Source organism: Elephas maximus, chromosome 11, assembly GCF_024166365.1.
Source record: "Elephas maximus indicus isolate mEleMax1 chromosome 11, mEleMax1 primary haplotype, whole genome shotgun sequence".
NCBI classification, from domain to species: domain Eukaryota; kingdom Metazoa; phylum Chordata; class Mammalia; order Proboscidea; family Elephantidae; genus Elephas; species Elephas maximus.
In genome coordinates this window covers 88,196,484-88,268,572 of record NC_064829.1, presented here as the reverse complement: position 1 = coordinate 88,268,572, position 72,089 = coordinate 88,196,484, and the positions used below count along the sequence as shown (strand labels likewise).

The window sequence follows — 72,089 nt, the reverse complement described above, 5'->3', positions numbered from 1 at the left end:
AGCAATCCCAATCCTAGGTACATACCCAGAAGAAGTGACATCAGGAATGCAAACAGAAATCTGTTCAGCAATGTTCATTGCAGCACTTTTCAAAATACCCAAAAGGTGAAGCAACTCAAAGATCCATCAACAAATGAATGAATAAACAAAATGGGGTACATGTACACAATGGAATACTATTCGGCCATAAAGAGAAATGAAGACCTGATGCATGCCACAACATGGATGAATCTTGGAAACATGCAGAATGAAACAAGTTAGATGCAAAAGAAAAAATAGTGTATGATCTCACTTTTATGAAATAAGAAAATACATAGAAACCAACACTTAGTAGCGGTTACCAGGGACAAAATGGCAGGGTAAAGGGGGAGTCAGTTTTTAGGAAGCATTGTGTGTCTGTTTATGGCAATGGAAAATTTGGCAAAGGATGCTGTGATGGTTGCACAACATGGTTAATATAATCTGTGTCACTCAATTGTACATGAAAAATGGAGAATTGGTAAAAGCTGTGTTATATATATTTTTACCAAAATAAAAAAAATGTTTTAAATAAACAATATGCAGAAGCATGAGTGCTGCTGTTTATAGTTTTCTGACTAGTTTACGGAAACATTTTGCCCTTGCACAGCAGGCAAAGCAGAGCCTGGAGACACAGGGGTCACTGCTGATGAGCACAAAGGGGCTGAGAGATGGAAAACACACAGCTACCACTGTAGTGGGGTTCACCAGCAACCCACTGGGTTTATCAAAGTGAATCATATAGAAGGTAAAGAACAAAGACAGTAAGAGGAGGAAAATGTGCTCATGAGGATGAGGGTGCTCTGGGTGACTTTGGTCTCCATGGAGTTTCTGGGGGAGACATTTTTGCTGTGAATGTGTAAGACATTTTGCTTATGTCTATACAAGATTAACACCATGGAGCCACTGGCCCAAACCATGAACCTAAGCATAATATGCCAATGAAAGAGTATGTCACTACATGCAATAAAGTTGTAACACTATCAGTAGTCAAGCCCTAACAGTATCCCAAATGCTTCTCTGTGAGGTTTTTGCTTTCACAATTCCAGGTTTTGCCTGTAATATATATAGGAACATTAATATTGACCAGTATATGAAGGATCCAGCAGAGGATCATAGAAAATTCAATGTACTTGGGGGCTTTGACATTGAGCTTAATCCACCAGGGACTGCCGGGGCTGAATGTAATGGTCTGGAAGCCACTCAAGAGAGAGGTGGTGCCAAGAGATACTCCTCTAGACACTTTAAGATAGAAAACTAGTTTGCACCCAAAGTCATCCAGAAACTATTTCATCTCACAAGCTTGTACTGTCTGAGGAATTCTTCTACAGAGAAGAACCAAACAGTTGGTGAGTATCAGGTTCATAAGAATCCAATCTGTGTTCTTTATCCTTTGTCCAGAACAGTAAATGATGACATAATAAGAAAAGAGGAAGGTGTTCCCCAGGATTCCGACCCCAGTCTGAGAGACAAAGATGATTGCCATTGCCAAGGCCCTGGATGGCACTGATCACAATGACAACTAGGACGCATTAGTTCATTTGTCGTTGCTGTTAGGTGCCGTCAAGTTGGTTCCGACTCATAGTGACCCTATGCACAACAGAACGAAACACTGCCCGGTCCTGTGCCATCCTTACAATCATTGTTATGCTTGAGCTCATTGTTGCAGCCACTGTGTCAATCCACCTCCTTGAGGGTCTTCCTCTTTTCTACTGACCCTGTACTCTGCCAAGCACGATGTTCTTCTCCAGGGACTGATCCCTACTGACAACATGTCCAAAGTATGTAAGACGCAGTCTCGCCATCCTTGCTTCTACAGAGCATTCTGGTTGTACTTCTTCTAAGACAGATTTTTCGTTCTTTTGGCAGTCCATGGTATATTCAATATTCTTCGCCAACGCCACAATTCAAAGGCGTCAACTCTTCTTCGGTCTTCCTTATTCATTGTCCAGCTTTCACATGCATCTGATGCGACTGAAAATACCATGGCTTGGGTCAGGCATGCCTTAGTCTTCAGGGTGACATCTTTGCTCTTCAACAATTTGAAGAGGTCCTTTGCAGCAGATTTGCCCAATGCAATGCATCTTTTGATTTCTTGACTGCTGCTACCATGGCATGGAAACCCTGGTGGCGTAGTGGTTAAGTGCTATTTATGGCTGCTAACCAAGAGGTCGGCAGTTCGAATCCGCCAGGTGCTCCTTGGAAACTCTATCGGGCAGTTCTACTCTGTCCCATAGGGTTACTATGAGTTGGAATCGACTCGATGGCAGTGGGTTTGGTTTTTTGGTTTTGCTTCCATGGCTGTTGATTGTGGATCCAAGTAAAATGAAATCCTTCACAACTTCAATCTTTTCTCCGTTTATCATAATGTTGCTCATTGGTCCAGTTGTGAGGATTTTTGTTTTCTTTATGTTGAGGTGTAATTCATACTGAAGGCTGTGGTCTTTGATCTTCATTAGTAAGTGGTTCAAGTCCTCTTCACTTTCAGCAAGCAAGGTTGTATCATCTGCATAACGGAGGTTGTTAATGAGTCTTCCTCCAATCCTGATGCCCCGTTCTTCATATAGTCCAGCTTCTCGGATTATTTCCTCAGCATACAGATTAAATACGTATGATGAAAGAATACAACCCTGATGCACACCCTTCATGACTTTAAACCAATCAGTATCCCCTTGTTCTGTCCAAACAACTGCCTCTTGATCTATGTAAAGGTTCCTCATCAGCACAATGAAGTGTTCTGGAATTCCCATTCTTTGCACTGTTATCCATAGTTTGTTATGATCCACACAGTCAAATGCCTTTGCATAATCAATAAAACACAGCTAAACATCCTCCTGGTATTCTCTGCTTTCAGCCAGGATCCATCTGACATCAGCAATGATATCCCCGGTTCCACGTCCTCTTCTGAAATCGGCCTGAATTTCTGGCAGTCCCGTCGGTATACTGCTGCAGCGGTTTTTGAATGATCTTCAGCAGAATTTTGCTTGAGTGCGATATTAATGATATTGTTCCATAATTTCCACATTCGGTTGGATCACCTTTCTTGGAAATAGGCATAAATATGGATCTCTTCCAATCAGTTGGCCAGGAAGCTGTCTTCCATATTTCTTGGCATAGACGAGTGAGCACCTCCAGTGCTGCCATCTGTTTGTTGAAACATCTCAATTGATATTCCATCAATTCCTGGAGTCTTGTTTTTCGCCAATGCCTTCAGAGCAGCTGGGACTTCTTCCTTCAGTACCATTGGTTCCTGATCATATGCCACCTCTTGAAATGGTTGAATATTGACTAATTCTTTTTGGTGTAATGACTGTGTGTTCCTTCCATCTTCTTCTGAGGCTTCCTGGGTCGTTTAATATTTTCCCCATGAAATCCTTCACTATTGCAACTTGAGGCTTGAATTTTTCTGCAGTTCTTTCAGCTTGAGAAACGCCGAGCATGTTCTTCCCTTTTGGTTTTTCATCTCCAGCTCTTTGCACATGTCATTATAATACGCTATTTTGTCTTCTCGAGAGGCCCTTTGAAATTTTCTGTTCAGTTCTTTTACTTCATCAATTCTTCCTTTTGCTTTGGCTGCTTGATGCTCAAGAGCAAGTTTTAGAGTCTGCTCTGACATCCACCTTTGTCTTTTCTTTCTTTCCTGTCTTTTCAGTGACCTCTTGCTTTCTTCATGGATGATGTCCTTGATGTCATTCCAGAACTCATCTGGTCTTCGATCACTAGTGTTCAATGCATCAAATCTATTCTTGAGATGGTCTCTAAATTCAGATGGGATATACTCAAGGTCATATTTTGGCTCTCGTGGACTTGCTCTGATTTTCTTCAGTTTCAGCTTGAACTTGCATATGAGCAATTGATGGTCTGTTCCACAGTCAGCTCCTGGCCTTGCCTGATGATATTGAGCTTTTCCATGATCTCTTTCCACAGATGTAGTCAATTTGATTTCTCTGTGTTCCATCTGGCGAGGTACATGTGTATAGTGGCCGTTTATGTTGGTGAAAGAAGGTATTTGCAATGAAGAAGTCGTTGGTCTTGCAAAATTCTACCATTCGATCTCCAGCATTGTTTCTATCATCAAGGCCATATTTTCCAACTACTGATCCTTCTTCTTTGTTCCCAACTTTCACATTCCAATCACCAGTAATTACCAATGCATCTTGATTGCATGTTCGATCAATTTCGGACTGCAACAGCTGATAAAAATCTTCTATTTCTTCATCTTTGGCCCTAGTGCTTGGTGCGTAGATTTGAATAATAGTTGTATTAAGTGGTCTTCCTTGTAGGGGTATGGATATTATCCTATCACTGACAGCGTTGTACTTCAGGATAGATCTTTAAACGTTCTTTTTGATGATGAATGCAACACCATTCGTCTTCAAGTTGTCATTCCCAGCATAGTAGACTATATGATTGCCCAATTCAAAATGGCCAATACCAGTCCATTTCAGCTCACTAATGCCTAGGATATTGATGTTTATGCGTTCCATTGCATTTTTGACGATTTCCAATTTTCCTAGATTCATACTTCGTACATTCCAGGTTCTGATTATTAATGGATGTTTGCAGCTGTGTCTCCTTATTTTGAGTAGTGCCACATCAGCAAATGAAGGTCCTGAAAGCTTTACTCCACCCACGTCATTAAGGTCGACTCTACTTTGAGGAGGCAGCTCTTCCCCAATCAACTTTTGAGTGCCTTCCAACCTGGGGGGGCTCATGTTCCAGCACTATATCAGACAATGTTCCACTGCTATTCATAAGGTTTGCACTGGCTAATGCTTTTCAGAAGTAGACTGCCGGGTCCTTCTTCCTAGTCTGTCTTAGTCTGGAAGCTCAGCTGAAACCTGTCCTCCATGGGTGACCCTGCTGGTATCTGAATACCGGTGGCATAGCTTCCAGCGTCACGGCCACACACAAGGCCTCAGAGTACAACAAACTGACAGACACGTGGGGTTAGTTCATTTAGGGTTAGTAAATTCTAGAAAGAAACATACATCGTGTGTTATACCAAGGCCATTGAAGTCCATTATTTACCACTAACCATGCTTTCTCATTCAGGAATTCCTGCTACAAAATACATTCTTTATATTGACATTTTTTTTCTCTGCTTGAACTTTAACATCTTTTAGGTTCAAAATACAAATATTAATATAACTGAAAGGTTAGTGGCTCAAACTCAGAGGAGCCTTTAAAGAAAGGTCTGGCGATCTGCTTCCAAAAGGTCACAGCCATTGAAAACTCTATGGAGCGGTTCTACTCAGCACACATGGAGTCGCCATGAGTCAGAATCGACTACACATTAACTAGCTCGGTTTCTTTGCTTTTATATAACATACATTTCCTGTTTTACCTGTGTTACAATATCCTTCTGCACAGCACTTTGGTCAAACACAATACTTTGATGACTTAGTAAGTATTCAACAAGGCAGTCTCCATGTAAATGAAAATGCAGATATCCAAAATACACTGTGGGTGACCTATTTCAGCGTAGAATGCTAACAGAATAATTCACCATGACCAAATCACATTATTGAATGTAAGAGCAGCTCAAAATTAGGATGGAGAGGCCCAAGAGCCAATTCCATTTCAGTCAGGGGCAAGTGTGTAATGATCAGTATCAGAGCAAAACAAGACATTACAGCCTGCAGCAAACACTAGAGCATGGAAATGAAAACACACACAACCGTATTGCAAAATATTGAAGTGTTTTACTTTGAACAAAGCAATTACCTTTGTTTTTTAATGCAAAGGATTACATCACAATCTAGTAGAATTAATGTAGTCAAATTAATATGAGAATTAAATAGAATTCTATTTAGTAGAAATGAAGGTGATGCAAAGCATGGAGAGCAATTAGACACTGAAGTGGTTGAGAGGAGAAATATCACTTAGGTGGTTGCGGTGGATATAAAGAGATGAAGACTGTTAGATATTTTGAAGACGCATCGAAACAAAATCTCTACTGGAAAAGATGTGTGAGGAGGGTAAGTGAAGACACACATACAAGAGAACATATACAAAAATCAATACTTTCCATATATTTTAGCAGCAAGAAACATAAAAATATAAAATACTTATTTTACAACATCTTTAAATTTCCACAAAAACCTTGAATGCTGATGACAAGAAATGTATATTACTTGAGTCATAAGACCATAAATAAATAATCCTAAGGACTAACAGGATCTAAACCATAAGAAACACACAATGCCCCTATATCTGACCAATTGAAAGGAGATCCAGGGTTAATGACACATCTGTAACATCAATGCAGTTTACCAATTGAGACGTTTCAGCAAATGGATACAGTACTGGAGGTGCTCACTTGTCCATGCCAAGAAATGTGGAAGACAGCTACCTGCCCAACCAACTGGAATAGTTCCATATTTGGGGCCATTCCAAAGAAAGGTGATACAACAGAATGCAGAAATTATCAAACAGTATCATTAATATTACACAAGTAAAATTTTGCTGAAGCTCATTCAAAAACGGTTGCAGCAGTACACCAATGAGGAACAGTCAAAGATTCAAGCTGGACTCAGAAGAGGACATAGAACAAGGGATGTCATTGCTGATTTCAGATGGATCTTGGCTGAAAGCAGAGAATACCAGAAAGATGTTTACCTGTGTTTTATTGACTGTGCAAAGGCATTCGACTACGTGGATCATAACAAATTATAACGTTGTGAAGAATGGGAATTCCAGAACACCTAAACGTGCTCATGAAGAACCTGTACATAGACCAGGAGGCAGTCGTTTGAACAGAACAAGGGGATAATGCATGGTTTAAAATCAAGAAAGTTGTGTGTCAGGGTTGTATCCTTCTACCATATCTATTCAATCTGCATGCTAAGCAACTAATCCCAGAAGCTGGCCTATATGAAGAACAAAACGGCATCAGGATTGGAGGAAGACTCATTAAAAACCTACGATATGCAGATGACACAAATTTGCTTGCTGAAAGAGGTCTTGGAGCACTTACTGATTGTCTTAGTTATCTAGCGTTGCTACAGTAGAAACACCACAAGTGGATGGCTTCAATGAACAGAAGTTTATTCTCTCACAGTCTAGTAGAATAGAAATCCAAATTCAGGGCATCAGTTCCAGGGGAAGGCTTTCTCTGTCGGCTCTGGAGGAAGGTCCTTCTCATCAATCCTCCCCTGGTCAAGGAGCTTCTCTGCACAGGGATCCCAGATCCAAAGGATGAGCTCTGGACCCGGTGCTACTTTCTCGGTGATATGAGGTCTCCATTCTCTGCTCGTTTCCCTTTCCTTTTCTCTCTTGTAAGATAAAAGATGGTGCTGGCCACACCCCAGGGAAAATCCCTTTACACTGGATCAGGGATGTGACCTGAGCAAGGATGTTACCTCCCACCCTAACCTTCTTTACCATACTCTAAACTTACCCTGTTAACCACAGGCAGAGATTAGGATTTACAACACACAGGAAAATTTTATCAATCACAAAATGGAGGACAACCACACAATACTGGGAATCATGGCCTAACCAAGTTGACATATATTTTTGGAGGACACAATTCAATCCATAACACTGATGAAGATCAAAGACTACAGCCTTCAGTATGGTTTACACCTTAACATAAAACAAAAATCCTTACAACTGGGCCAATAAGCAGCATCATGATAAATGAGAAAAGACTGAAGTTGTCAAGGATTTCGTTTTCCTTGGATCTACAATCAACACCCATGAAGGCAGTAGTCAAGAAACCAAATGACACATCATATTGGATAAATTGGCTACAAAAGACCTCTTTAAAGTGTTAAAAAAGCAAAAATGTCACTTTAAGGACAGAGGTGCATCTGACAGAAGACATGGTATTTTCAATCACCTCATATGCATGTGAAATTTGGGCAATGAATAAGGAAGACCAAAGGAGAATTGATGCCTTTGAATTATGGTGTTGGCAAGAATACTAAATATAGCACAGACTGCCAGAACAATGAACAAATCTGTCCTGGAACAAGTAGAATGCTCATTAGAAGCAAGGATGGCGAGACTTCGATTCACACATCTTGGACATGTTATCAGGAGGGACCAGTCCTTGGAGAAGGACTTCATGCTTGGTAGAGGGTTGGTGGAAAAAAAGGAAGACCGTCAAAGAGATGGACTGACACAGTGGCTGCAACAATGGGCTCAAGCATAACAAGGATTGTGAGGATGGCACAGGACCAGGTAGTGTTTCGTTCCATTGTACACAGGGTGGCTATTAGTTGGAACCGACTTGATGGCACCAAAAACAACAACAATCTTGCCTCATTAACCACAGGCAGAGATTAGGATTTACAACACATAGGAAAATTACATCAGGTCACAAAATGAAGGACAACCACACAATACTGGGAATCATGGCCCAGCTGAGTCGACACACATTTTGCGGGGGGGGACACAATTCAATCCATAACATTCCACCCTTTGGCCCCCCAAAATTCATGTCCTTGCCACATGTAAAACACATTTACCACATCATATTATCCCAAAAGTCTTAAATCAACTCCAAGCGCAAATTCCATGCTGGGGAAAAATTCCTCTTCATCTATGAAATCTAGAACACAAGTTATCTGCTTCAGAGTACAACGGTGGAACAAGCACAAAGTAAACATTTGCATTACAAATGGTAGAAATTGGAGGGTAATAAGGGATTATAGGCACCAGCAAGTCAGCAGAACACATTACATTAGCTCTCAAGGCTTGAAAATAATCCTCTGTTCTCTAAGGCCATTTAGGCAGTGGCCCTGCACTCCAAACTCTGGGTTTTAGCCATACTCTCTGGATTCTGGGTGAAGACCCTTGGTCCCTGGGCTCCGGCTCTGTGCTCCAGGTCCATTGGCATGGCAACTCTGCTCCCTCAGATTTGGGGGACCCCATTCTCATAGTCCATGTTCTTGGCAACCCTGCCCCCTTGGCCCCGGCAGGCTCCAATCTTTTGCTCTTTGGCTATGGCAGCCCTGCCACCTCAGCTTTGGGTAATGGATACAGCCCCATCCTGCTGGCACTAATGAAAGGCAGCCCCACATTCCAGAACCAAGTTGGTTAAGATTTGACTCTGAAACCTAGGAGGCGTGGCCTCACCCTTTGAGACCCAGCAGGCCATGACTTTTGGATTGAATTGCTTCCCCCTAAAATATGTGTCAGCTTGGATAGGCCATGATTCCCAGTATTATGTGGTCCTCCATTTTGTGACTGATATAATTTTCCTATGTGTTGTAAATCCTAATCTCTGCTTGTGGTTAATGAGGCAAGATTAGATTATGGTAAAGAGGATTAGGGTGGGAGGTAACATCCTTGCTCAGGTCACATCCCTGATCCAACATAAAGGGAGTTTCCCTGGGGCGTGGCCAGCACCATCTTTTACCTTACAAGAGATAAAATGAAAGGGAAGCAAGCAGAGAGTGGGGACTTCGTTTACCACTAAGAAAGTAGCACCAGGTACAGAGGGTGTCCTTTGGACCTGGGGTCCCTGGGCAGAGAAGCTCCATGACTAGGGGAAAGTTGATGAGAAGGACCTCCCTCCAGAGCCAACAGAGAAAAGCCTTCCCCTGGAGCTGATGCCATGAATTTGGACTTCTATCCTACTAGGCTGTGAGAAAACATATCTTTATTAAAGCCATCCACTTGTGGTACTTCTGTTATAGCAGCACTAGATGACCAAGACATCATGGTTCCAACCTTTTAGACCCCAAAGGTTGTGGCCCTACCCTTTGAGACTGAGGCAGCTCTGCCTCCTGAGCTCTTTGACTCTTCAGCTTCTGTTTCCTGGTTTCTTGGCCTCTCGACCTCTTGACCCCTTGGGCCAGCCGGGTGCCTGCCCTGCTTGGGCAAGTATTCCAAAGCTCTTATTTCTACCAATAATGCCTGGAGGCACGCTACTCTGCCAGTAAACCTCAGCAAGGCACTCAACTCTCTCCATGTGTCAGCGAGCCTAGCTCTACCGATAAGTGCTGGGAGACAACCCACAGATCAAGAGGCAATTGTTCAAACAGAACAAGAGGATACTATATGGTTTAAAATCAAGAAAGGTATGCATTAGGGCTGTATCCTTTCACCATACTTATTCAATCTGTATGCCGAACAAATAATCAGAGAATTTGGACTATATGGAGAAGAATGTGGCAGGAGGATTGGTGGAAGACTCAATAACAACCTGCGATATGCAGATGACACAACTGTGCTTGCTGAAAGCAAAGAGGAGAGGACTTGAAGCACTTACTGATGAAGATCAAAGACTACACCCTTCAGAATGGATTACACCTTTGCATAAAGAAAACAAAAATCCTCACAACTGGATCAGTAAGCAACATTGTAATAAATGGAGAAAAGGCTGAGGTTGTCAAGGATTTCATTTTACTTGGATCCACAATCAACACCCACGGAAGCAGCAGTCAGAGAATCAAACGACATATTGCACTGGGCAAATCTGCTGCAAAAGACCTCTTTAAAGTGTTAAAAAGCAAAGATGTCACTTTGAGGACTGAAGTGCACCTGACCCAAGCTATGATATTTTTTATTGTCTCATATGCATGCAAAAGATGGACAATGAATAAGGAAGACCAAAGAATTGATGCCTTTGAATTGTGGTGCTGGAGAAGAATATTGAATATACCATGGACTTCCAGAAGAATGAACAAGTCTGTTGTAATGGATTGAATTGTGTGCCCCAAAACATGTATCAACTTGGTTAGGCCATGTGTGGTAGTTCTCCATTTTGTGATTTTCCTATGTGTTATAAATCATAATCTCTGCCTGTGGCTAAAGAGGACGCGGGCGGGATATAACACCCTTGCTGAGGCTACATCCCTGATCCAATGTAAAGGGATGGTCCCTGGCGTGTGGCCTGCACCACCTTTTACCTCTCAAGATAAAAGGGAAGCAAGCAGAGAGTTGGGAACCTCATACCACCAAGAAAGCAGCGCTGGGAGCAGAGTACATCCTTTGGACCTGAGGTTCCTATGCTGAGATGCTCCCAGACCAAGGGAATACTGATGACAAGGACCTTCCTCCAGAGCCAACAGAGAGAAAAAACCTTCCCCTGGAGCTGGTGCCCTGAATTTGGACTTCTAGCCTACTGGACTGTGAAAGAATAAACTACTCTTTGCTAACGCCATCCACTTGGGGTATTTCTGTTATAGCAGCACGAGATGACTAAGACATATGCCTTGGAAGAAAAACAGCCAAATTGCTCTTTGGAAGTGGGAATGGCAAGACTTCGTTGTACTTACTTTGGGCATGTTATCAGGAGGGACCAGTCTCTGGAGGACATGATGCTCGGTAAAGGGTCAGCAAAAAAGAGGACGACCTGGACAAGATGGTGTGACACAGTGGCTGCAACAATGGGCTTAAACTTAACAAGGATTGTGAGGATGTCGCAGGACCAGGCAGTGTTTCATTCTGTTTTTCACAGGGTGGCTATAAGTCGGAACCAACTTGATGGCACCTAACAACAACAAAAGACTTCTCTAAAAGAGGTAAAAAGCAAACCTTCAGATTGGGAAAATACAACATATTCGACAAGGGTCTAGTCTCTAAAATTTATAGAAAACTTCAACACCTCAACAAAAAAAAGACAAATAATCCAATTTGGAAATGGGCTAATGATATGAACAGACATTTCACCAAAGAAGACACTTAGGATGCTAACAAACATATGAAGCAATTATTAGAAATTAGAGAGAGGCAAATCAAAACTACAATGAGATACCATCTCACTCGACATGACTGGCACTAATAAAAAAACAGAGAATAACAAATATTGGCAAGGATATGGGGAGACTAGAACTCTTACACACTGCTGCTGGGAATGTAAAATAGTACAACCACTATGGAAAAAAGTATGGCACTTCCTCAAAAATCTAGAAATAGAAATACCATATGATCCAGCAACTCCACTCCTAGGTATATACCCTAAAGAAATAAGAGCTATGACATAAATAGACATATGCACACCCATGTTCACTGCAGCATTACTCACAATAGCAAAAAGGTAGAATCAACCTAAGTGCCTGTCACGGTTTGAATTGTGTCTCACAAAAACATCTGTCCACTTGGTTAGGCCATGATTCCTACTACTGTGTGGTTGTCCTCCATTTTGTGATATTCCTATGTGTTATAAATCATAATCTCTGCCCGTGATGACAGAGGATTAGGGTGTGATGTAATACCCTTGCCCAGGTCACATCCCTGATCCAATGTAAAGGGAGTTTCCCCAGGGTGTGGCCTGCACCATCTTTTATCTTACAAGAGATAAAAGCAAAGGGGGCAAGCAGAGAGTTGGGGACCTCATACCACCAAGAAAGCAGTGCCAGCAGCAGAGTATGTCCTTTGGACCCGGAGTTCCTGAGTGGAGATACTCCTAGTTCAGGGGAAGGTTGAGTACAAGGACCTTCCTCCAGAGCTGACAGAGAGAAAGCCTTCCCCTGGAGCTGACGCCCTGAAATTTGGACTTCTAGCCTACTAGAGTGTGAGAAAATAAATTTCTCTTTGTTGAAGTTAACCACTTGTGGTATTTCTGTCATAGCAGCACTAGATTACTGAGACAGTGCCCAACAATGGTGAATGGATTAACAAACTGTGGTACATACACACAATGGAATACTACACAACGATAAAGAATAATGACAAAACCACAAAACATCTCACAACATGGATGAATCTGGAAGGCATTATACTGAGTGAAATAAGTCAGTCACAAAAACACAAATATTATCTGAGGCCACTTTTATAAAGTAACAACAAAAGGTTTACACCCCAAGAAAAAGAAAAAAGCAACCCTTTAATGGTTACCAGGGATGGGAGGGAAAATTACCAAAGAGACTGTAGACATCAGTTTATGCTGGTGAAAGGAAAGGCAAAGCACAACATAACCAAGGCAAGAGAGGACACCGAGGGGAACACAAGAATAAAGGAAAAAAAAAAAATTTTTTTTTTTTATGGTAACTAGCACTGAAAATTCCTGCAATAGAATCGACAAACAATAATCTACGAATGGATACATGTAGAGATAGATATGCCAAAAGGTGAGAGAGGGGGCAAGGGAACACACTCACCAAAAGATACAGGTTCAGAAGTGGAAATTTCTAAATACATGACTGTAGATGCTCCTCAAATATTAATATAGACAATAGAACACACAAGTGGCAAAGTTGTGGAGACCCCTTAGACATAACAAAACACCTCACGGGATGAAGTTCCCAGGCTCAAAGGCAAAGGCCCATAGACTCAGGGGACATCTACGTCAATTGGCACAACATAGTTCTTAAAGACAATGTTCTATATCCTACTTTGGTGAGTAGCTTCTGGGGTCTTAAAAGGTTGAGACACAACTATCAGTCTCTCCAAGTCCAGAGCAAAGGAGATGGGAAAAAAACTAAGGATTCAAGAGAGCATTAGTGAGGCGGAGCCAAGATGGTGGACTAGGCAGACGCTACCTCAGATCCCTCTTACAACAAAGACACGGAAAAACAAATGAATCGATCACATACATTAACAATCTACGAACCCTGAACAACAAACACAGATTCAGAGATGGAGAACGAACTAATACAGGGAAGCAGCGATTGTTTTCAGAGCCTGGAGCCAGCGTACCAGTCAGGTACGGCACAAGCACAGAGAGCTGCTCCACCCCCCTGAACTAACCCCGGGAGGGGGACCAGCCGGTACCGCGGGCGGCGTGGGACGCAGCCGGTAGGAGAAGTCCCCGGGAGGCAGTGACTGGTCTTGGAACAGGGAGAGCAGCGTCCCAGCCAGGGAACCATCCTGCCGGGATTTGGACTGGACGCAGGTATGGCATAAACACGGAGAGCTGCTCCACCCCCCTGAACTAACCCCGGGAGGGGGCCCAGCTGGTTTGCGCGGGCGGCGTGGGACGCAGCCCGTAGGAGAAGTCCCCGGGAGGCAGCAACTGGTATTGGAGCGGGGAGAACAGCGTCCCAGCTGGGACGCTCGGTCACGGCACAAGCACGGGGAGCTGCTCCACCCACCTGAACTAACCCTGGGAGGGGGCCCAACAGGTTCACGGAGGCGGCACAGCAACGCGGCTCGAGGGATGAGAAGTCCCCGGGAGGCAGCGACTGATTTTGGAGTCGAGAGTGCACTGTCCTAGCAGGGGAGCCTTGACGCTGGGCCTGGGGCTGGAAGCGGAGGATCTGACCGGGACTCCAGTGGGCCAGACCCCCCGGGGGCAATCTCCACACAGCCAGCACACATAGGCGACGCGCCCCGCGGGAATCTCAGATATAATAGTCATTCCAAGCAAGACAAGCAACTCTGGCTATACTCTCAGGTGCTATTCTCCTATCTCTCTGTTCCCTCCCCCACCCTCCCCAGGCGGCTTCACTAATACCCGAATAGCCTGAGCCAGAGGGAGAACTCTGATAGGGATCTGACTGCATTTTTTTTTTAGCGGATTTTCTGGAAAAACTAGTTTCCCAGTGATGGCTCGGAGACAACAATCCATATCAAACCACTTAAAGAAGCAGACCATGACAGCTTCTCCAACCCCCCGAAACAAAAGAATCAAAATCTTTCCCAAATGAAGATACAATCCTGGAATTATCAGATACAGAACATAAAAAACTAATTTCCAGAATGCTTCAAGACATCACAAATGAAATAAGGCAAACTGCAGAAAAAGCCAAGGAACACACTGATAAAACTGTTGAAGAACTCAAAAAGATTATTCAAGAACACAGTGGAAAAATTAATAAGTTGCAAGAATCCATAGAGAGACAGCATGTAGAAATCCAAAAGATTAACAATAAAGTTACAGAATTAGACAACGCAATAGGAAGTCAGAGGAGCAGACTCGAGCAATTAGAATGCAGACTGGGACATCTGGAGGACCAGGGAATCAACACCAACATAGCTGAAAAAAAATCAGATAAAAGAATTAAAAAAAAATGAAGAAACCCTAAGAATCATGTGGGACTCTATCAAGAAGGATAACCTGCGGATGATTGGAGTCCCAGAACAGGGAGGGGGGACAGAAAACACAGAGAAAATAGTTGAAGAACTCCTGACAGAAAACTTCCCTGACATCATGAAAGACAAAAGGATATCTATCCAAGATGCTCATCGAACCCCATTTAACATTGATCCAAAAAGAAAAACACCAAGACATATTATCATCAAACTTGCCAAAACCAAAGACAAACAGAAAATTTTAAAAGCAGCCAGGGAGAGAAGAAAGGTTTCCTTCAAGAGAGAATCAATAAGAATAAGTTCAGACTACTCAGCAGAAACCATGCAGGCAAGAAGGGAATGGGACGACATATACAGAACACTGAAGGAGAAAAACTGCCAGCCAAGGATCATATATCCAGCAAAACTCTCTCTGAAATATGAAGGCGAAATTAAGATATTTACAGATAAACACAAGTTTAGAGAATTTGCAAAAACCAAACCAAAGCTACAAGAAATACTAAAGGATATTGTTTGGTCAGAGAACCAATAATATCAGATATCAGCACAACACAAGGTCACAAAACAGAATGTCCTGATATCAACTCAAATAGGGAAATCACAAAAACAAATTAAGATTAATTAAAAAAAAAAATACACATAACAGGGAATCATGGAAGTCAATAGGTAAAAGATCTCAATAATCAAAAAGAGGGACTAAATACACGAGGCATTGAACTGCCATATGGAGAGTGATACAAGGCGGTATAGAACAATATAAGTTAGGTTTTTACTTAGAAAAATAGGGGTAAATAATAAGGTAACCACAAAAAGGTGTAACAACTCTATAACTCAAGATAAAAGCCAAGAAAAACGTAATGACTTAACTAACATAAAGTCAAACACTATGAAAATAAGGATCTCACAATTTATTAAGAAAAATGCCTCAGCACAAAAAAGTATGTGGAAAAATGAAATTGTCAACAACACACATAAAAAGGCATCAAAATGACAGCACTAAAAACCTATTTATCTATAATTACGCTGAATGTAAATGGACTAAATGCACCAATAAAGAGACAGAGAGTCACGGACTGGATAAAGAAACACGATCCGTCTATATGCTGCCTACAAGAGACACACCTTAGACTTAGAGACACAAACAAACTAAAACTCAAAGGATGGAAAAAAATATATCAAGCAAACAATAAGCAAAAAAGAAGAGGTGTAGCAATATTACTTTCTGACAAAATAGACTTTAGACTTAAATCCACCACAAAGGATAAAGAAGGACACTATATAATGATAAAAGGGACAACTGATCAGGAAGACATAACCATATTAAATATTTATGCACCCAATGACAGGGCTGCAAGATACATAAATCAAATTTTAACAGAATTGAAAAGTGAGATAGACACCTCCACAATTATAGTAGGAGACTTCAACACACCACTTTCGGAGAAGGACAGGACATCCAGTAAGAAGCTCAATAGAGACACGGAAGACCTAATTACAACTATCAACCAACTTGACCTCATTGACTTATACAGAACTCTCCACCCAACTGCTGCAAAATATACTTTTTTTTCTATCGCACATGGAACATTCTCTAGAATAGACCACATATTAGGTCATAAAACAAACCTTTGCAGAATCCAAAACATCGAAATATTACAAAGCATCTTCTCAGACCACAAGGCAATAAAACTAGAGATCAATAACAGAAAAACTAGGGAACAGAAATCAAATACTTGGAAAATGAACAATACCCCCCTGAAAAAAGACTGGGTTATAGAAGACATCAATAAGGGAATAAGGAAATTCATAGAAAGCAACGAGAATGAAAATACTTCCTATCAAAACCTCTGGGACACAGCAAAAGCCGTGCTCAGAGGCCAATTTATATCGATAAATGCACACATACAAAAGGAAGAAAGAGCCAAAATCAGAGAACTGTCCCGACAACTTGAACAAATAGAAAGTGAGCAACAAAAGAATCCATCAGGCACCAGAAGAAAACAAAGAATAAAAATTAGACCTGAACTAAATGAATTAGAGAACAGAAAAACAATTGAAAGAATTAACAAAGCCAAAAGCTGGTTCTTTGAAAAAATTAACAAAATTGATAAACCATTGGCTACACTGACTAAAGAAATACAGGAAAGGAAACAAATAACCCGAATAAGAAACAAGAAGGACCACATCTCAACAGAACCAAATGAAATTAAAAGAATCATTTCAGATTACTACGAAAAATTGTACTCTAACAAATTTGAAAACCTAGAAGAAATGGATGAATTCCTGGAAAAACACTACCTACCTAAACTAACACATTCAGAAGTAGAACAATTAAATAGACCCATAACAAAAAAAGAGATTGAAACAGTAATCAAAAAACTCCCAACAAAAAAAAGCCCTGGCCCGGACGGCTTCACTGCAGAGTTCTACCAAACTTTCACAGAAGAGTTAACACCACTACTTCTGAAGGTCTTCCAAAGCATAGAAAATGACGGAATACTACCCAACTCATTCTATGAAGCCACCATCTCCCTGATACCAAAACCAGGTAAAGACATTACAAAAAAAGAAATTTATAGACCTATATCCCTCATGAACATAGATGCAAAAATCCTCAACAAAATTCTAGCCAATACAATCCAACAACACATCAAAAAAATAATTCACCATGATCAAGTGGGATTTATACCAGGTATGCAAGGCTGGTTTAATATCAGAAAAACCATTAATGTAATCCATCACATAAATAAAACAAAAGACAAAACCACATGATCTTATCAATTGATGCAGAAAAGGCATTTGACAAAGTCCAACACCCATTTGATAAAAACTCTTACCAAAATAGGAATTGAAGGAAAATTCCTCAACATAATAAAGAGCATCTATGCAAAGCCAACAGCCAATATCACTCTAAATGGAGAGAACTTGAAAGCTTTTCCCTTGAGAACGGGAACCAGACAAGGATGCCCTTTATCACCACTCTTATTCAACATCGTGCTGGAAGTCCTAGCCAGGGCAATTAGGCTAGACAAAAAAATAAAGGGTATCCGGATTGGCAAGGAGGGAGTAAAGTTATCACTATTTGCAGATGACATGATTATATACACAGAAAACCCTAAGGAATCCTCCAGAAAACTACTGAAACTAATAGAAGAGTTTGGCAGAGTCTCAGGTTATAAAATAAACATACAAAAATCACTTGGATTCCTCTACATCAACAAAAAGAACACCGAAGAGGAAATAACCAAATCAATACCATTCACAGTAGCCCCCAAGAAGATAAGATACTTAGGAATAAATCTTACCAAGGATGTAAAAGACCTATACAAAGAAAACTACAAAGCTCTACTACAAGAAATTCAAAAGGACATACTTAAGTGGAAAAACATACCTTGCTCATGGATAGGAAGACTTAACATAGTAAAAATGTCTATTCTACCAAAAGCCATCTATACATTTAACGCACTTCCGATCCAAATTCCAATGTCATATTTTAAGGGGATAGAGAAACAAATCACCAACTTCATATGGAAGGGAAAGAAGCCCCAGATAAGCAAAGCACTACTGAAAAAGAAGAAGAAAGTGGGAGGCCTCACTCTACCTGATTTCAGAACCTATTATACCGCCACAGTAGTCAAAACAGCCTGGTACTGGTACAACAACAGGCACATAGACCAATGGAACAGAATTGAGAACCCAGACATAGATCCATCCACGTATGAGCAGCTGATATTTGACAAAGGACCAGTGTCAATTAAGTGGGGAAAAGATAGCCTTTTTAACAAATGGTGCTGGCATAACTGGATATCCATTTGCAAAAAAATGAAACAGGACCCATACCTTACACCATGCACAAAAACTAACTCCAAGTGGATCAAAGACCTAAACATAAAGACTAAAACGATAAAGATCATGGAAGAAAAAATTGGGACAACCCTAGGAGCCCTAATACAAGGCATAAACAGAATACAAAACATTACCAAAAAGGATGAAGAGAAACCCGATAACTGGGAGCTCCTAAAAATCAAACACCAATGCTCATCTACAGACTTCACCAAAAGAGTAAAAAGACCACCTACAGACTGGGAAAGAATTTTCAGCTATGACATCTCCGACCAGCGCCTGATCTCTAAAATCTACATGATTCTGTCAAAACTTAACCACAAAAAGACAAACAACCCAGTCAAGAAGTGGGCAAAGGATATGAACACACATTTCACTAAAGAAGATATTCAGGCAGCCAACAGATACATGAGAAAATGCTCTCGATCATTAGCCATTAGAGAAATGCAAATTAAGACTACGATGAAGATTCCATCTCACGCCAGCAAGGCTGGCGTTAATCCAAAAAACACAAAATAATAAATGTTGGAGAGGCTGTGGAGAGATTGGAACTCTTATACACTGCTGGTGGGAATGTAAAATGGTACAACCACTTTGGAAATCTGTCTGGCGTTATCTTAAACAGTTAGAAATAGAACTACCATACAACCCAGAAATCCCACTCCTCGGAATATACCCTAGAGATACAAGAGCCTTCACACAAACAGATATATGCACACCCATGTTTATTGCAGCTCTGTTTACAATAGCAAAAAGTTGGCAGCAACCAAGGTGTCCATCAACGGATGAATGGGTAAATAAATTGTGGTATATTCACACAATGCAATACTACGCATGGATAAAGAACAGTGACGAATCTCTGAAACATTTCATAACATGGAGGAACCTGGAAGGCATTATGCTGAGCAAAATTAGTCAGAGGCAAAAGGACAAATATTGTATAAGACCACTATTATAAGATCTTGAGAAATAGTAAACCTGAGAAGAACACATACTTTTGTGGTTACGAGGGGTGAGGGAGGGAGGGTGGGAGAGGGTTTTTTATTGATTAATCAGTAGATAAGAACTGCTTTAGGTGAAGGGAAAGACAACACTCAATACATGGAGGGTCAGCTCAATTGGACTGGACCAAAAGCAAAGAAGTTTCCGGGATAAAATGAATGCTTCAAAGGTCAGCGGAGCAAGGACGGGGTCTGGGGAACATGGTTTGTGGGGACTTCTAAGTCAATTGGCAAAATAATTCTATTATGAAATCATTCTGCATCCCACTTTGAAATGTGGCGTCTGGGGTCTTAAATGCTAACAAGCGGCCATCTAAGATGCATCAATTGGTCTCAACCCACCTGGAGCAAAGGAAAATGAAGAACACCAAGGCCACACGACAACTAAGAGCCCAAGAGACAGAAAGGGCCACATGAACCAGAGACCTACATCATCCTGAGACCAGAAGAACTTGTTGGTGCCCGGCCACAATCGATGACTGCCCTGACAGGGAGCACAGCAGAGGACCCCTGAGGGAGCAGGAGATCAGTGGGATGCAGACCCCAAATTCTCATAAAAAGACCATACTTAATGGTCTGACTGACACTAGAGGAATCCCGGCGGCCATGGTCCCCAGACCTTCTGTTGGCATGGGACAGGAACCATCTCCGAAGACAACTCATCAGACATGAAAGGGACTGGTCAGCGGGTGGGAGAGAGACGCTGATGAAGCGTGAGCTAATTATATCAGGTGGACACTTGAGATTGTGTTGGCAACTCTTGTCTGGAGGGGGGGATGGGAGGATAGAGAGAGAGGGAAGCTGGCAAAATTGTCAAGAAAGGAGAGACTGAAAGGGCTGACTCAAGAGGGGGAGAGCAAGTGGGAGTACGGAGTAAGGTGTATGTAAAGTTATATGTGACAGACTGATTGGATTTGTAAACGTTCACTTGAAGCTTAATAAAAGTTAATTAAAAAAAAAAAAGAGAGCATTAGTCCAAAAGACTAATGGACCACGACCACCACAGCCTATACGACCCCAAGGGCAGAACTAGATGGTGCCTGGCTACTACTACTGACTGCTCTGACTGGGATTACAATAGAGAGTCCCGGAAAGAGCAGGAGAAAAATACAGAACAAATGATCAAATTCATAAAAAAAACCAGACTTACTGGTCTGACAGAGACTGGAAGCACCACAGAGACTATAAAAAAAACATAAATAACAAAGACACTCCAATCACTCAGGAGATCCCAGGGATTTAGAGGTTACCTTCTAGGAACTGGGGACAAAGACCAAATTCTTTGGGTAAAGTTAACTCTTCATGTAACAAGAGGCAAAGCTCTGAAGGTCCTGAATCCACACAACTATAGACACTGGAATGTCTGTGGAGGCACTTTTAGAAGAGGCACATGCTTTCTAACTTGCTGTAGTCTCCTCCACTCCCTATTACTCCAGTGTTTTATACCTATTATGAGTCTCCCTCAGCCCTCCACAGTGCTGGGCAATATGTCATCTCCCCTGTGAAAAGGCAAAAAACTTTGTTATTCTCTAAAGAACTGCAGTTATTCACAACTCTGCCCTCTTCAGGGTGATGTCTAAGTGTACACCCCCCTCCCCCGCCCCACCCCGTATCCAGGCTACAATTTAGGACCATAAAAGCCTACATTCTTCCCTAGGAAGCCTTGGGCAACAATGCAATTTAGGCCCAAACGGAACAGAGAGCTATTTTCTGCCATATTACCCTCTGAGGCATACAAAGCTTGGAGTCCCCACAGCTCTTCACCTCATATATTGCCGTGTGAGGAACTGTCTAAATTCCCGAGGGATTAAAATCAGGACCAGCACAAAGCTGGTTCCTATGAGATGGACAGCATACCTACCTCTGCTCTATTCATTCATTGTTTCTGACAACCACCACCCCCTCCCCCACAGCACTCTCTACTTTTCTGTTGGGTGTGAAAGATAATTCACTGCAATGAGCACAAAGAACTCACAGACCATACTCATAGTTATGTGGTTTATTAGGGAAGTAATAGGATCAAGACCAACTTGAAAGTAACAGGAACAATTCGGGATCAGCATCAGGAAGACACAGGTTAGGTGTGTAAGGCTCTTCTGAGGTGGAGAGCACATCCCTCCCTTCTTTAGTGCAGGACAGTTTCTGTCTTAGTCATCTAGTGCTGCTGTAATAGGAACACCACAAGTGGATGGCTTTAATAAAGAGAAATTTATTCCCTCACAGCCTAGTAGGCTAGAAGTCCAAATTCAGGGCGTCAGCTCCAGGGAAAGGCTTTCTCTGTCAGCTCTGAAGAAAGGTCCTTGTCATCAATCTTCCTCTGGTCAAGGAGCTTCTTAGCTGCAGGGACCCTGGGTCCAAAGGATGCAATCAGCTCCCAAAGCTGCTTTCTTGGTGGTATGAGGTTCCAAGTCTCTCTGCTCACTTCTCTCTTTTATATCTCAAGAGACTGGTTTAAGACACAATGTAATCTTGTAGATTGAGTCCTGCCTCATTAACATAACCACCTCTAATCCTGCCTCATTAACACCATAGAGGTAGAAATTATAACACATTAAGGATAATCACATCAGATGACAAAATGGTGGACAATTACACAATACACGGAATCATGTCCTAGCCAAGTTGACAAGTATTTTGGGGGGACACAATTCAACCGGACAGATTCCAGCCAGAAGAGGTCTCTCAGCTGCTCTCTGCTGTGCTAGCAGGCTCCCGTCTGTGCTAGCAAGCCCCTCTCAGCCGTGCAAGCAGGGCCTCTTGTATGTGCAACCAGGCTCATCTTAGCTGTGCACATGCCCTCTCGGCCATGCAGATCAGGTTCCCCTTGGCCATGCACACCCCTTCTCTGCCTTGAGGTCTGTCTGCCATCAGGCCTCCCCATTGGCAGCTTCTCCACTGCTAACCGGCCAAGCTCAGAGCCAGTGTGGCGGCTTGCTCAGCTCCCTTAGCTGCTTTCCTAGCAGAAACTTTCTGTTGTAACCACCAGCTGCACCACCAGGCCCTTTCCAGAACTCTCACCCATTGCTCTCTTAAGCCAGGCCTCTTCTGGGCTCCTTGCTGTCTTCAGTGTTGCAGCCCTGGACCAGTATTAGTTTTCTTAGGAGGTTCGCCTCAAAGGGAAACCCCAGGTACCAACTCTGCTCCAGGCTCTGATTGGTCTTGAGGTTCCCTACTTGCCTCTAAAAACCTCTGTGGAGTTTGCTTTTTATATGAGCAAACCCCTTGTCAATTTCAAAGCATGGCCCTCTCAACAGGACCACAAAGCAGCCAATCCCCTCAGTGGACTGAAAGTCACTCAATCCTATTGGGTGGATTTTCAAGCCATTATATGAATAGTAAATCAGCCAACCTCTTGCCAGATTGTGGCCCAGCCCATCATTTTGGGAAAGTCAGAAGTCCATGAGATGTCAATCAACTTCAGTCTTGTACAAAAGTAACATTTAACAGTGGCAGAGACTGGCCTCTGCCCTGGGCAAAAGTAATAACCCTCTGGAGTAGAAAGCAATCTGGGAGGTCCCACAAGTAGTCTGCCAAAGAACTAGGGCAAAGGTAACAACTCCTCAGGACTTAATGGAGAAAATATTCCAAGCTGTTTTTCTAAAGAACCAAAACAAAAAGCCACATACAGGAACTCATTTTATCAGACCCCTTTATATGACAGATCCTAACACTGCTCTCAGATCACCCAGCATAGTGAGTGGAAATCCAAAGATTAAAGGTGTTTAAAAGACCTTTATCATTGACCTGTATCATTGCACACACCAGAGCACGTGCAGCAGGTGGTTCCCAGGTTGGTGACTTGAAAGCTACACATACACATTTCAAGCATCTTGTCAAACCAATATCACTGAAAAAAATAATCCTCCTTGGAAAAGCATCAGCACAACTCAAACTGGGTCCACTGGGCTGAAACTGGGTCAGATACAGGCCTTAACTAGTCAAGAGAAAACAGAATTAGGGGCCTTATCGCTTCTGGATACTCATGATTTTCTCCAGCGAATAGGTAGGCACAGTAATCTGCCTTCCTGAGCACCTTGGGCTAGTGTGACTGATGCACACTGCGGTAACCTGTCAGGTGGTAAATCTGAAGTAGCTTACAACACAGAAACTGGAAGCAACAGAAATCTGGCAAGGGTACTGGGCACGTCAGAAAGTGCAATGCAACTTCCAAAGGCTTCCCACATACCTAGAACTCATGGGGACTCTCCCTTCTGTTGCATGTTTGAATGTGGGAGATTTAATTCAGGTAGATAACACCATCACAAACACTCTCAAGTGTCATCATACTGAACAAAGAAACAGCACATTCCCTGCACATCTAAGACCTGTATCAGTGTGAACTCTCTAGTGATAAATGAACTCAGATTTACGGCCAGAGGAGTTAAAAATTTAATTTTGTTGAGAATGTACACAGTAAAACATACACCAATTCAACAGTTTCTACATGTACAATTCAGTGACACTGATTACATCTGAGTTGTGCAACCATTCTCTCCTTTGGAGTTATTTCTACCCTATTAACATAAACTCACTGCTACCTAACATTCCTGTTTTGAGTTGCCACTGTCAATTAGATCTCATATAGATAACGCTTAAAACAGCATAATGCTTAAGGCAGACTTTTTCTAGTTAAGCTAAACTATTGTTTGGTTTTAAGAACACTTCAGGGGATATGTTTGGTTTAAAGATCATCCCAGTGCAACAGTTTCATGGGTTCATAAAGGCAAAAAAAAGGGCAGATATATAGAGACTAAAGTTTATTAATGGTTCCCGGGGTTGGGGGCGGGGAAAGAGGAGGTTACTCCTTACGGGATACTGAGTTTCTATTTACAGTGATGGAAAAATCACATTGATTATGGGTAGGGTTGCACAACTGTCAATAAGTTCTATACCTGTAAAAAGTTGAATTGGCAATAGTTTTGTGATATAACGATGACAAAAAAAAAAAAAGAGTAGCTGCTGAGGTTGTTTATGTACAGCCAAATACCTCACGTGATCTGGTTCCTTGGCTTATAGGTTTAGGGTCACGGTTTCATAAGATATCCCAGTTAATTGGCGTAACATATTTAGTCCTTCTATTCTACCTCCTAATTTGCTGTGTAGTGTCTAAGGTCTTCAAAGTTTGCAAGCACCCATTCAAGGCACAACTGGTCTCTATTTGCCTGGAGCAACAGAGGAAGGAGAGTCAGTTATAGGAGGAAATGAAATGTGTGGCTAATTGTCTCCATGAACAACTGCCTCCTTTGCCATTACACCAAAACAACTAACAGGTGTCCAACTACCATTACTGAACATTTTGATCAAAGTCATTAAGATTTTTCAATTTATCACGCTCATCAAGCCTAGCTTCTGTGTGAATTCTCTGGTGTTGAATGAGGTTGCACCTCTGCCTAGAGGATTTCCCATTCTCCACATTCATAAGGCTTTGTTCCTATGTGAATTCTGGTGTCAAATGAGGCTATGTTTGTAGAAAAAGGATTTCCCACATTTGCTACACTCAAAGCCTTTTCTCCAGTGTGAATTCTCTTGTGTTTATTAAGGTGGGAGCTACGGCTGAACAATTTTCCACACTCGATGCACTCATAAGGCCTTTCACCAGTGTGAATTTTCCAATGTCGAATGAAGGCTGAGCGATGACGAAATGATTTTTCACATTCCACACACTGATAAGGCCTTTCTCCAGTGTGAACTCTTTGGTGATAAATGAGTAAAGATTTGCGGCTAAACGATTTCCCACATTCACCACATTCATATGCCATAGCTCTAATGTGAATTTTCTGATGCTGAATGAGGCTGGACCCTTGGCTAAAGCATTTTCCACATTCACAACACTCATATAGCTCTGTTCCTGCGTGAATCCTCCTGTGATTATTCAGGTAGGAGCAATAACTAAAGAATTTTCCACATTTGCTGCACTCATATGGCGTAGCTGTGGAGTGAATTCTCTTATGCTTCTGAAGGAGGGAGTGACGGCCAAAGAATTTTCCACATTCGCTGCACTCATAAGGCCTTTCTCCAGTATGACTTCTCTGGTGTTTATTAAGATCAGATTTACGGTTAAAGCATTTCCCACATTCGCTGCACTCATAAGGCCTTTCTCCGGTGTGAATTTTCTGATGCTGAATTAGGGTTGAGGAATCTCTAAAGGATTTCCCACATTCCTCACACTTATACGGTCTTTCTCCAGTGTGAACTCTCTGATGGTAAATGAGTAAACATTTGTATCTAAAGGATTTTCCACATTCACCACACTCATATGGCCTTTCACCAGTGCGAACTCCCTGGTGCTGAACAAGTCTATACTTGCAGCTGAAATCTTTCTCACATTTGTCACCCTCATAAGGCCCTTCTCTAGTGTGAATGCTCTCGTGGTGAACAAGTGTGTGCTCGTGGCTGGAAGATTTCTCGCATTTGTTCCACTTGCAAAGTCCTTTTCCAGTGTGAAAAGCCTCCCCGCACACAAAGTTGCTGGGTGGCTTTTCACTCTTTAGAGTGGACTGGTGCTGGAGAAGGCTCAAAGTTGCTGGGAAGTCTTTCCCAAATTCCCCAGAGGTAAAAGGCATCCCTGACACATGGAATCTGCAGCTCTTTCTAAATGAGGCCGCGTCCATATCTTTTTTGAAGGGGTTCTCTTCACTGAGACACTTCTGGTGCCGGTGAAGGTTTGCTCTCATCCAGAAGCATCTCACACAAGCCCTACCTGAGCATGAATTCTGCCCAGGGTGTGTTGCTTGCTCAGTCATATGCAAAATATCTTCCAAGAACGGGACCCCCATCTCCCAGGGGTGAGTATTCTGAGTGGATGAACCTGCCTCTGATGTCCTGACCTGTATTTCCAAAGAAACATTCTGCTTAGAAGATGCATCCTCATCCTCTGTTCCGTGCGAAGAACCTGAAAGCACAGAAACGCTGATGAAATGCAAGTTGACTTTCTTGCAAAAAGGAAGCACCACCATAAACGAACAACAAACACAAGGAGAGAGTCCATGAAACTGTTCTGCGAACAAAGGAGCTGGTGGCAGCTTATGGAATGGGCTGCTATATAGTACTGGGTCTCTGAGATTAAAGGACACTAAGACAAGATGAAGCACAGGAAGAACAGGCAGGGTCTCCAACTCACCCCTCTGCCAACAACCTTCAGGAAGACCTTACAACTAGTAGTGACCATGACAATGTCTACAATTCCTGTCACTGATAACTATGACGAAATGTCAGCTAGAGAAAAGGGGCAGAACCCAGGCATAGAAGTGCCATGAATCCAGACACAGTCACCCTGAGAAAGGTGAGTTCCATTAGTCTGACTGTAAATTTCCAGACTCCCAGACCTTTCCCTGCATACTTTGGGCAGCAGGTGCTAAGGCTACTTACAGAATACACTGCTTAGAACAGTGTACACAGTTCAGTCTTGGCACTCACAGAACTTTTGTGTTATAGATTGAATTTTGTCCCCCTAAAATATATGTTGTAAATCCTAACCTCTATGCCAGTGGTTATAATCCCATTTGGGAATGGGTTGTTTTGTTAAGTACATGAGGGAAGATTAGTATAGGGTGTATCTAAAGTCAATCTCTTTAGAGATATAAAAGAGATTAACCAGGGAGCAGAGCAGAGGTAGGGGTAGGGAGATGTCAAGCGACATGAAGACTGCCCAGGAGCAGAGGCTCAAAGAGACAAGAACTTTCCTCTAGAACTGGCAGAGAGAGAAAGCCTTCCCCTAGAGGCAGTACCCTGAATTTGGACTTGTAGCCTCCTCAACTGTGAGAAAACAAATGTCTGTTTGTTAAAGCCACCCACTTACAGTATTTCTGTTATAGCAGCACTAGGTAACAAAGACAGAATTTAAGACAGCACCCCAGAAGAGTGGGGTGCTACTCTAACAGATACCTAAAATGTGGAAGTGGTTTTGGAATTTGGTAATGGGTAGAGGCTGGAAGAGTTTTAAAGTGTCTAATAGCAAAAGCCTAGATTGCCTTGAAGAGACTGTCGTAGAGTTATGGATGTCAAAAGCAATTCTGGTGAAGGCTCAGAAGGAAGTGAGGAGAGCTACAAAGTCTCTATTATCTTAGAGAATCTGGCTCCAGCAGCAGAAGGTTCCTAGAAATGTAGGTGTTAAATGTGTTTCTGGTGAGGCTTTAAAAGAAAATGATGAAGATGTGATTGGACAATGGAGGAAGGGCAAGGCTTTTTATGCAGTGGCAAGGAACTTGTCTGATATGTTCACATTTCTGGTGGAAGGTAGAACTTGTAAGAGACGAACTTGGATATCTGGCTGATGAGATTTCTAAGCAAGATCTTAAAGGGGCTGTGTGGTTTCTCCTTAACGCTTACAGTAAAACGCAAGAGCAAAGAGATGGACTTAAAAATGAACTGTGCAAAATTAACACAGAACTTAATGCTTTGGAAAATTTTGTTGTACCAGCTAAGGACACATGTCCTAGAATGTTCACTAAGGACACGGCAATACAATCTTTCGTTAAAGAGATTAAGCCTGTGACTGATGGATCTAACGAACTACCACAGGAAAAAACCCATCTGCTTAGACTAAAGGGGACAGGGAAAGAACAAAAGGAAAAAACGCTTTCTGCCTCTTGGAAGAGAAATGAAAAGGACCATCCCTGGAGCAGCTCAGAGATCTGCTGAACTGGTGGAAAATGAATGGGAAGCAGAGCTGCCTGGGTTCCAAAGGGTCGTGTCATGGCCTCTGGGGTTTCCAAGGGTGGGCCAGGGTACCCTGGATCTCAAAGAGTGATGCCACAGCCTCCCAAGTTTCAGAGTCAGATATTTACCAACTTGGTTCTGCCAACTTGGTTCCAGAGCGTGGGGCTGCCATGAAGGTGTGCCAAGGGGATGGGAGTGCTGCCCAAAGTAAAGGGAACGAGGCTGCCATGCCCAAGGGGCAGAAGAAAGGGAGCTGCCAGGGCTGAGGGAACAGGGTTGCCACTCAGATGAACTAGGAGAATGGGGCTGCCCAAAGCCAAGGGGGAACAGATGCCATCCCAGTGGGCCTGAAAGGTGGAGCTGAAGCCCAGGGCCATTGCCTAGCTGGTCTCAGAGAAGAAAGGGTTATTTTCAAGCCTTGAGAGATAATGTAAATTGTTCTACTGGGTTTTGGACTTGCCTGATGTCCAATATCCCCTTTTTCTCTCCAATTTCTCCCATTTGTAATGGAATTGTCTACCTTGTGCCTGGTTTCACCATTGTACTTTGGCAACAACTTGTAATCTAGATTTCACAGGTTCGCAGATGAAGAGGAATTTTGGCCCAGAATGGAATACGCCTAAGTCTCACCCATATTTGATTTAGATGATTCGGAAGACGAGATTTTGGACTTGGTGTGGATTTAAAAGACTCTTGGGACGATGTGCTGAGGTGAATGGGTTTTTCACATGGCAATGACAAGAATTTCAGTGGGGCAAAAGAGTCAAATGTTATGGAATGAGTTATGACCCCCAAAATATGTGTTGTAAATCCTAACCTTTATGCCAGTGGTTATAATCCCATTTGGGAATGGGTTTTCTTTGTTATGTCAATGAAGCAGGCTTACCATAGGGTGCATCTTGAGTCAATCTCTTCTGAGATATAAAAGACATTAAAGAAGCAACCAGAGCAGAGTAGGGGGAAGAGAGATGCCAAGCCACATGAAGATCACCCAGCAGAAGATCAAAGACACAAGGACCTTCCTTCAGAGCTGGCAGAGAGAGAAAGCCTTCCTCTAGAGCCAACACCCTGAATTCAGACTTTCAGCCTCGTAAACTGTGAGAAAATGAATGTGTTTGTTAAAGACACCCACTTGCGCTATTTCTGTTAGAGCAGCACTAAATAACTAAGACAACATGCCATGAAAGTAGGGAAGGTAGCAGAGCCTATGGTCTGGCTGTAGAAGGACAGAGCAGTCTCTGTGGAAAAGAAAGGCAGAGACTAGGTCAGGTGACTTGGGTGGGTATGAGTGTCTTACCCAGGGAGGCTATGATTGCAAAGTTCTCCAGCATCACATCGCAGAATAGGAGCTTCTGAGCCTCATCAAGCAGCCCCCATTCCTCCTGGGAGAAGTACACAGCCACGTCCTCAAAGTTCACACTGCCCTGCCATGACAGGGACAATAGTTCACTCCATGATTAGCTTCTCTCCTCAGGATCCCAAGTTCATCACTCCATACACCTATCTTCCTCTCACACCCCCTCCCCAGTTCACACCTAAGAGGAGAGACCAGATCTTGTTGCCACTGATGCCCTCTCTCTCTTCACGGTCCCATTGACTGCTATCAGCAAACAGCACCAAGAGGAAGGAGGGCAGACAAGATCAATGCTCTGGGCCAGACATGCAGGAACACGTGCCCAGGCCCTGCCAAATGACCACTTGTGGCCCAAAGCTAATCCAGGGTATGCGCTTATCATGCCTCTCATCCCAGATTGTGCCTCTCAGATACAACCAAATACGGGCTGACCCTTCACCCTTAGGTCCCCAAAACAGGGCCCTGAGGCCATCATTTCACACTTCTCTCCACATCCATACCACACATTTTCCCACACACTCTTCTACTTTGCACTCCAATAGCTTCCTTATCCTCCCTGGCCCCCCACAAGTTACTGCACACATAGCATCGACAGAGTATTTGGCAAATTCCAACAATTCAGTAGTACCCCAGACCTCTGGGGGTCCCATTGACAGAGGCAACCCCGAATCCTGCTGTGAACGCCTCCCTGCTTTTGTTCTTTGCTTCGAACTCAGTCACTCAGAAGCACATGTGGATCTCAGATACCATTGGTCCTCTTCCACTTGTGCTACACTTGCTGTCCCATACAAGTCATAGCCTTCCTCTCTCCATCTATTCATCACAGCCAGTTCCAGCCACCAGCAACATGCACCTGGACTACTGCAGTAACCCTCTCCCTGGTCTTCCTACCACTCCTCTCACACCCACAGTCTAGTCTCCACGCTGCAGCCAAAGGGAGCCTGAGGATACCTGGATTAGATCACCTCCCTCCTCTGCTCCGTAACTCCCACTGCTCCCATCACCTCCAGGATAGACACTCAACTTCTCAGGAAGCCATTCCAAGCCTGTTTCCTGCCCTCTCTTCCCATGAGAAAAAAAGGAGACCTTGGGTTCCCTGAATACTGCAGCTCAACCTCACCTCCTGTCTTGGCCCAATATGTGGTCTATGTAATTTGTTGCCTTGGCATCCCATAATTCTTCCTAGTTGCGCTTTCACCCACTTTCCAACATGGCCATTCCTATGTTGTCACACAGTCTCTCAACAGTTGTAGTCTCTTACTAGCCCTCCTACCTATGCCTCATGTTTTCCTATGATAGACACCTTGTTGATACCCTGTAACTCAGCCTCTCATCGACTGAATACAGTTACTCTTTCCCTCTTCTTGCCATGTCCTATACAACTCTCTGTAACAAAAATGTCTCCATATTCCTGCGCTAATGGACTAGAAACTTTTAAACTTACCAATAAGGCTTAAGCATGGGATAACCCTGAGATCTCACCCCGCTTGTCCTTTCCTACAGTTCCAGCTTGTAACCTGGCCCCCGGCTGTTACCACCCTGTGTGGTCCTTTGTTGAGGCATTCTGTAGTTTCCTCTGTGGGAACTGTGAGTAATAAACTCTACTTGTTTACAGGCTTTCCTATGTGAATCTCATTTCCTCATGCAGCACCTGACAGACCATCCAGAACACCCACAGACCCACTCTGGATCAAATTAAAATACCTCCAAGCATTTGCACATACAGTTGCCCAAGCCTGGGACAACCTTCCCCACCTCATTCCATTGGATTAACAAAATGAACCACTCTATATAAGCCCGGGCCTGAACTTAGTAACCTAAGCTTGGAGTTTGTTCAGGATCCCCAGGCCCAAAGATAGAAGAGTGGCAGCTGAAGAGTCCCAGGACACCTAGATCTCACAGACCACATGGGTGGGATCAGGAACAATGAGGCCTGGGACACCCACCACTCACCTGTGTAGGGTCCATAAGTGCTTTTCCAGCCACAGGAACCTGTGGGAAGAGGGAGGTCATGAGAGGCAGGCAACCATGGCAGGGCTAGAAGGGCTCAAGCATCCCTGTACCCTTCCCGTCCTGGAGCGGTACCTTGGGGTAACTGCCTAACCTCTGTGTCTCACCCTTCAGTGCTGAGTCTTACCAGCTGTGTCACTTTGCACAAGGAATGAACCTCCCTGTGCCTCACTCTTATCTGTTCTTCCCATGAGCACATTTTGGAAAGTTTTTAAAAGCATAATACATATCACGTCCCTCTTCTATTCAAAACTCTCCACGGCGCAGAAGGTACACCTCCTCAGCCTGATATTCCAGGCTTGGTTCCTACCATTCTCTGTTCCCCGAAAACACAAGAGGGTGTCCAGGTTTCTCGAATGCTACCGGCCGTGTCACACCTGGAAACATTTACAGGTACCGGTCTCTCTGCCAGTAACACTCTCCCACACCTATTCACAAAAGGTGTCAGTACGGGAACTCCACCTACAATCGCCTCACTGTCCAGGACGCTGGGGCCTGGGCTGCAGTGACGTGAGCAGGTGCCCCTTATTCGGGGCTTTAGTACTCGGAGGTGGGGTAATGATTGGTGAGGGCCTGAAGGACGCAGCATTTACCTGAACCAAATCCTTCAGCTCGGCCGCCGCCATCAGAGCCTGTGGGCGGAGCGGGACCCGCAGAGGCGGGCGAAATGGGCGGGACCTGGTGAATGCCGCCCCCAGCCCGGTCCTGGCGCGGTCACACTGGGCGGCGCCGCAGTCGAGCCTTACAGACGTCTCTGTGCATTAACGAAAACACTCCCTCTCACGCTTGCTCGGTCTGCACCCGGTGTACCGTACCCACTTCTCCGGAAAACACATCTGAGAACAACCAAAATGACCGCGACGAGGAAGACGCCGGATGTTCCGCCCCGACGCGCGACAGGAAATGCCTCTCTTCCGGGCTTTCACTGGCTCAATGCTACTGCCGCTCCACGCAGAGCTTTCTGGGTTCTGTAGTTTCTACAGTTGTACAGGCCGCGGAAAAGCGCGACGATCCAGTAGGCCCCGCCTGCAGGTATAGAGTCTTTAACCTGTTGCCATTGAGTCAATTGAGACTTGTAGCGACCTATGGGACAGAGAACTGCCCAGTAGGGTTTCCAGAACGGCTGATGGATTCGAACTGCCAACCTTTTGGTTAACAGCCAAGCTCTTAACCACAGCGCCACCAGGGCTCCACAGAGGCCTGAGGGCACCCTTAAGAGCCTTGGGACTTGGTGTTCTCTGGCTCCAATGATAGAGCCGTGGTGGTATAGTGGTTAAGTGCTCAGTTGCTAACCTAAAGTTTGGCAGTTCAAATCCACCAGCCACACCTTGGAAACCCCATGGGGCAGTTCTACTCTATCCTATAAGGTCGATATGAGTCAAAAACTCCTGTATGGCAGTGGGTTGTTTGTTGCTTTGCCTCGAGAGGCAGGGGAATCCATCGCCCCTACTTAAAGGAGTCTTTTGGAGATTTCTGGGCATTGTCTTCAACTGATCACCCAAATGTTTGGAAACATTATTTCAGACTTCAGGAAGATCAGCATGCTCCCAGAGGCTAAAAATGTGGTATCAGTTGCTCCCAAAGGCTACAGATCCAAAAGGACACATCACTCCATTCAGTTATTCAGACTCAAAGTGTATCCATTCAGAACTGAACGTTAACGATCATTATCTTGAAGTTTAAATGCATGTACCCTGAACCTTTAGAGTTAGGTTCATGAGCCTCAGTACGTTCAGGGACGAGAGAAGAAAATTCTCCAGACAGATGCATCACAACCAAGATAAACCAAACCAGACCCTTTGTCTTCCAGTCAATTCTGACTCATATGGACCCTATACGACAGTGTAGAACTGCTCCATAGGGTTTTCTAGGCTGTAAATCTTTAAGGATGGAGACTGCCACATCTTTCTCACCCAGAGCCACAGGTGGGTCCGAACCACCCACATTGCAATTAGCAGCTGAGTGCTTTAACCACTTCCAGGGGTTGCTATTAGTTGGTATTGACTCCACGGCAATGGGTTTGGTTTGATTTACTGGGCATTGAAGTCGAGCCTCACAGATGTCTCTGTGCATTGATGGTTACGCTGCCTCTCACGCTTGCTGGGTCTGTACCCAGAGTACCGTAGCCTATAATCCAGTAAACACATCTGAAAACAACCAGTGGTGCAGTGGTTAAGTGCTGGGCTGCTAACCGGATGTTCAGCAGTCCAGCTGCTCCTTGGGAGGAAGATGTGGCAGTCTGCTTCCATAACGATTTACACCCTCAGGAGCCCTGTGGGGCAGTTCTACTCTGTCCTATATGGTCCTTATGAATCAGGATCAACTCAACTGCAATGGGTTTTTTTTTTTTTTTTTTTTTTTTTTAGGGGACATTGAGTTTATGTTAATGGTGGGGGAATAATTTGGAAAAGGATATGGAGAGTGGTTTCACAACTGAAGGGTGTAATCAACATCACTGAAGTATACATGTAAAAATTGTTGAAATAGACGTTTCGTTGTGTATATTTTCACCACAATTAAAAAAGGGGGAGAGGGGCAGAATGGTACCAATGCAAGAATGGCTGAAAAATTTCTCAGAGAGACCACCTTGATCTAGAATCCACATCAAAAAGGAGAAATTGATCAATAGTTAAATACTGTCTTGAAGAAAATTAAACTAAGATATTAAATGGTTTACTAGAAATAAGGGGGAAAAGTTGTTGGTGTCCCTGTCTGCACGGATATCAATGGTGCTTTGTGGTGGGAAGCTTGCTTTAAGTGAGCTATCAAGTACATTGGAGATTAAAAAAGAAAAAAAAAAAAGTAGAAGCAGGAATGTACTCTCTATCTAAATGCTGTAGATATTGGCACAATTCAAATTTAGACAGCAGCTTAGAAAGTTGAGGTCGGTGACCATGAATTTTTAGTCAACATTCTGCACAGTTGAATGATATTTTATAGCCACATAAAACTGACTCACAGAAGAAATGGAGGAGGTGGAGAATTGGAGCTTCTCGTGGTGAGGAAATGGAACTACAATCAGGCAACAGGCTGAGTCACAAGTTTACTAAATTTAATTGACCAAGAGCACTATGCATTAATAATTGGAATGTATGAAGTATGAATCTAGGAAAATTGGAAGTTGTCAAAAATCCAAGGGAATGCTTGAAGATCAATATCCTAGGAACTAGTGAGCTCAAATGGAATGGTATTGACCATTTTGAATTGGAGAATCATATCATCTACTATACCAGGAATGACAAGTTGACAAGGAACAGTGTTGCATTCATTGTCAAAAAGAGCATTGCAAGATCTATCCTGAAATAGGACACTGTCAGTAATAGGATAATATCCACATGCCTACAAGGAAGACCAGTTAATACAACTATTACTCAAATTTATGCACCAACCACTAAGGCTGTGAAGAAATTGAAGATTTTTACCAACTTCTGCATTCTGAAATTGATCGAATGTGCAATCAGAATGCATTGGTAATTATTGGCAATTGGAATGCAAAAGTTGGAAGCAAAGAAAAATGATCAGTAGTTGGAAAATATGGCCTTAGTGATATAAATGATACCAGAGATCACATGATAGAATTTTGCAAGACCAATGACTTCTTCATTGCAAATACCTTTTTTTCAACAACATAAACAGTGACTATACATGTGGACCTCACTGGGTAGAATACACAAGAATCAAATTGACTGTATCTGTGGAAAGAGATGATGAAAAAGCTCAATATCATCAGCCAGAACAAAGCTACGGGCCGACTGCAGAACAGACTGTTGATTTGCTCATATGTAAGTTCAAGTTGAAGCTGAAGAAAATAAAAACAAGTCTACGACAGCCAAAATACAACCTTGAGTATATCCCACCTGAATTTAGAGACCGTCTCAGGAATAGAGTTGACATGTTAAACATTAATAACCAAAGACCACATGAGTCATGGAATAACATTAAGGACATCATACATGAAGAAAGCAAGAGGTCATTAAAAAGACAGGACAGAAAGAAAAGACCAAAATGAATCTCAGAAGAGATTCTGAAACTTGCTGTTGAACATCAAGTAGCTAAAGTGAATGGAAGAAATGATGAAGTAAAAGAGCTAAACAGAAGATTTCAAAGGGTGGCTTGAGAAGACAAAGTAAAGTATTATAATGACATTTGCAATGACCTGGAGATGGAAAGCCAAAAGGGAAGAACAACTTCGGCATTTCTCAAGCTGAAATAACTGAAGAAAACTTCAAGCCTGGAGCTGCAATAGTGAAGGATTTTATGGGCAAAATACTGAACAACGCAGGAAGCATCAAAAGAAGATGGAAGGAATACACAGAGTCACTGTACCAAAAAGAATTGGTCAACGTTCAGACATTTCAGGAGGTAGCATATGATCAAGAACCGATGATACTGAAGGAAGAAGGCCAAGCTGTTCTGAAGGCATTGGTGAAAAACAAGGCTCCACGAATTGATGAAATACCAACTGAGATGTTTTGACAAATGGGCGCAGCACTGAAAGTGCCCACTCATCTGTGCCAAGAAATTTGGAAGACGCCTACCTGGCCAACCGACTGGAAGAGATCCATACTTATGCCCATTCCAAAGAAAGGTGATCCAGCTGAATGCAGAAATTATCAAACAATATCATTAATATTACACAAGTAAAATATTGCTGAAGATCATTCAAAAGCAGCTGCAGCAGTATATTGGTAGGGAACTGCCAGAAATTCAGGCCGGATTCAGAAGAGGATGTGGAACCAAGGATATCACTGCTGATGTCAGATGGATCCTGGCTGAAAGTGGAGAATACCAGAAAGACGTTTACCTGTGTTTTATTGACTATGCAAAGGCTTTTGACTGTGTGGATCGTAACAAATTATGAATAACATTACGAAGGCTGGGAATTCCAGGACATTTAATTGTGCTCACGAGGAACCTGTACATAGATCAAGAGGCAGTCGTTTGAACAGAACAAAGGGATGCTGCATGGTTTAAAATCAGGAAGCGTGTGCATCAGGGTTGTATCCTTTCACCGTATTTATTCAAACTGTATGCTGAGCAAATAATACGAGAAGCTGGACTATATGAAGAAGAAGGTGGCTTCAGGATTGGAGGAAGATGCATTAACAACCTGTTATGCAGATGACACAGCCTTGCTTGCTGAAAGTGAAGAGGTCTTGAAGCACTTAGTGATGAAATCAAAGACTACAGACTTCAGTATGGATTACACCTCATCATAAAGAAAACAAAAATCTTCACAACTGGATTAATAAGCAACATCCATGAAAAACAGAGAAGAGATTGAAGTTGTCAAGGATTTCATTTTACTTGGATCCACAATCAACACCCATAGAAGCAGCAGTCAAGAAATCATAGGACACACTGCATTGGGCAAATCCGCTGCAAAAATCTCTTTAAAGTGTTAAAAAGCAAGGATGTCACTTTGAGGACTAAGGTGCGCCTGACCCAAGCCATGGTGTTTCAAATTGACTAATATGCATGTGAAAGCTGGACAAGGAAGAAGAATTGATGCCTTTGAGTTGTGTTGGCAAGAATATTGAATATAGCAGGGACTGCCAAAGGAACAAACAAATCTCTCTTGGAAGAAGTACAGCCAGGATGTTCCTTAGAATTGAAAATGATGATACTTTGTCTCACATACTTTGGACATGTTAACAGGAGGGGCCAGTCCCTTGAGAAGGACATCGTGTTTGGTAAAGTGGAAGGTCATCCAAAAAGGGGAAGACCCTCAATGAGTTGTTCTGACACAATGGCTGCAACAGTGGGCTCAAGCATCACAAGGATCCTGAGGATGTTGCAGGACCTAGCAGTGTTTTGTTCTGTAGTACACAGGGTCGCTATGAGTTGGAACCCACTGGAAGGCACCTAACAACAGCAACAACATATGAGGCAATCCTCTGGAGAGCCCATCAATACTGGTTCCATGTGAAAAGATGAGTCTGGGCCCTCACCATCCAGGGGGTCTGTACAGTGCCCTAAAGGGCCTGAAAAGGACCCTCAAAGGGTTGGAGGGACACAGAAGAGAGGGTTCTTGGCTGCCAGGAGACTGCAGGGACATAATGGGAGGCAGTGACCCTACGGCCTGGGACTGAATTCCGGACCTCATCCCTCTGCTGGATGGGGGTTCACAGGCCAGCCACGCTGAAGCCCTGGGCCTGTCTGTGGGAGCGAAATGGCGATGCTACCTGTGCTGGGAGCCCAGGGTGCTGAGGACATAGTGCCCCTGTGCACGTGCTGCCTTCTCAGTGCTACTAAGTGGCGTGATTTCCAGCAGCAGTGTTGAGAGAGTCCGTTTTGCACTCCATGGCAACTGCAGGGCTGGCAGATCCTGGGCCTATTCGTTGGCACTGCAATGAGCAGGCCTTAGGCTTCCTCAACCCCAAGGCCATCCATCGTGGAGACACAGGGCCATGGGCCTGAGAACATACCTCTGCTGTGGGGCCTAGATGAGCGTGGACCTTGACCCTGATATTGACCCAGTGCCTCTACTTTGGCCCTCTCTAGATCAGCCCAGGCTACGGCCATAGCTCATGGGTGACCATCCCAACCCAGAAGCCATCATCACTGCTCCTCCCATGGCCCCTCCAGATGGGGGCTTCTGCTCCTTTAAACTCCTGAGTTTCCCTTGATTTAGACCAGTGTTTTTCAATCCTCTCTGGACCTCATGGAGTTCCTTGGTGGTGCAACCTGTGAAATGTTCAGCTTCTAAGCTAAAGATTGGTGGCTGGAGTCCACCCAGAGGTGTCTCAAAAGAAAGTCCTGGCAATCTACCTTGGAATAATCACCCATTGGAAACCTGTTGAACACAGTTCTGTTCTGACACATATGGGGGCGCCATGATTTGGAATTGAATCCACAACTGGATCTGGGACTCAGAATTACCCGGGGAGGTTTACAAACGACTGAAGCCTACATCTCACCACAGTGATTTGTTTCATTTGTCTTGGTTTTTGGAGTAGGCACTACCAGGTGGTTCTGATCTACAGGGTTCTTGAGAGCTACTGACTTAATTAAAAGCATTGTCTGAAATGACAATTTTCACCTTCCTAGGGTCTCATCAGTACTCCCCTCTACGGCATCTGGTGGCCAAGGATGGTGTTTGTGCTCTTGAAAAGATGAGTTTTTGTTGGCATGGAGAGAAGTAACCTCATTCCAAAATCTTGTTTGTGTCTTGAATTCCTGGCTGTACCGAGATGTTTCCTATCATCTTTACAGGATAACCATTTCTGTTTTTTCCCCATAAGTAGTATCCTGTTCCCAAAGGAAGATGACCTACTTGCTGGAGAATGGGCAGTAGCTGTGGTCTCTCGTGAAGCACCTGTCCAGGTAGGTAGCTGAGAGCCAGCATGTGGGAGTCAGTGTGGCCTTTAGACTGCTGGGGGACCACTCCTTCTACAAGTGAGTTGGGCGTTTGTCTGGTGGCCATAGAGCCCATTTACCTGTGGTCTATCTGCCCTCCTACCTCTCATCACACTTGTCTTGGACCAGGGTGGCATGAGGTAGGGAGATAATCAATGGTCAAATTCTGTATATATTTTGAAGGGAGAGTTGACTGTAGTAAACGAATGTGACTTATAAGCAACAGGGAGAAGCCTAGGATGACTCCAAACACCTTTTGTCTTCAGCGAGTGAAAGGATAAATATACCGTTAATGGAGACCACATGATCTAGCTTTGGCAAACATAAAGCAGATAACCTAAAATTCCAAACCTGCATGAATGTAATTTTGAGTTGTAATAAAATTTTCTGGGCTCGAGGCTCTATGGAGACTTCAAGTGGAAATCTAAGAAATAGGTAGAAAAGAGAAGCACTAAGAAAAGAACACTACTTTGAAACTCTCCTGTGACCTGTAAAAAACCAGTTGTCAGGGAATTGACTCTTAGTCATGGCTACCCCGTGCTTCTCAGAGTAGAACTGTGATCCACAGGGTTTTCAATGGCTGATTTTTTGGAAGTAGAATGCCAGGCCTTACTTTTGAGGCATTTCTGGGTAGATTCAAATATTCACCCTTCATTTAGGAGCCTAGTGTGTTAACTGCTTGCCCCACCCAAGGACTCCTAAGCAATATACCTAAATAGCCATTGATAGCTATATCTGTGCTCTGTCCTTACATCTCCTTTTTCCTCACAGGCTCCCACCTACTGTCAATGGAATTCTACCTCCTCAACTCCTTTAGGAGAAATGTTATTATGGTCCACAAATCTATGGTTGCCAATTGCAATGGTCACTTCCACACCTTATAAAGGAGTTCTCCCAGTATCCTTTGATGTCCCTAGCCTCTTTCTGGTTCTTGACATTTAATCTGTCCTTCTCCATTCTTCCTTTTCCCCTTACTCATCTGGCAGCTCATTTTCTGATTCTTTTTGCAGGGAAATGGGTTTCTCTTTTTATATGGCCATTCTGGCTATGGTCTTATAACTCCCACAAATTGATTGGGTGGGACTATGCAAATTAGATGCATGTGGCTCATCACAGGGTTTGGTCAGTTTTGCCATCACACTATGCTTAAAAAGAGCCAATCCCACCAGTTGAGGTGGACGTCACTACCATGAAGAAGAGTCGAGAGTAAATCGAGTCCTTTGGAGCTGGGGTCCCTATGCCGAGAACCTCCTAGACCCAGGAGACAGGGAACTGTAACACTGGAAAGCTGTACCACTGGAGGTACCAGCAAGGCCTGATCTGGCCCCGATGACAGCAAGGCCCAAGACAAGAGAGCAGCAGCACAAGATGGCAGCAGTGGCAGGGGACCATCACAGGCTGCAGGGGGTTCATGGACCCACAGAGGAAGAGAGTTGAGTGCCTTCAGCAGGATGCTTCTTGTTAGAGTGCTGTGCCTCCGGGCACCTATCTGCGAGCTTAAATGCTGTACGCTTGCCTGAGCAGGGCCCATCAACAGAGGCTTGCCCTTAGACACAGCCAAGGAGGAGCTGTCTGGATTGAAAGGCTGTATCCTGAGTTGTTCCTGTTACTTCCAAGTTGATCTTGATTCTTAATTGTAAACTGTTACTTCCCTGATAAACTCCATAATCATGAGTATGGTCTGTGAGTTCTGTGTGGCCATTGTAACAAAGTATTGAACCCAGTAGAGTATTAGAGTGTGGTGGTTGGGACAGCAGGTGTCAGAACTGGTAAAAGGTTGGAGAGTGGACGTATGTCTGACCTCCACCTCATAGGAATCAGCTTTGGCCTAGTGCTGATGGTGATTATCCTCCTGCCTCCTGAAGTTAGATGAAGTCTGATGCCACCCCACTACACTTTTGTAGGATCCTATTTCTCTGCTCACATTATGACTAAGGATGTTTTTCTGGAGTTTGAGGAATTGTGGGTTAATTCATTTGGGGTGGGGGACTTTACCTGGATGCACGTCATCCCTCTAGAGCCATATCCTCAGTAGACAGTGTTTGATGACCCTGCTCTCACCTTTCTCTGCTCCCCATCAGATGAGGGAGACTCTGTGAGCTTCCATGGATCACGGAAAATTTCTTTTCCAATTGCTTCTCCCTGCACCTCGGGAGAGCCTTATTAATCACTAGCAATTGTTTTCTGTTAATTGGTAGCAGAAACAAAAGTTTTTCAGAGTTATTATCAACTCCCCAAGCAAGCACTGTCAATGCTGAGACAGTTAATGAAATGAAAGGGGTGACAGGGGATCAGATAATCACAGCTCTGGAAGGATGTGAAGTCGGAGACATGAAAATTATATCTTAGGGGTCTGCTGCCTCCCCACCAACCATCCTCCACTGGTCATGACCGCATCTGCTGGTTCACCAACCTGGCAGAAGACAACATTTTGGTGACTCTCTATGAGCCTGAAAAGCAGAATCTCAGAAGGAAAGAGCTCTCCACAAGGAGAAGAAGTAAGTTGCACTATCTGCAAAGTGACTTCTTGACAGGTGACAGACATACAGCTTCCATACACAGAAGAGGGGTATTTTCTAAGGTGTGAACTAGGCTTCTGAAGAGAGAAGTTCATGCCCATGTCTAATTCATCTATGTCAGTTGGTGTTATCATCAATGATGCTGGTTGTTGGTGTGCATCCTGGCTATGAGAGAATCTGATTTTCCAGAGAAGTCAGATTATAATTCTGCAATGAAAATGTCATGTTTTACTTACGTGGTCAGCAGGCGACCCACACTTTGTTTAATGTGTGTGATGTGGAATAAGAGGAAATTTGCTAAATTCTCCAATCATGAGCAGATATTATGTATTTGAGTGATTGTTGGAATGTGAACATATAATGCTCTAACTCTGGTACCCTGGTGTGATAATGGAGGTAGTCATTTTTTCTCTATATACTGCACCTTAAAAATATATCTCCATCTTGAAATAAGGGAAGCAGTCTTAAAGGGAAAGGTGATGACATAAATAGTTCCCCCCCCCCCCCGCCCCGGCTCAAAGAGCAGAAGTGCCTGCTGTTTTTAGGAGTTTCGAGTTTCTAATGTTACCTGTGTTGGGTTTCTCTAGTTTTCAGCGCTATTTTCAATTCTTATTCTCTTGGTGTCATTATTCACTCTCTGCTCTTTCAGTTTTCTCACCCATAGCTCTTAATTCCCTCCAGGATCCCTTTAGTAGTGGAGATATTATAGAGCTGAATTACTTTCTGTGTGTGTTTGTGTGTGTGTGAGAGTGTGTGCACACATGTGTGTGTGAGAGAGAGAGAGAGAGAAGGTTGATGCTGGGGAGAGAGGACATATTGGAGTTATGTACAGGGAAAGGGAGGATGTGTGGCGGTGCGTATCTGAGTTAATGCAAAGAAAATCATGGGAGAATATTGGAAGGTCCAACCTTACTACACTGCAAAAAAAGAAAAATAAAATGAACTTACCTGGGACTCCAAAACCCCTAACTGAAATTTATAACTACTATATTCTATAGTAATTCCATAGAAAATTGTGTCTAGCATTCATAAAATAGTCACATATATGGGGGATTGTAAGGAGTCCTGGTGGCTGTTAATGGAAAGGTTGTGAGATTTATGGTTCTTTCAACATTTCCATGTCTTTAGCTTGGTCCAGAGCTCCATCTTCCTGGTATCATTATTAGAAAAAAAAAAAAAAATTAGAGTGCTTTCCAAATGTTCATACCATCGTCAGAGTTGCTGTCTCTCCCTGGTCTTAGCCAAATCACACCCTGCTAACATTCTCGTCCTGGTTAATATGATCACTGTTCTTCGTATTTCTTCAAGGTTACAATACAGACTCCCATTAGGAACTGTCTACTTGGTTTCATTGGTATATGCATTTCATCCTTACATAATGACTAAATTTTAATATTTAAATGTTATGAAACATTTTAATTAATGGTAGGGTGAAATCTGTTAGTCACATTTATTTGTCTAATTATTCTTTAAATAATTTTAGTCTGTATTGCTGATTAACATTTTTCATCTGTTTATTCTTAAAACACTTTTAAATGCAACAATTTAAAAATCTGCTGGGTGCATATTAAAACTGTAGTGATGTTATAGATGTGTCATTAACATTGGAGCTCCTTTCAATGGTCAGGTATAGGGACAGTGTGTGTTTCTTATTATTTAGATTCTGTTAGTGCTTTAGAATTATTTATTTAAGGTTTTACAACTCAAGTAATGTACACTTCTTGTCATCATTCGAGATTTTTATGGAAATTTCTTGTAGCTAAAATATATGGAAAGTATTGATTTTTACATACATTCTATTGTATGTGTGTCTTCACTTACCCTCCTCACACACCTTTTCCAGCAGAGACTTGGCTCTGATGCTTCTTCAGAGTATCTAAATCTTCATCTCTTTATAGCCACTACAACCACCTAGGTGATACTTCTCTCCTCAACCTCTTCAGCGGCTGCCTAATTGCTGTCCATGCTTTCCCATGCTTTGTATCCCCATTATTTCTACTAAATAGAATTCTATCTAATTCTCATGTTCTACTACCTTAATTCTCCTAAATTGTGATGTAATCCTTTGCATTAAAAAAGAAATGTAATTGCTTTCTTCAAAAATAAAACACTTTAATATTTTGCAATACGGTTGTGTGTGTTTTCATTTGCATGCTCTAGTGTTCGCTGTGGGCTGTAATGTGTTGTTTCGTTGTGATAGTGATCATTACACACTTGCTAGTGACTGAAATGGGGCCTCTGCATCCTAATTTTGAGCTGCTCTTACATTCAATATGTGATTTGGTCATGGTGAATTATTCTGTTAGCATTCTGCTCTGAAATAGGTCGTCTACAGTATATTTTTAGATACCTGCATTTTCATTTAAATGGAGACTACCTGGTTGAATACTTACTTAGTCATCAAAGGAACATTTTACCAAAACACTGTGTAGAAGGATATTGTAACACAGGTAGAACAGGAGATGTATGTTATGTAAAAGCAAAGAAACCAAACCAGTTGCTCTCTGGCCGATTCTGACTCATGGTGACACCATGTGTACTTAGTAGAACTGCTCCATAGAGTTTTCAATGGCTGTAACCTTTTGGAAGCAGATCACCAGGCCTTTCTTTTGAGGCCCCTCCCAGTGGGTTTGAACCACCAAATTTCAGTTATATTAATATATATGTATATATTGAACATAACCTGTCAAAGTTCAAGCAAAGAAAAAAATCTGAATATAAAGAATGCATTTTATAGCAGGAATTTCTGAATGAGAAAGCATGGCTAGTGGTAAATGATGGACTTCAATGGCCTTGGTATAACACACCACGTATGTTTCTTTCCAGAATTTACTAACCCTAAATGAACTAATGCATCCTAATCGTCATCATGATCAATTCCATCCAGGGCCTTAACAATGGGAATCATCTTTGTCTCTCAGACTGGAGCTGGAATCCTGGGGAATACCTTCCTCTTTTCTTATTATGTCTTCATTTGCTGCTCTGGACAAAGGATAAGGAACACAGATTGGATTCTTATGAACCTGATATTTGTCAACTGTTTGGTTCTTCTCTCTAGAGGAATTCCTCAGGCAATGCAAGCTTTTGGGATGAAATATTTTCTGGATGATTTTGGCTACAAACTAGTTTTCTATCTTAACAGAGTGTCCAGAGGAGTATCTCTTGGCACCACCTCTCTTTTGAGTGGCTTCCAGACCATTATAATCAGCCCCAGCAGTCCCTCGCAGAAGAAGCTCAAGGTCAAAGCCCCAAAGTACATTGGATTCTCTATTATCCTCTGCTGGATCCTTCATATGCTGGTAAACATTAGCGCTCTAATGTATATTACAGGCAAAACCTGGAATCGTGAAAGCAAAAACCTTACAGAGAACCATGATTTGGGATACTGTTATGGCCTGATTACTGATAGTGTTACATCTTTATTGCATATAGTGATATATTCTTTCACTGATGTATTATGTTTAGGTTTCACGGTTTGGGCCAGTGCCTCCATGGTGTTAATCTTGTACAGACATAAGCAAAACGTCTTACACATTCACAGCAAAAATTTCTCCCCCAAATACTCCGCAGAGACCAAAGCCACCCACAGCATCCTTATCCTCATGAGCACGTTTTTTTCCTCTTACTCACTGTCTTCATTCTTTACCTTCTATATGATTTACTTTGATAAACCCAGTGGGTTGCTGGTAGATACCACTGGAACGATAGCTGTGTGTTTTCCACCTCTCAGGCCCTTTGTGCTCATCAGCGGTGACCCCTGTGTCTCCAGGCTCTGCTTTGCCTGCTGTGCAAGGGCAAAATGTTTCCGTGAACTAGTCAGAAAACTATAAACAGTAGTACTCATGCCTCTAAATGTTGTTTATTTAAAACATTTTTTAAAATTTTGGTAAAAATATATATAACATAAAAAAAAAATTTTTATAGCTTTTACTAATTCTACATTTTTACATGTACAGTTGAGTGATGCAGATTATATTAACCATGTTGTGCAACCATCACAGCATCCTTTGCCAAATTTCCCATCACCATAAACAGATACACAATGCTTCCTAAAAACTGATTCCCCTTTTACCCTGCCATCTTGTCCCTGGTAACCACTACTAAGTGTTGGTTTCTATGTATTTTCTTATTTCATATAAGTGAGATCATACAACTTGTTTCATTCAGCATGTTTCCAAGGTTCATCCATGTTGTGGCATGCATCAGGTCTTCATTTCTCTTTATGGCCGAATAGTATTCCATTGTGTGCATGTACCACATTTTGTTTATTCATTCATCTGTTAACGGACCTTTCAGTTGTTTCCACCACTTTGTTTATTCATTCATCTGTTGATGGATCTTTCAGTTGTTTCCACCTTTTGGGTATTTTGAAAAGTGCTGCAATGAACACTGCTGGACGGAATTTTGTTTGCATTCCTGATGTCACTTCTTCTGGGTATGTATCCAGGATTGGGATTGCTGAGTCCTGTGGTAGTTGTATGTTTAACTTGCTGAGGAACTGCCAAACTTTTTTCTACAGTAGCTTTACTACTTTTTTCAATGATCTTAAGACACACATTTTTCTTCATTCTAATATCTCTACAGTTGGGAAGCATCATATACTGCATGGCATCTAACACTTGGACTGACCAGATGGCATTTGTAATATAGATTTCACTACTTGCACAGGCTCGACAATAGTCCTAGTACTTCAGCTGAGTGAGACAAATGAAGGCAGGAATAATTGCCAAATCACTAGGAATGTAACAAATTTGAAAGTACCAAGAGGCTGTATGACCAACTTCATCATTAAGGCACCCTATTACAGCATTTTTCATCCTGAAATTCTGATAAAGTAATGGTCTGTTTTCTAATTGGTGGTATCTTTTTTTTTTAGCCTTCGTAAGATGGAGCCCTGGTGGTGCAGTGGTTGAGAGCTTGGCTGCTCACCAAATGGTCAGCAGTTAGAATCCACCAGCCGCTCCTTGGAAACCCCATGGGGTAGTTCTATTCCACCCTATAGGGTTGCTATGAGTTCAGATTAACTCAAAGCTCAATGGGTTAGCCTTGGTAAAAAAGATAATCTAACTAGTACAGTTTTTAAGCATACATATATACAAATCTTTACATAATTTAAATTAGTATAAATGCCAGCAGGTCAAGTTTAGGTATAAAAACTGCAGGATGGTGTCTGACCTCCTCTAACTTCACAAGGGGAAGAAGAACCAAAATCAACATCCCAAGGCTGATTCCTATGAGGCAGAGGTCAGACATGCCTCCTGTCTCTGCCATGTTTACCAATTCTGACACCAACCGTCCCTCCCACACTCTCTACTTCTCTGCAATGGCCACACAGAACTCACAGACAATACTCATGGTTGTGAGGTTTATTAGGGAAGTAACAGGTTATAATTCAGGCTCAGGAACACTCAGGATACAGTTCTTCCATCAGGACAGCCTCTTCCCAGCTGTTCCACAGGCACACCTCTCCCTGGCCCCTCAGCCTCTGCCCTGCTCAGGGATAAGTGTTACAAAGCTCTTTTAGCCCCTGCCTTATTGGCCCCACAGGCACCCCAGACACTCTGGGCACTCAGATTTCTCGCTCCATGGCCCAGGAAGTCTACTGCACCATCTCCTGCCTGTCTCTCCTCTCATCACTGCTTCTTTCTGTCTGCAGTGTTAAAGTTATCTGTCTCAGTCTCCTGGCTTCAGGAGTTTCTCAGCACAGGGATCCCAGGTTCAAAGGACATGCTGGCTCTTCCTCCTTGGTGGTGGTGGGATCCTCTCTCTCCCATCTCTGGGATGATTCACCTCAAGCCCAACGGGATGGCAAAACTGACCAGTCTCTTTGGTTGGCCCCAATTATCGTATCCGAAGAGTCCCACCCCATCACCTGGGTGGGGGTTAGAAGACTGTGGCCAGAAAGGCCACACAAAAGCAATCCATCACACTGCAGTAGATGACTGAGAAAATACAACCATTGGACTTGACCTAGTCTCAAGGCTCAGAAACAGTCTCTGAGATTTTATTTTTTGGGGGGAGAGTGGCATAAATGAATATTCCGTAGTGATTTACTAAGCATAAAGTGTCGAGAAGAGTATTGTGAGGGAAGAGGAAAGTGCATGTAAAGTGTTGCTTTTGGGAAGTGTCATGAGCATTCAGGAAACAGAGAAAAAAACAAAGGATACTTCATGTCAAGATGCTGAACTGAGCAGATACAATTATTTGTGGAAATAATCATTTAGCTGACCCATAAACCCAATGTACGAAATTTATTAATTTTAGATCGTTAGAAATGAAATCTTAGTCTTATATAAACTAGGATATTGTGCTAACAATTTTGACATGGTGGTAACTGATGAGAAACTGGTTCGTTCTGTAAACCTTCATCTAAAGATCACTTAAAAAGTAAAAAGATTGTGTTTAGCAATGTGAAGAGCCTCCCCTTTGTATTAAGTTTGACTAAAGAGGTCTGTGGGTGATTTGGATGGTCTGTCAGATGTGGCAAGAGGAAGTGAGACTCAAGCAGGAAGGCCAGAAAACAGATAGAATGCCAAGAATTGCTTGCAAACACCAGAAGCTAGAAGAGGTAAGGAAGAATTCTCCCCTACAAATTTCAGAGGGAGTATGGCCCTGCTGACACCTTGATTTCATGCTTCTCACCTCCAAAACCATGAGACAATACATTCAAGTTGTTCAAAAGATAAATTTCTCATTTTTTAAGCCACCCAGCTTTCAGTACTTTGTTCTCACAACCCTAAGAAACTAATACAGCTGTTGTGACAGGCCACATCCATTGTGCAAAGGTTTGGGGACATTTTCTGTGTTCTAGGCATTGACAAGACATGAATTGTGCTGTATCAAGCTTTCTTCTGCATGGGAGATACAATTAAAAAAAAAAGTGTGTTGCCATCAGGATGATTCAGACTCATGGCAACCCCATGTTTTACAGTGTTGCACTGCTTCATAGGGTTTTCTTGAGTGTGATTTTTAAGGAAGCAGATTACCAGGCCTTTCTGCTGCTGCTGGGTGGGTTTAAATCTCCAATTTTTAGGTTAGCAGTCCAAAGCAACCCTTTGCACCACCAAGGGACCTAGAGACTTAATGATGTTGTTGTTGTGTGCCATAGAGTTGATTCCAACTCATGATGACCCCATATGACAGAGTAGAATAGCCCCATAGGGTTTCCAAGGCTGTAGCCCTTATGGAGGAGCCCTGGTGGCACAGTGGTTAAAGCACTCGGCTCCTGCTGAAAGGACGGTGCTTCAAACCCACAAGCTGCCCTCTGCAAGAAAGATGTGGCAGTCTGCTCCCATAAAGATTTATGGCCTGGAGGAAATCCGCAAGATGGCTGACTAGGTAGACGCTACCTCGGATCCCTCTTGCAACAAAGACTCGGAAAAACAAGTGAATCAATCACATACATGACAATCTACGAACCCTGAACAACGAACACAGATTTAAAGAGTTGACCTGAGTGACAGAGACGGAGAATGAACAACTACGGGGAAGCAATGACTGTTTTCAGAGCCTGGAGCCAGCATCCCAGTCAGGTAACCTTGGCGCCGGGCTTAGGACTGGGTGCAGGGGAGCTGAACACAACATCTTGTGACGGCGCAAACACGGGGCGCAGCCCTACCCCCCTGAACTGACCCCGGGAGGGGGCCCAGCCGGTCCGCGTGGGCAGCGCGGCGACGGGGCTCCCCGGAGGAGAAGTCGCCGGGAGGCAGTGACTGGTTTTGGAGCCGGGAGTGCAGCGTCCCAGCCGGGGAACCTTGGCGCCGGGCTCTGGACTGGGCACAAGGGAGCTGAACACAGCATCCAGTCACGGCGAAAACACGGGGTGCAGCCCTACTTCCCTGAACTAACCCCGGGAGGGGGCCCAGACGGTCTGCGGAGGCGGTGCGGCGACGCGGCTGGTGGGATGAGAAGTCCCAGGGAGGCAGCGACTGATTTTGGAGCCGGGAGTGCAGTGTCCCAGCAGGGGAACCTTGACGCTGGGCTTTGGACTGGCAGCGGAGGATCTGACCATGGCTTCAGCGGGCCAGACCCTCGGGGACAATTTCCACACAGCCAGCACACATAGGTGACACGCCCCTCGGGAATCTCTGATAAAATAGTCATCCCAAGCAAGATAAGCAACTTTGGCTATATTCCGGGGTGCTACTCTCTCCTGTTTTTCTGAACCCTCCCTTCCCCTTCCCAGGCGGCTTCATTAACATTGGAATTTCCTGAGCCAGAGGGAGAACAGCTCCAGCTCCACGGCTTTGCTTTTCCCTTTTCTTTTTTTTTTTTTTTTTGGTCTTTTCCTAAGAGAAGCAACCACAAAAAACCCAGGGACAAAAAATCCTTCCCTAATTGGACTGAAAACACAGAACCAGCTCCAGCCAAGCATATATGATCCAAATCTCGGGCTTTCATCCTTACAGGGAACAAGGTGGCTGTTATAATGCAAAGGCAGTTCTCATAGGGATCTGACTGCATTTTTTTTAGTGGATTTACTGGAAAAACAAGTTTCCCAGGTCTGATATCTCTGCTTATTCAACAGAGCCCTAAATGACCCACAACAGGGAACTGAGGGCTGAAGCTCCCCCCAGACCACCTAGCCTCTTGCCTTAGGGATCTAAGGAGGGTGACACCTACCAATCAGTAGAGGTGCTTGCACTGGGGGCCTGAGGTACAGCTGCAGAGCCCTACCACCAAGGTGCTATAGGAATAGAGACACACCTACCTCACTGACACTTGGGGGAAGCCTGTCAGCATCCTGCCCCCCCCCGGAGTGTGAACCCCAGCTGCTAATAGAATCTGGTGCACACAACTATCACCACTACTTCTCGAGATGGATAGGTGTTAGGGTGTAGCACACACTTGATGACCCAAAATCAGATTCTACTCAACAATAGTGAATAGACTCAGGCATATATATCTGGTAACAACCCAAACCAGCTGGTAACAGGTCATAAGTAAGTCAAGGACTACAACAAACAAGACAGCACAATCTAGTAGCCCATCCACGTATATTGAAAGAAAACAAAACAAGATAAGACTCAGTGAGCAATTATAGAATAAATCACTACTATATCTTAGTGATGGCTCGGAGACAGCAGTTGATATCAAACCACATAAAGAAGCAGACCATGACAGCTTCTACAACCCCCTGAAACAAAAGAATCAAAATCTTTCCCAAATGAAGATACAATCCTGGAATTATCAGATACAGAATATAAAAAACTAATTTACAGAATGCTTCAAGACATTAGGGATGACCTCAGAAATGAAATAAGGCAAACTGCAAAAAAAGCCAAGGAACACACTGATAAAACAGTTGAAGAACTCAAAAAGATTATTCAAGAACATAGTGGAAAAATTAATAAGTTGCAAGAATCCATTGAGAGACAGCACACAGAAATCCAAAAGATTAATAACAAAATTATAGAATTAGACAACACAATAGGAAGTCAGAAGACCAGACTCGAGCAATTAGAATGCAGAGTGGGAAATCTGGAGGACCAGGGAATTAACACCAACATAGCTGAAAAAAAATCAGATAAAAGAATTTAAAAAAATGAAGAAACCCTAAGAATCACGTGGGACTCTATCAAGAAGGATAACTTGCGTGTGATTGGAGTCCCAGAACAGGGAGGGGGGACAGAAAACACAGAGAAAATAGTTGAAGATCTGCTGACAGAAAACTTCCCTGACATCATGAAAGATGAAAGGATATCTATCCAAGATGCTCATCGAACCCCATTTAAGATTGATCCAAAAAGAAAAACACCAAGACATATTATCATCAAACTTGCCAAAACCAAAGATAAACAGAAAATTTTAAAAGCAGCCAGGGAGAAAAGAAAGGTCTCCTTCAAGGGAGAATCAATAAGAATAAGTTCAGACTACTCAGCAGAAACCATACAGGCAAGAAGGCAATGGGATGACATATACAGAGCACTGAAGGAGAAAAACTGCCAGCCAAGGATCATATATCCAGCAAAACTCTCTCTGAAATATGAAGGCAAAATTAAGATATTTACAGATAAACACAAGCTTAGAGAATTTGCAAAAACCAAACCAAAGCTACAAGAAATACTAAAGGAAATTGGTTGGTCAGAAAACCAATAATATCAGATAGCAGCACAACACAAGGTCACAGAACAGAACATCCTGATATCAACTCAAATAGGGAAATCACAAAAACAAATTAAGATTAATTAAAAAAAAATGCTCAAAACAGGGAATCATTGAAGTCAATATGTTAAAGATCACAATAATGAAAAAGAGGGACTAAATACAGGTGGCATAGAACTGCCATATGGAGAGGGATACAAGGCAATATAGGACAATACAAGGTAGGTTTTTACTTAGAAAAATAGGTGTAAATATTAAGGTAACCACAAAAAGGTATAACAACTCCATATCTCAAAATAAAAGCCAAGAAAAACGTAACGACTCAACAAACATAAAGTCAAATACTATGAAAATGAGGATCTCACAATTTACAAAGAAAAACTTCTCAGCACAAAAAAGTAAGTGGAAGAATGAAATTGTCAACAACACACATAAAAAGGTATCAAAATGACAACACTAAACACTTACTTATCTATAATTACGCTGAATGTAAATGGACTAAATGCACCAATAAAGAGACAGAGAGTCTCGGACTGGATAAAGAAACACGATCCGTCTATATGCTGCCTACAAGAGACACACCTTAGACTTAGAGACACAAACAAACTAAAACCCAAAGGATGGAAAAAAATATATCAAGCAAACAATAAGCAAAAAAGAAGAGGAGTAGCAATATTAATTTCTGACAAAATAGACTTTAAACTTAAATCCACCACAAAGGATAAAGAAGGACACTACATAATGATAAAAGGGACAATTGGTCAGGAAGATATAACCATATTAAATATTTATGTACCCAATGACACGGCTGCAAGATACATAAATCAAATTTTAACAGAACTAAAAAGTGAGATAGACACCTCCACAATTATAGTAGGAGACTTCAACACACCACTTTCGGAGAAGGACAGGACATCCAGTAAGAAGCTCAATAGAGACACGGAAGACCTAATTACAACAATCAACCAACTTGACCTCATTGACTTATACAGAACTCTCCACCCAACTGCTGCAAAGTATACTTTTTTTTCTAGTGCACATAGAACATTCTGTAGAATAGACCACATATTAGGTCATAAAACAAACCTTTGCAGAATCCAAAACATCGAAATATTACAAAGCATCTTCTCAGACCACAAGGCAATAAAACTAGAAATCAATAACAGAAAAACTAGGGAAAAGAAATCAAATACTTGGAAACTGAACAATACCCTCCTGAAAAAGAGACTGGGTTATAGAAGACATTAAGGAGGGAATAAGGAAATTCATAGAATGCAACGAGAATGAAAATACTTCCTATCAAAACCTCTGGGACACAGCAAAAGCAGTGCTCAGAGGCCAATTTATATCGATAAATGCACACATACAAAAAGAAGAAAGAGCCAAAATCAGAGAACTGTCCCGACAACTTGAACAAATAGAAAGTGAGCAACAAAAGAATCCATCAGGCACCAGAAGAAAACAAATAATAAAAATTAGAGCTGAACTAAATGAATTAGAGAACAGAAAAACAATTGAAAGAATTAACAAAGCCAAAAGCTGGTTCTTTGAAAAAATTAACAAAATTGATAAACCATTGGCTAGACTGACTAAAGAAATACAGGAAAGGAAACAAATAACCAGAATAAGAAACGAGAAGGGCCACATCACAACAGACCCAACTGAAATTAAAAGAATCATATCAGATTATTATGAAAAACTGTACTCTAACAAATTTGCAAACCTAGAAGAAATGGATAATTCCTGGAAAAACACTACCTACCTAAACTAACACAATCAGAAATAGAACAACTAAATAGACCCATAACAAAAAAAGAGATTGAAACAGTAATCAAAAAACTCCCAACAAAAAAAAGCCCTGGCCCGGATGGCTATACTGCAGAGTTCTACCGAACTTTCAGAGAAGAGATAACACCACTACTACTAAAGGTATTTCAAAGCATAGAAAATGACGGAATACCACCCAACTCATTCTATGAAGCCACCATCTCCCTGATACCAAAACCAGGTAAAGACATCACAAAAAAAGAAAATTACAGACCTATATCCCTCATGAACTTAGACGCAAAAATCCTCAACAAAATTCTAGCCAACAGAATTCAACAACATATCAAAAAAATAATTCACCACAACCAAGTGGGATTTATACCAGGTATGCAAGGCTGGTTTAATATTAGAAAAACCATTAATGTAATCCACCATATAAATAAAACAAAAGACAAAAACCACATGATCTTATCAATTGATGCAGAAAAGGCATTTGACAAAGTCCAACACCCATTTATGATAAAAACTCTCACCAAAATAGGAATTGAAGGAAAATTCCTCGACATAATAAAGGGCATCTATGCAAAGCCAACAGCCAACAGCCAACATCACTCTAAATGGAAAGAGCCTGAAAGCATTTCCCTTGAGAATGGGAACCAGACAAGGATGCCCTTTATCACCGCTCTTATTCAACATCGTGCTGGAAGTCCTAGCCAGGGTAATTAGGCTAGACAAAGAAATAAAGGGCATCTGGATTGGCAAAGAGGAAGTAAAATTATCTCTATTTGCAGATGACATGATCTTATACACAGAAAACCCCAACGAATCCTCCAGAAAACTACTGAAACTAATAGAAGAGTTTGGCAGAGTCTCAGGTTATAAGATAAACATACAAAAATCACTTGGATTCCTCTACATCAACAAAAAGAACATCGAAGAGGAAATAAGCAAATCAATACCATTCACAGTAGCCCCCAAGAAGATAAAATACTTAGGAATAAATCTTACCAAGGATGTAAAAGACCTATACAAAGAAAACTACAAAGCTCTACTACAAGAAATTCAAAAGGACATACTTAAGTGGAAAAACATACCTTGCTCATGGATAGGAAGACTTAACATAGTAAAAATGTCTATTCTACCAAAAGCCATCTATACATACAATGCACTTCCGATCCAAATTCCAATGTCATTTTTTAAGGTGATAGAGAAACAAATCACCAACTTCATATGGAAGGGAAAGAAGCCTCAGATAAGCAAAGCATTACTGAAAAAGAAGAAGAAAGTGGGAGGCCTCACCCTACCTGATTTCAGAACCTATTATACCGCCACAGTAGTCAAAACAGCCTGGTACTGGTACAACAACAGACACATAGACCAGTGGAACAGAGTTGAGAACCCAGATATAAATCCATCCACATATGAGCAGCTGATATTTGACAAAGGCCCAATGGCAGTTAATTGGGGAAAAGATAGTCTTTTTAACAAATGGTGCTGGCACAACTGGATATCCATTTGCAAAAAAATGAAACAGGACCCATACCTCACACCATGCACAAAAACTAACTCCAAGTGGATCAAAGACCTAAACATAAAGACTAAAACGATAAAGATCATGGAAGAAAAAATAGGGACAACCTTAGGAGCCCTAATACAAGGCATAAACAGAATACAAAACATTACCGAAAATGACGAAGAGAAACCAGATAACTGGGAGCTCCTAAAAATCAAACACCTATGCTCATCTAAAGACTTCACCAAAAGAGTAAAAAGACCACCTACAGACTGGGAAAGAATTTTCAGCTATGACATCTCCGACCAGCGCCTGATCTCTAAAATCTATACAATTCTGTCAAAACTCAACCACAAAAAGTCAAACAACCCAATCAAGAAGTGGGCAAAGGATATGAACACACACTTCACTAAAGAAGATATTCAGGCAGCTAACAGATACATGAGAAAATGCTCTCGATCATTAGCCATTAGAGAAATGCAAATTAAAACTACGATGAGATTCCATCTCACTCCAACAAGGCTGGCATTAATCCAAAAAACACAAAATAATAAATGCTGGAGAGGCTGCGGAGAGATTGGAACTCTTATACACTGCTGGTGGGAATGTAAAATGGTACAACCACTTTGGAAATCTATCTGGCGTTATCTTAAACAGTTAGAAATAGAACTACCATACAACCCAGAAATCCCACTCCTCAGAATATACCCTAGAGAAATAAGAGCCTTCACACAAACAGATATATGCACACCCATGTTTATTGCAGCTCTGTTTACAATAGCAAAAAGCTGGAAGCAAACAAGGTGTCCATCAACGGATGAATGGTTAAATAAATTGTGGTATATTCACACAATGGAATACTACGCATCGATAAAGAACAGTGACGAATCTGTGAAACATTTCATAACATGGAGGAACCTGGAAGGCATTATGCTGAGCGAAATTAAAGTCAGAGGCAAAAGGACAAATATTGTATAAGGCCACTATTATAAGATCTTGAGAAATAGTATAAACTGAGAAGAACACATACTTTTGTGGTTACGAGGGGGGGAGGGAGGGAGGGTGGGAAAGGGTTTTTTACTGATTAATTAGTAGATAAGAACTGCTTTAGGTGAAGGGAAGGACAATACTCAATACATGGAAGGTCAGCTCAAATGGACTGGACCAAAAGCAAAGAAGTTTCTGGGATAAAATGAAGCTTCAAAGGTCAGCGGAGCAAGGGCGGGGGTTTGGGGACCATGGTTTGAGGGGACTTCTAAGTCAATTGGCAAAATAATTCTATTATGAAAACATTCTGCATCCCACTTTGAAATGTGGCGTCTAGGGTCTTAAATGTTAACAAGCGGCCATCTAAGATGCATCAATTGGTCTCAACCCACCTGGAGCAAAGGAAAATGAAGAATACCAAGGTCACACGATAACTAAGAGCCCAAGAGACAGAAAGGGCCACATGAACCAGAGACCTACATCATCCTGAGACCAGAAGAACTAGTTGGTGCCCGGCCACAATCGATGACTCCCCTTACAGGGAGCACTACAGAGAACCCCTGAGGGAGCAGGAGATCAGTGGGATGCAGACCCCAAATTCTCATAAAAAGACCATACTTAATGGTCTGACTGAGACTAGAGGAATCCCGGTGGCCATGGTCCCCAGACCTTCTGTTGGCACAGGACAGGAACCATTCCCAAAGACAACTCATCAGACATGAAAGGGACTGGACAGTGGGTAGGAGAGAGATGCTGATGAAGAGTGAGCTAATTATATCAGGTGGACACTTGAGACTGTGTTGGCATCTCCTGTCTGGAGGGGGGATGGGAGGATAGAGAGAGTTGGAAGCTGGCAAAATTGTCACGAAAGGAGAGACTGGAAGGGCTGACTCATTAGGGGGAGAGCAAGTGGGAGTACGGAGTAAGGTGTATATAAACTCATATGTGACAGTCTGACTTGATTTGTAAACGTTCACTTGAAGCTCAACAAAAGTTAATAATAATAATAAAAAAAGATTTATGGCCTTAGAAATGGGGGCAGTTCTACAGGGTTGCTCTGAGTCAAAATCAACGTGACAGTGGTTGGTTTGTTTTTAATTTTTAGGGTAGCAGATTGCCAGGTCTTTTCTCCCGGCTGATAAGTTCCACCTGAGGACCTTCTGGTTAACAGCCCAATGCTTAAACACTGTGGCACCAGGGATCCTTAAGGATGTCCAGACACCAAAATGCTAAGAAACTAGTCAAGTGGTCCAGTAGCTGGGATCCGTGGAAAATTAAGGCTGCACCATGGAGGATTCTGGGAAGCCTGACGCCGCTCCCGCCGGTGGGCCCTCATTCCAGTGCCTGGATTTGCACCTGCTTGCTCAGGGCTGAGGACCTAAGTCATCGAAGTTGGGCTCCCCAGAGGGTATTGGATCTGCTTTCCACCCTCCTCATCATAATTTCCAATCCTACCCTGAAGGGGTCTCAGGTGTGGCGAAGCAGGCAGGCGGGACCAGAGCGCAGATCCCCTGGGGTGCCCAGAAGACCATGGTGCCAGAGCTCAAACAGCGCAGAGAGTGAGGTGATGGGCGGCGGGGCCAGGCTTGGACTCCAGGTTGGGGGGGGGGGGCGGGGGCGGAAGCCAGTGTAGGACCTGGGGTGGAAGGTGCATTGGGCGGTTGGGGCTCGCACAGGGTCTGGGGGCTGGTGGAGGGCGCCATGGGTACGCGGAGAGGGGAGGAAGACTGCGGGCTGGGAGCTAGATTGGGGCTTAGGGGTTATGAAAGTGACTGAAATTAGCCCGTATCTCCAGCAAATTTCTTACATGATTCTGAACGTTAGCAGTTACTGTTACCTGTTTCCAGTTTTACACGACAGTTAAGTGGTTGTCTATTCCGCTCTCTCTATTTTAGTTTTTGCTGCTCTAGTTAATGCTGCAGACTCCTAAGCAGTGTAGCTAAAGAGCCATAGGTAGCTAAATCTGTGCTCTGTCCCTCCATCTCCCTTTTCCTCACAGGATGCCGCATACTGTAAATGGAATCCTACTCCCCAACTCCTTTAGGAGAAGTTTTATCATGGTGAAGAAATCTATGGCTGCCAACTGCAATGGTCACTTCCACCCCTTATAAAACAGTCCTCCCAGCATCCCTTGATGCCTCTAGCCTCTTTCTGGTTCTTGATATTTAATGTATCCTTCTCTATTCTTCCTTTTTGCCCTTACTCATCTGGTAGGTCATTTTCTGAATCTTTTTGCAGGGAAATGGGTTTCTCTTTTTATATGGCCATTCTGGCTATGGTCTTGTAACTCCCACAAATTGATCGTGTGGAACGGTGTCAGTTTTACCGTCCCGGTAGGCTTAAAAAGAGCCAATCCCACAGTTTGAGGGGGGACCTCACTACCATCAAGAAGAAGAGCTGAGAGTGAAGCCAGTCTTTTTGACCTGGCGTCCCAGTACTGAGAACCTCCTAGACACAGGAAACAGAGAACTACAAAACTGGAGAGCCGTACCACTGGAGGTGGCAGCAAGGCCCATGCCCAGACGGCAGCAGCAAGAGAAGGCACCAGTGGCACAGGATCAGCAGAGGTTGTAGGGAATTTGGGGACCCAGAGAGCAAGACAGCTGGATTCCTTCAGCAGGAGACACCCTGTCAGAGTGCTGTGCCTCTGGGCACTCATCTGTAAGCTTAAGAGCTGTAACAGTAGACTGAGCAGGGCAGGGCAGAGGCCAGGCCTCATGAAAGATAAAAGGTGATGCAGGCCACACCCCAGGGAAACTCCCTTTACCTTGGATCAGGGAGGTGCCTGAGTAAGGGTGGTGTTACAATCCCACCCTAATCCTCTCAACATAAAATTACAATCACAAAATGGAGGACAACTACACAATACTGGGAATCATGGCCTAACTAAGTTGACACATTTGGAGGGGGACACAATTTGATCCATGACATTCCACCCTTTGGCCCCCCAAAATCACATCCTTGTAACATGCAAAACATATTCCCCCTGTCATATCACAGCAAAAGTCTTAACTCCAAGTCCAAAATTAAAAAATTCCTCTTCATCTGTGAAATCTAGAATATAAGTTATTTGCTTCCAAAGGTACAATGGCAGAACAGGTACAAATTGGACATTTCCATTAGAAATGGCAGAAACTGAAGGAAAAGAAGGGATAACAGGCACCAAGGAAGCCAGCAGAACACATTACATTAGCCCTCAAAACTTTGAAAACAATTCTGTGTTCTCTGAGACAATTTACACAATGGCCCTGCCCTCCAGGCTCTAGGTATTGGCCATACTCTCTGGATTCTGAGTGGAGGCCCCTCGGCCCTAGGCTTCAGCTCCACCTTCCAGGCCCATTGGGACAGCAACTCTGCTCCCTCGGCTTTAGGCACACCATTCTCCTAGTCCATCTAAGTGGCAACTCCACCTTAGAAACACCAGAGGCCATGGTTCCACCCTTTGAAACCCCTGGGGTCATGGCCATACCTTTTGAGATGGAAGCAGCTCAGCTTCTTCTGTTCCTTGTCTCTTTAGCTTCTGTATCCTGGTTTCTTGGACTCTCAGCTCTTAGGGTCTCACACCCGCATCTGCCCTGCTGGGGCAGGTGTTCCAAAGCTCTGGACCTCCACCAATAAGTGTCCGGAGGCACCCCACTCTGCCAGGAAGCCTCCTGTGCACAGGCACTCAGCTCTCTCACTCCATGGGTCAGCTCCAGCCCTGTCTTGCACTGGCCCGCTGGTTCTGCTGCAGCTGGTTCTCTGCTGCTGCTGGTCCTCTACCGCTCCTCTATCCATTCACAGTTTCAAAACTGGTTCCACATTTTAGGTATCTGTTAGAGCAGCACCCCACTCTCTCTTAGTTATCTAGAGCTGGTATAACAGAAATACCACAAGTGGATGACTTTAACAAAGAGAAGCTTATTTTCTCACAGTAAACTAGACTAAAACTCCAAATTTGGGGTGTCAGCTCCAGAAGGCTTTTTGTCTCTGTTGGCTGTGGAGGAAGGTCCTTGTCCTCAGTCTTCCCATGGTCGAGGAGCTTCTCAGACACAGGGACCTGGGACTTCTCACCTTAATTTTCCATGCAGTTATCTGAAATGTTTTTTTCCTTAGCTTTCTAAGTATGCTAATTTGAGTGCGTTATTAAAGACACTGTGACCTACTTTCAGTTTTACTTATTTGATTAAATACTTAAAATTACCCTTTAAAAATAGGAGGCACTTTGTTTCCCTCTGGTTCTTGTATGGGCTAGATAATGAAACTGGACCAGTGGGTCCGTGCCCAGCGTGCAAGAAGCCAAACTCTCAGATGCTCTTTGGAGAGCAAGGGTTTATTTCACAAGCTAGCAAGCGGGAGCTCAAGAGGTCTGAGCCTCAGATTGAGTTCCCTGATTTGAAAGAACATTCACATTTTATAGGTTTCTTGATCTTGGGTAGTTATTCATATAAGGGTGGGTAAGGGGCGGGTTAGTTGTTGCTGATTAGCTAATGCTTCGCTTACCTCTAATTAAAGGTACAGACAATTTTTATTATACTAGGCAAGTGCAATGGAAGTGCTTGAGGAATAAAGGTCCGTGAAACCGGAAGACCTGCACGGGAGTCTAGTTTGAGGGTTCCGCTGGATTTCTGTCACTGGGCAGCCAAGGCGGCAGGGGATTCCCCTGAGTCACTTGCGGTCACTTTCATCACTTCTGCACATGTTTTACCACTTTGGGCCAAACTGAGCTGGTTTGGCTGGGACTTTCCAGAGTGTCCGAACAATAACTTTAAGGAAGTGAGTAAGGTAGCAAGGGAAGTAGCCTGATAAGTCTGAGGGGATACTAATTAATTAGGTGTCTCAACCTCTAAGGTTCCCTAATGGTAGCACTTTGGAAATGTATTTATGATAAAGATTTTCCCCCAGTTTCATAAGTGAGAAGAGTCTTAATTCATTTGGGACTGAATAATTAATGGCTATTATTGAGTCCATAGGCCTTTGTTACAAGTTGAGTGTCCTCAAATAAATGTGAAACACAATTACAGAAAAAACAAAACAAACAAAAAAAGAAACAAGCTGTCCCATTAATGGTATCTTCAGACCTGTGTTTGGGTCATTGTACAATATTGAAAGAAGAATGTGGAATTTTGAAATTTCCATGTTTTTCATGGATGTGATTTGATCAGAGGACTCCTGTGCCCTTGTCTGCAGTGTTCTCTGTGGTATCCAGTAGGACTGAGGAAGGGCTGAAGAGAAAGGATCACAGGGCTCTGGTGCTCAGTATATCACCACCCACTGGGTGGAGGAACTTGTAACTTGCAACTAAAGAGCGCCATTCATGGAGACACTGAACTTTTCAGAGCTCTAGTCCTTGGACTTTCCACCTGAAGTGGAGACAGCAACAGTCCTGTAACCCATGTAAGAGGCTGTGGTCAAGTTCAGACTTCAGATCCCCAATCCTTTTGTGACTTCTCTTCCCAAAACTGTTCTCTTGTTCCTGTTGCTTGTCAACTAAGCTCTCTCAGACCTAGGGTTCAGTGACTAACTCAGGAAAATTTCTCCAGGCCTTTCTTCTGTGTGGCCTCTGGGTGGGTTTGAACCACCAACCTTTTGGTTAAGAGTCAAGTGCTTACTGATTGTGCCTCCCAAGGACTTCTTAATAACTAATAGACTGTGGAGATGTTGATATCCAGTAAGGTAATTCCCCCTCAAATAGGTTCTTTTCTTATATCATGCCTCAACTATTCTTGACCATATATTGTTTCATGTAAGTCTTTAAATGAACTTTTCCATTTCTCCCTCCAAAATAACATTATGGAATTTTAATTTTATTAAACCAATAGAGACATTTAAGAACCTCTTAACAGTGTCATTCCCCTTCGGTAAACTCTGTCATCCAAATTTACTGTTTAGCCTTCAAAATGATGCTGAATGTACAATTCTCTCAAAAAAAGTAATGCTGTATGGAGATTCTTTGTTAGGATGGAAACTAAAGAGCTAGCTGGGAGATTAGAATACAGGCCTGGTGTGAGGTCTGAGGGGCAAGGAAAGGGCCCACATCCTTTGAACTTCCTTCCCAAAGGCCACGTGATCACCAGCTTACCACCATCTGCAATGGCCTTTTCTTCTGCCATCCTCTGTATTCATCTAAGATATCCCTCCATTCCTCCATAGAAAATACAAGTGAAATGTTGCTTATGAGAAAGGAAATTGAGATTCTAACCATATTTTAACATAAACAGGGCTCTTTCCCCTTAACTGCTCATCCAGTGCCTCTGCCTCTCCGGAAGCCAATGACAAGTGGAGTCATGAGACTTGGGGCATGTGGGTGGCTCAGTTGTAGTAAGGCCTCAGTTCTCTGCAATTGCTGTGGAAAGAACTGATATGGGGCTAGCGTCCCCTGTGGGATGGCTGAGCATCTGGCAACCAGAAAAAAAACCATTACGGCAAGGATGAAAATGTGTTATAATGTAAAATGACCCAAGGACAGCTGCTACAGGGACTCACGTTGCTGGTGAAACTGAGAATCCGGATAGACATTTTGAATAGTGTTATGGATTGAACTGTGTCCCCCAAAATATGTATTGTCAATGATAACTTTTATGCCTGTGGATAAGGAGCCCCGGTGGCACAGTGGTTAAACGCTCAAGTGCTAACCAAAAGGTCTGTGGTTCGAACTCACCAGAAGCTCCATGGGAGAAAGATGTGGCAGACAGCTTGCTTAAAGATTACAGCCTTGGAAACCCTATGGGGCAGTTCTACTTTGTCCTGTAGGGTCGCTATGAGTTGCAATCTACAACTTTTTTTTTTTTTAATGCCTGTTGTTATAATCCCATTTGGGAATGTGTTTTCCATGTTATGTTAATGAGGCAGGATTTGTGTAGGGTGTGCTTTGGGTCAGTCTCTTTTGAGATATTAAAGAGATTATACAAGCAACCAAGCAAGTGGAGATTGGGGAAGATTGATGCCAAGCTACATGGAGATCTCCAAGGAACAAGGAAACAAGCTGAAGAGGCAGGGACCTTCCCCAGAGCTGACAGAGACAGAAAGCCTTCCCCTGGAGCCAGTGCCCTGAATTCAGACTTCCAGCCTCCTAAATTCTGAGAAAATAAATTTCAGTTTGTGAAAGCCATCTACGTGTCGTATTTCTGTTATAGCAGCACTAGATAACAGACAAATAATGACCTGGCAACCAACATATTTTAAAGTTTAGCATGCATATGTCCTCTGACCCAGGAGTACATTCCTGTGAACCTGTTAATAGGAATAAAGGCTATATACTACATATGGCCTTATGTATAAACATGCCGAAAGACACACATTCCCTAATACGAAAATTGTACACAAAATACCCATTAATAGGCAAATAGTTGATTGAATTATGAATTTTTCTCACCATTAGAGAAAAGAATAACTTCATCAAGTATAAATAATCTCTGTGGTATGATCACACCTATTTATATAAAATAATATATCTATAGTATAAGTATGTGCAAAAAAAAATCTCTTCAAGGAAAAAGAATATAAACATAATATTAACCCTGATTCTCACTGGGGTACCTGGAATATGGAAGAGTTTTTTCTTCTTTATGCTTTCTCTTTCTTCCAAAATGTGTTCAGTGAGAAAAAATAATTCTTGCTTGTAAGTTAAAAACAAAAGAATAAATGTCATTAAACATTTAAAAATAAGCCTTAAAAATAAATTACATTTACTAATACATAATTATGTGTATTAAAAATTCATGTTCAGGTACAAAGCAAGTATTTTAATGAGAAGTAAACATCCCCCACCACAAATAATAAAAGAATATTGATTTCTAAAGTCAGTTTTTGACCTTAAACTTCTACTTATTGATTCTTCTAACAAGTTGCCACATTTTCCTTGAGACCCATTATCCATCAGGAAATGTGCTGGACGCTAGGGTTACCTAAGGCAAGACCCAGGTACGCGTTTTGCCATGCAGGAGGGGTCAGTGTTTAATGGGGAGACTTTTGAAGAAACAAATCCATGCACTGCAGTGTGCTGAGTCTAGAAGAAGAGAGCTTATGGCGCTACATGGCACCTGGAGGTGAATTCTGCAATGTAGAGTGAAGCTTGGGAAGAAGCAGGTAAAGGAGATATTTAAGGTGCTAAGGACTTAAACGGGCAAATAAATACACAAAAGAAAAACAACAACAACGACTGCCTTATGGACCCCCTGTATGCAGAGCAGAACTGCTCCAAAGAGTTTCAAGGCTGTGACTTTTTGGAAGCAGATTGTCAGGTCTATCTTTGAGCTCCCGCTGGGTGGGTTTGAACTGCCAAATTTTGGTTAGTAGCTAAGCACTTAACTGTTTGTACCACCCAGGTAAAACCTTCATAATTGCCTATGGTCACACCTGAAAAGTGACACTTAGATTTTTAGCCAGGGTATGGACTCATCAACTGCTTTATAAGTTTTCTTTTTCTGTTATTATATTTTGATACGAATCGTCGTAAATATCCTTCTATATTTATAATTACTTGTTTTCCCATCTCGATCCCAAATCTGAAATAAGAAAGCAAAACATTGTTTAGTTTTCTAGTTTTTGAAATAAACTTGTCTGGTGGAAATCAGAAAATTGAACAAAAAATAAAGCTCCCAGGACACATGGCTCTGACAGCTCTCATCTATTGCAGTGATTTCTGAACAATGCATAAGAGAAGCACAGCTCCCAGAGATAGGAACAGAGGGTGATAATGGAGTATGTTAAATAGAGACAAAGGCATTATAGACTCAAAGCCATCATTATGTACATTTAGTCACGTGAAAGGTCACACTTTGTCTCACTGTCTTTGTTTACAAATGTAAAATCAATCTCATTTTACTAGCAGATTAATCTGCTTAAGCTGCAGAAATAATAATACTGTACTAAACACCACAAATACTAATGCCAGAAAATAATTTGAATGCTCTTTAGGGCTCCAAAGATTTAGGCTTTCTGAGTTTATGTAGGTTTATGTGAAATCATATGCTCATTTATTCGACATTAGAAAATATTGTTCCTGGAAACCATCACATACGTTCTTCACTTCCTCTGACACTTTTGTTCACACTTTATCACTGAAGCTCAGTCTAAAATCCTAGTAGTAATAATCCACCAGGCACTTCTTGGAAACTCTATGGGGCAGTTCTACTGTGTCCTATAGAGTCACTATGAGTCGGAATCGACTCGACGGCACTGGATTTGGGTTTTAATAATAGCCTCAGAACCTGTATAGCTTCAGGGGGGATAATTCGACTCAAGATCAGCCCAAAGCTGATTCCCATGAGGTGGAGTTCAGACATACCACTACCCTCCAAACCTCTTCCCAGTTCTGACACCAGCCATCCCGCCCACAGCACTCTCTACATCTTCTCTGGGTTCGATAACCCACTGTAGCGGCCACACAGAACTCACAGACCATACTTACAGTTAAGTGGTTTACTAATGAAATACCAGCGTATAACTCAGGATCAGGATCAGAAAGCATGTAGGCAAAGTCTCCCTTCTTCAGTGCAGGCCAACTCTCTCAGCTCCTCTCTGCCATACAGGCCTCTTCTCAGCCTCCTCAGGACAGGATCCTCTCAGGCCCCTCACGATAGGCTCCTCTTGGTCCCTTGAGGACAGACTACTCTTGGCCTTCTGCCCTGCTGTCACCACCAACTGTGCCTCTGGGCCTCTTCAGCAGGGCTTCTTGCTGTCTTTAGTGTTATAGCCCGTGACCCATGTTACAGCTCTTTGGAAGGTTTTTTGCCTCCTCTCTCTCTGCTCCTTCTGTCTTTCATCTACTTCTCCCTGCCTTCTCTTTCTGTTTTCTTCTGACTTGTCTGAAACCTCTGTGGCGTTGGCTGCTTATATACACAAACTACTGGTCGATTTCAAGGCATGGCCCTCCCACCAGGGCCACGAACTGAACAATCCCCTCATGGTAGGCCACATACTTCATTTGTACAGTAGGCTACAGATACTTCATTTAGTTAGCTTATACTCACTTCACTTGCATAGTACACTGACCAATCCCGGCAAGATGCATACCACTCACAAGGCAGGCTAAAGCCCAGCATCAGACAAAAAGTATCAAACCAAGTTGTTTACAGCTTACCCAGGAATATCAATCAACCTGGAAAAAGTTAACAGACACTCTGGGGTAGAAAACTAGGGCAGAGGTAACTCCTCAGGATTTAGTGGAAAAATCACTCAAACTGTTTTTCCAAGGAACCAAGGCAAAAGGGCAGACATATAAAGAAACTCATTTCACCACACTCAGTTTTAGAGGAAAAGTGATCTTCCACCTAATTTACAGCTTTCCTTAGCCTAAAACCAGCAGTATATTTCTCTTTAAATGGAATTAAAAAGAGTATTTCAACATTTTTGTTGTTGTGAATAAAACTGCACTTTAACTTATGATCAAAAACACCTCTACCTTTGATTAGATGACATGAGATTTACATAAAAATAATAACTAGGGATGGAGATTGGTTCTTTTAAAATCTAAGCTGAAAATACGCAACTTCTTTTTATCTGGGATATCTTCCTCTTTGTCTTCCAAGGAATACAGTACTCCTCCAGCATTCTTAGAAGCCTCCATATTTTCTTCAAAGATTATTTCTGCAAAGACTTCTTTTGCCTAATTCAACACAACTTACCTGTAAACATCCACTTGCACAATGTTTTCTCTACTACCCAGGTTTCTTTCCCAGAAATCGGTAAAATATTTCTTTAAGTAGAGTGAAACCCTTCTGTGCCTTGCAGGCCAAGGACGCCATTGCCAGCACCGCTTGCTGTTTCCTTAGATCTCGGTCCCCGCAGGTGGGGGGGGCTGCAGGTTCCACAAGCTTCGTCCTGTTTTGTAGAGATGTGCAAACTACACCACCTGAATGCGTTGCACAAGCCCAGAAGATAAGCATTTCCGTGAGATGCAAACGCATCAAGGCAGGGCTTCTGGTGTTTTTCCTCGTGGCGGCCGTTTTGGTTATTTTCGGGTGTGCTCAGCAGAGCGGAAGGCAGGGAACGTCTAATCTGCACTAGGGTGAGGGGACAGAGGATGCGCGAGAGGAGGCCTTGTGTCCACTGCCTAGAGGAATTTTGAGCCTCATGTCGAACCAATCAGCAAGCTGGCCCCACCGTGGGGTGTTCCTGGGGACCCCAAGCTCAATTGACTTTATCCGTATAAACTCCTTGGGCTATTATTCTGGGAGGCACCTTGGCGACCCAAGTCCCGGTGTACTGCTTTACTTGGCCAACTAAATAAAGCTGCTTTTTTCACTATCACCCGCTCCATGTGCCTTCACAGCCCCACCGAGCAGATCTTGGAGTGCCAGGTTATACCTCTGTGCCCAGAATCTGCCCCTTTACTCTAGCTACATTTCTTTGTAGTTGCTTCTCACAGGAGTTGAAGGGATCGTTATAATCGCTCCCCAATCATAACGAACACCTGAAGGATACTGGCAGAGGAGTGAGTTGTAGACCCTGCCTCTTCCTCCTGTCCTTCACCTCATCTTTCTGTGCTTGTAATCTTCAGAGTCCTAGTACTGCCAAGCAACCCGTTCCTCAGTGTGCCTCCAGCTCCCTTGTACTCAGAAGTATTCTGCAACTACAGACTTGTTCAGTGCCAGGGAATTTACATTTGAGAAAGTCTATGAATGTAGGGAATGTGGAAAATCCTTTAGCCACAAGTCTTATTTATTGCTTGATGTGTCTGCCACACATTGCTGATGTTACTTCTACCTCCAATAAAGTCAACATGGATTTCATCAGCATTTTTGTGCTTTCAGGTTCTTAGCATGGAACAGAGGGAGGAAAGGCACCTTTTAAGCAAAGGGTTTCTGTAAAGGAATATCACAGATCAGGACTTCAGAGGCAGATTCATCCACCAGGAACACTCACCCCTGGGAAACGGGTGTCTCAGTTTTCAGACATTTTTCACTTGGCTGAGCAAGTAACTCGCCATGGACAGAATTCACACTTTGAAGTGGGTGTGTATGATGGTTAAGATTGTGTGTCAACTTGGCTGGGCCATGATTATCAGTGTTTACATGTGATCACCCCCATGATGGAATCTGCTGTGAGTTGCCAATCAGTTGAAAGGGACTTTCCTTAGGCGTATGGCCTGCATCCAAATATAAGTGGACCTTCTGGCTTTTGCCTGTTCTGGATCCTGCACCTGCCTCCAGTTCTTGGGACTTGAGCTACCAGCTTATCTGCTGATCTTGGGATTCATCATCAATCTTTACAATCTGTGAGCAAGAGCCCTGCTCTCCAACCTGCCGATCTTGGGTTCACCAGCCCCTACAGCTACTTGAATCAGGAGAAGCTTTGCGATCTTGCCTGCCAATCTTGGGATTTGTTGATCTTCACAGCCTGTGAACAGAGCCCTGCTCTCTGCCTGCCAATCATGGGTTTGCCAGCCCCTGTGGCACAGACTTGGAATGTTCCATCCTCTACAATCCTGTGAGCCATTTCCTTGATATAAATATCTCTATATAGACTTATATGCTTTATTGGTTCTGCTTCTCTAGAGAACCCAGGCTAAGATAGTGTGTAAGATGCTTTTGAATGAGAGCAAAGCTTCACCAGCACCAGACACATCATAGTGGAGAGACAACCTTCAAAAAAGTGGACAACTCTTCAGATACCACGTGTTAGAGAAGTTGTTCTCCTGTGCAGAGGTTGTGAAGTATTTCCCAGGAATCTTGAGGCCTTCCAGTATCAAGCCTCACCTAATAATGAGGAACCACCCAATGGCCTTGAGTGTGGGGAGGCCTTTCACAGTGGAAAAGACTTTCCAATTGGGGTAAATGTGGAAAATCTTCCAGCCACAAACACATTCTTGTTCACCATGAGACTGTCTACACCGGAGAGGGTCTTTATGAGGGTAGCAAACGTGGGACAATCATCACCCTCAAATACAGACTTGTACAGCACAAGGGAATTCACACTGGAGAAAGGCCATATGAATGTAGCAAGTATGGGAGATTTTTTAGATGCAAATCTTTGTTCATTTACCCCCAGAGAGTTCACACTGGAGAAAGGCCTTAACAGTGTGCAGAATTTGAAGAAATCATTTTACGATTGCTGAACCCTAATTTGACATCAGAAAGATCACACTGGTGAAAGGCTTTATGGGTGCTACCAATGTGGGATATTGTTAAGCCATAACTCCCACCTTCGTTAACTCAAGGGAATTCACACTGGTGCTACGCCATATGAATGTCACAAAAGTAGAAAACTCTTTTGTAATTTCTGCTACCTGAATAAATGCAGCAGAATTCACACGGGAACAGAGCCATTTCAGTATAGTGAATGTGGAAAATCATTTAGCCGAGGGCCCAGGCTCATTCAACACCTGAGACTTCACACTAGAGCTAGGGCATATAAGTGTGCTGAATGTGGGAAATTGTTTAGCCCAAGTCTTTATTCATTTATCACCACAGAGTCCATACTAGAGAAAGACTTTATCAGTGTGGGGAATGTGAGAAATCATTTTGCTATTGCTCAACTTTCATTCGACATCAGCAAGTTTACACTGGTGAAAGGCCTTATGAGTGCAGCGAATGTGAGAAATTGTTTAGCCATAATTCCTACCCTAGTAAACACAAGAGAATTCACAGTGAAGATAAGCCTTATGAGTACAGCAAATGTGGGAAATTCTTTATCGATGGTCCCATCCTGAAAAAACACAAGCGGATTCACACAGGGACAGAGCTGTTTGAGTATTATGAATGTGGAAAATCATTTAGCCAAGGGCCCAACCTTATTCAACACTGAAAATTCCATACTAGAGCTTCGGCATATGAGTGTGTCGAATATGGGAAATGATCTAGCCACAAATCTTTATTCATTTACCGCCAGAGTGTTCACACTGGAGAAAGTCCTTATCAGTGCAATGAATGTGAGAAGTCATTTTGTGTTTCCTGAACGCTCATTCTGCTTAAGAGAGTTCACACTGGTGAAAGGCTTTATGGGTGCAACGAATGTGAGAAATGTTTGGCTGTAGCTCCCACCTTAATGCACATAAGAGAATTCACACTAGAGCTATAAAATATGACTGTGGTAAATGTGGGAAATTGTTTAATCACAAATCCTTATTCACTTACCACTAAAGAGTTCACACTGAAAAAAGCCCTTATCAATGTGTGGAATATGACAAATCATTTCATGATCACTCCTCTATTCAACATAAGAGAGTTCACTCTGGTGGAAGGCCTTATGAGTACAGTAAATATGGGAAATTGTTTAGCCGTAGCTCTCAACTTAATAAACACAAGGGAATTCACAATGGAGAAAAGCCTTATGAGTACAACAAATTTGGGAAATTCTTTAGCAAAGTGTCCTTACCTTAATAAACACAAGAGGATTCACACAGGAACAGAGCTATATCAGTGTTGTGAATGAGGAAAATAATTTAGCCAAGGGTCCAGCTTCATTCAACACCAGAGAATTCACACTAGAGCTATGTCATATGAGTGTGGTGAATGTTGGAAATTGTTTAGCTGCAAATCTTTATTCCTTTACCACCAGAGAGTTCATACTAGAGAAAGACCTTATCAGTGCGAGGAATGTAAGAAATCATTTCGCATTTGACATCAGAGAGTTCACACTGGTGAAAAGCCTTATGAGTGCAGTGAATACGGGGAATTGTTTAGCTGTAATTTCTACCTTAAAAACACAAGAGAATTCACAGTAGAGAAAAGCATTATGAGTGCAGTACATGTGGGAAATCTTTTATCTGCAGCCTGGGCTTCATTCGACATGAGAGTTCACATAGGAACAAAGCCTTAGGAGTGCAGAGAACGTGGGAAATTCTCTATCCAAAGGTGTAAATCATTCGACACCAGAGAATTTAAACAGGACCTGCCCATTATGAGTGTGACAAATGTGGAAAATCCTCTATTTGCAAATCTCAGTTCCTATACTACTGGAGAGCTCACCATGGGAAAAACCTTAGATGTTCAAGGAATGTGTTATTTCCTTGTTCAGTGTAATGACACTGTAGGAGAGCCTTTGTGAGGGATTGATCTACTTGAATTGTCCCTCCTACATTCGAACATACGTAGAGGAGAGATTCCCCATAAGTTCCAGGTATGTGGGAAGCCTTCAGAAGTTGTGTTACACTTTCTAACCTTCCCAGACTTTCGCTACATTTTCATCATTGCCAGTTTCTATGGCATTTTTTTTTTTTTAACTGTTTCACCTCTACCACCTGGCAGGTCCCCACAGTGCACATCGGTCCCACCCAAAGGTGCTCAGGCAGGCAGACCTCTTTGTCCACCTATTCCGTTGAGGAAATCATGAGTATTTGAATGTGAAGGAAGCCCTCATTCCCTTCTCTTTGACTAGTTAAGGTCTACATTTGACCCAGTTTTGGCCCAGGGGACCAATCTGAGCTGTGCTGGTGTTTTGTCAAGAAAGACTATCCTTTTCAGGGATAAAGTTGGTCTCACACCATGCTTGCAACAAATATGTCCAGATTTCAAGTCACCAACCCAGGAACCACCTGCTCCGTGTTCCTCTGATTTGTGCAATCAGGTCCATTTCCAGTTTTGGTCTCTCACAAACAAAGCTGCTATGAACATTTGTATACGATTCTACCTATAGGTATATATTTGATTTCTCTCTCTTTTTTATTATATACTTACTGAAATCGCTAAGCCTTTTATCAATTAGAATTTTCTATGTCTTAGGTTAGTCTTATTGAATCTTTGTGATCTGTTTTAACATGCTAGCGAGGATGAAGAGACTCCATCTCATATACTTTGGACATGTTATCAGGAGTGACCATTCCCTGGAGAAGGACATCATGCTGTGTAAAGTAAAGAGTGGGAGAAAAAGAGGAAGACCCTCAATGAGATGGATTGACACGGTGGCTGCAACAATGAGCTCGAGCATAACAATGATCATGAGAATGGCACAGAACCAGGAAGTGTTTCCTTCTGTTGTCCATAGGGGTGCTGTGATTCACAAACAAATTGATGACACCTAACAACAACAACAACAGTTATTTCTTCAAATATTCTATACACTAGATATTGGTGAGATGGGTGGCTGAGGTCCTAGTAGACAAG

General features: G+C 42.8%; 1 protein-coding gene and 1 long non-coding RNA gene across 2 annotated transcripts; one reads left to right on the top strand and one right to left on the bottom strand.

Moving 5' to 3' along the window:
- Positions 1-22,215: 22,215 nt before the first annotated feature.
- On the bottom strand, positions 22,216-32,692 carry LOC126085240 (zinc finger protein interacting with ribonucleoprotein K-like). Its single transcript, XM_049900419.1, has 4 exons — positions 32,409-32,692; positions 31,759-31,797; positions 29,749-29,875; positions 22,216-26,685 (listed from the first exon to the last, which is right to left on the bottom strand). Exons 1-4 carry the CDS (start codon positions 32,439-32,441, stop codon positions 25,184-25,186), a joined length of 1,701 nt encoding a protein of 566 aa, XP_049756376.1. The 5' UTR covers positions 32,442-32,692; the 3' UTR covers positions 22,216-25,183.
- Positions 32,693-32,829: 137 nt separating this feature from the next.
- Positions 32,830-40,130, top strand: LOC126085262 (uncharacterized). The gene is made up of 3 exons (XR_007519225.1): positions 32,830-32,847; positions 39,060-39,141; positions 39,946-40,130. It is a non-coding gene; the product is annotated as an uncharacterized LOC126085262 (long non-coding RNA).
- The last annotated feature ends 31,959 nt before the right edge of the window (positions 40,131-72,089 follow it).

Bases quoted from the DNA above. Each gene is read 5' to 3' on its own strand.
- LOC126085240 (XM_049900419.1), bottom strand. From the start codon at position 32,441: ATGGCGGCGGCCGAGCTGAAGGATTTGGTTCAG. The intron at 29,876-31,758 runs GTGAGTGGTGGG...CTGTCATGGCAG, and splicing joins CACTTATGGACCCTACACAG to GGCAGTGTGAACTTTGAGGA. The intron at 26,686-29,748 runs GTAAGACACTCA...CTGTGCTTTCAG, and splicing joins TGCAATCATAGCCTCCCTGG to GTTCTTCGCACGGAACAGAG.